This window comes from Salvelinus sp. IW2-2015, linkage group LG4q.1:29 (assembly GCF_002910315.2).
Source record: "Salvelinus sp. IW2-2015 linkage group LG4q.1:29, ASM291031v2, whole genome shotgun sequence".
NCBI lineage: Eukaryota > Metazoa > Chordata > Actinopteri > Salmoniformes > Salmonidae > Salvelinus > Salvelinus sp. IW2-2015.
The window spans coordinates 13,306,484-13,378,572 of record NC_036842.1 but is presented as its reverse complement, the minus strand read 5'-3'; the positions used below and the strand labels follow the sequence as shown (position 1 = coordinate 13,378,572).

General features: G+C 42.7%; 2 protein-coding genes and 2 pseudogenes across 3 annotated transcripts; 1 reads left to right on the top strand and 3 right to left on the bottom strand.

The window, feature by feature from the left end:
• Window positions 1-12,116: 12,116 nt before the first annotated feature.
• LOC111961086 (proliferating cell nuclear antigen-like) lies at window positions 12,117-16,574 on the bottom strand (annotated as a pseudogene).
• A 5,366-nt stretch (window positions 16,575-21,940) lies between these two features.
• Window positions 21,941-34,673, top strand: LOC111961493 (zinc-binding protein A33). Of its 2 annotated transcripts, none has more exons than XM_023983811.2 (6): window positions 21,941-22,708; window positions 23,197-23,292; window positions 23,374-23,607; window positions 24,072-24,094; window positions 24,204-24,319; window positions 29,252-31,244. In XM_023983811.2, the coding sequence occupies exons 1-6, from the start codon at window positions 22,232-22,234 to the stop codon at window positions 29,302-29,304; spliced, it is 999 nt and encodes a 332-aa protein (XP_023839579.1). In that variant the 5' UTR covers window positions 21,941-22,231; the 3' UTR covers window positions 29,305-31,244. The 2 variants fall into 2 exon arrangements, with proteins under 2 accessions (XP_023839579.1, XP_023839578.1); XM_023983810.2 differs by lacking the exon at window positions 29,252-31,244 and adding an exon at window positions 33,632-34,673 and having other exon boundaries at window positions 21,945-22,708.
• Window positions 34,674-36,845: 2,172 nt separating this feature from the next.
• Window positions 36,846-54,156, bottom strand: LOC111960825 (bone morphogenetic protein 1-like; annotated as a pseudogene).
• A 13,171-nt stretch (window positions 54,157-67,327) lies between these two features.
• LOC111960824 (neuropeptide FF receptor 1-like) lies at window positions 67,328-69,699 on the bottom strand. The gene is made up of 3 exons (XM_023983010.2): window positions 69,378-69,699; window positions 68,636-68,735; window positions 67,328-68,213 (listed from the first exon to the last, which is right to left on the bottom strand). The coding sequence occupies exons 1-3, from the start codon at window positions 69,697-69,699 to the stop codon at window positions 67,388-67,390; spliced, it is 1,248 nt and encodes a 415-aa protein (XP_023838778.1). The 3' UTR covers window positions 67,328-67,387.
• Window positions 69,700-72,089: the final 2,390 nt, after the last annotated feature.

Here is a 72,089-nt window from a genome sequence, read left to right as displayed (position 1 = left end):
GTCACCATACAGGTACCATATAGGAGTAGTAGGGTACGTAACAGAGATCAACGCACCCATTACAGGGTACCATATAGAGTACTGTACGTAACAGAGAGTCAACGTCACCATACAGGGGTACCTAACAGTAGGTACGTAAAGGAAGTCAACCGTCAACCATACAGGTACCATATACAGTATGATACGTAACAGAGTCAACGTCACCCATACAGGTACCATATACAGTAGGTACGTAACAGAGGTCAACGTCCACCATACAGTACCATGATACAGTAGGTACGTAACAGAGTCAACCGTCACCCATACAGGTACGCATATACAGTAGGTACGTAACAGAGTCAACGTTCACCTACAGGTACCATAACAGTCAGGTACGTAACAGAGTCAACGTCACCAGACAGGTAACCATATACAGAGGTACGTACAGAGTCAACGGCACCATACAGGTACCATATACAGTAGGTACGTAACAGAGCAACTCACCACTACAGGTAACCATTTACAGTAGGCTACGCTAACAGAGCTGCCAACTCACCAATCAGGTACCATTATACAAAGCTAGGTACGTAACAGAGTCAACGTCACCATACAGGCTACCATATGACAGTAGTACGTAACCCCAGAGTCAAGCGGCACCATACAGGTACCATATACAGGTAGGTACGAACAGAGTCAAACTTCACCAGACAGGTTACCATATACATAGGTAACGTAACAGAGTCAACGTCACCATACAGGTACCATATACAGAGGTACTAACGAGTCAACGTCACCAACAGGTACCATTAAGTAGGTACGTAACAGAGTCCCAACGTCACCATACAGCTAGCCATATACAGTAAAGGTACGTGAAACAGATCAACGTCACCATACAGGTACCAATATACACAGTAGGTACGTACAGAGTCACCGTCACATAACAGGACCATTATACAGTAGGTACGTAACAGCAGTCCAACGTCACCATTACAGTACCACTATAAAGTAGGAACGAACAGAGTCAAACGCACCATACACGGTACCATATACAGTAGGTACGCTAACAGATCAACGTCACCATTACAGGTACCATATACAGTAGTTACGTAACAGAGTCAAACGGTCACCATACAGCGTACCATATACAGTAGGTACGCTAAAAACAGAGCAACTGCACCATACAGTACCATATACAGTAGGTACGTAAACAGAGTCAACGGTCACCATACAGCGTACGCATATACATAGGTACGTAACAGATGTCAAGGCGGGGTCAACCATAACATGGTACCATACTACAGTAGTACGTAACAGAGTTCAACGTCACCATACAGGCTACCATATACAGTAGTAACGTAACAGGACGTCAAACGTCACCATAAACATCCATAGACAGTAGAGTAGCTAACAGATCAACGTCACCATACAGAGTACCATATACAGTAGTACGTAACAGAGTTCAACGTCACCATTACAAGGTACCATATACAGTAGGTACGGACAGGGAGTCAACGTCACCATACGAGGTACCATATACAGTAGGGACGTAAACAGATCAACTCACCATAACAGGTACCATAACAGTAGGGGACGTAAACAGACGTCAACTGTCCACCATACAGGTACATTATACCAGTAGGTACGCTAACAGAGTCAACGTCCACCATACAGTACCATATACAGTAGAGTATCGGAACAGAGGTCAACGTCACCATACAGGTACCATATACAGTAGTAGTAACAGAGTCCAACGTACCATACAGGTACCATATACAGTAGGGTACGAACAGAGTCAACGTCACCATACCAGCGTAACCATATACAGTAAGTACGTAAAACAGAGTCACCGTCACCATTACAGGTGACCAATAACAGTAGGTTACCGTAACAGAGTCAACGTCACCATACAGGTACCATATTACAGTAAAGGTAGCGTAAACAGAGTCACCGTCACCATACAGGTACCAGTATAACATAGGTACTGAACAGAGTCAACGTCACCATACAGGGTTGACCATATACAGTAGCGTACCGTAACAGACGTCAACGTCACCATACAGGCCCAATATACAGTAGGTACGTAACAGAGTCAACGTCACCATACAAGGTACCATATACACGTAGCGTACGTAACAGATCACAACGTCACCATACAGGTACCATATACAGTAGGTACCTAACAGAGGTCACCGTCACATACAGGTACCATATACAAGTAGCGTAACCTACAGAGTCATACGTCACCATACAGGGACTAGATACAGTAGGTACGTACAGAGTCAACGTCCACCATACAGCGACCATATACAGTCAGGGTACGTAACAGAGTCAACGCACCATACAGGACCAGATTACAGTAGGTACGTAACAGAGTCAACGTCACCATACAGTACCATATACAGTAGGTACGTACAGAGTCAAGTCACCATACAGGTACCATATAAAGCAGTAGGTACGTAAGCAGAGTCAAACGTCACCATACAAGTTGACCATATGACAGTAGGGTACGTAACCAGAGTCAACGTCACCATACATGTACATATACATAGGTACGTAACAGATACAACGTCACCATACAGTACCAATACAGTAGGTACGTAACAGAGCAACGTCACCATACAGGACCAGTATACAGTAGTAACGTAACAGAGTCAACGGTCACCATACGAGGTACCATTACAGTAGGTACGTACAGGAGTCAACGTCACCATACAGGTACCATATACCAGTAGGTACGTAACCAGAGTCAACGTCACCCATACAGGTACCAAATACAGTAGGTACGTAACAGAGCTCAACGGTCACCATACAGGTACCATATACAGTAGGTACGTAACAGAGTCCAACTCCACCATTACAGGTACCATATACAAGTAGGTACGAACAGAGTACAAACGTCCCCATACAGCGGTAACCATATACAGGTAGGGTACGTAACAGAGTCCACCGTCACCATACAGGTACATATACAGTAGGTAGTAACAGAGTCCCGTCACCATACAGGTACCATATACAGTAGTACGTAAACAGAGTCAACGTCACCATTACAGGTACCATATACAGTAGAGCTACGTAACAGAGTCAACGTCACCATGACAGGTTTACCATATACAGTAGGTACGGAACAGGAGTCAACGTCACCATACAGTACCATTTATACAGTAGGTAAACGTAACAGAGTCACCGTCACCATTACAGGTAACCATATACAGTAGTACGTAACAGAGTCAACGTCACCATTACAGACGATATACAGTATGGTACGTAACAGATCCGAACGTCACCATTACCAGGTACCATATACAGTAGGTACGTAACAGAGCAAGCGTCACCAACAGGACCATTATACAGTAAGGTACTAACAGAGTCAACGTCCACCATACACGACCATATTACAGGAGGTACGTAACAGATCAACTCACCATACAGGTACTATATACAGTAGCGTACGTAACCAGAGTCAACGTCACCAGTACAGGTACCATATACAGTAGGTACGTAACAGATCAACGTCACCATACAGTAACATTACAGTAGTATGTAACAGAGTCAACTACACATACAGGTACCATATACAGTAGGTACGTAACAGCAGTCAACGTCACCAGACAGGTACCATACGACAGTAGGTACGTACAGAGTCAACGTTCAACCCAACAGGTACCATATACAGTAGGTACGTAACAGAGTAACTCAAACCATACAGGTACCCATATACAGTAGGTACGTAACAGAGTCAACGTCACCATACAGGTACCATATACAGTAGGTACGTAACAGAGTCAACGTCACCATACAAGTACCATATACAGCTTAGGTACGTACAGGAGTCACCGTCACCATACAGTACCATATACAGTAGGCACGTAACAGATCAACGCACCATACATGACCATATACAGTAGGTACGTTAACAGAGGTCACGTCAACCAGACAGGTACATATACAGTAGGGTACCGTAACAGAGGTCAACGTCACCATACAGTACCATTAAGTAGTTACGTAACAGAGACAACGTCACCATACAGGTCCATTATCAACCAGTAGGTACGAACCAGAGTCAACGTCACCATACAGGTTTACCAATATACAGTAGTACGAACAGATGTCAACGTCCACGCATACAGAGTACCCATATACATAGGTACGTAACAGTAGTCAACGTCACCATACAGGCTACCATATACAGTTAGGTACGTAACAGATCAACGTCACCATACAGGTACCATAGAACAGTTAGGTACGTAACCAGAGTCACGTCACCCATACACGGTACCATATACAGTTAGGACGTAACAGAGTCAACGTCCACCATACAGTTTACCATATACAGTAGTACGTAACAGATACAACGATCACCTACAGGTACATAACAGTAGGTACGTAACAGAGTTCAACGTCACACATACAGGTACCTGACACGTGTACGTACAAGACCGGCAACGTCCCACCATGACAGGTCCATATACAGTAGCGTACGTAACAGAGGTCAACGTCACCATACAGTACCATATACATAGGTTACAACAGAGTCAACGGCAGCCATACAGGTACCAGTATACAGTAGGGTACGTAACAGAGTCAACGTCACCATACAGGTACCATATTTACAGTAGGGTACGAACAGATCAAACGTCACCACTACAGGTACCATATACAGTAGGACGTAACAGAGTCAACGTCACCATACAGGTGTACCATATACAGTAAGTACGTAACAGAGTCACGTTCACCATACAGGTACCATATACAGTAGGTACGTAACAGAGTAACGTCACCATTACAGTACCATATACAGTAGGTACGTAACAGCAGTTTCACCGTCACCATACAGTGTACCATATACAGTAGTACGTGAACAGATCAACGTCACCATTACAGGTACCGATATACAGTTAGGTTACGTAACAGAGTCCAACGTCAAACCATTACAGGTACATATACAGTAGTACGTAACAGAAGTCAAACAGTCACCATACAGGTACCGATATACAGTAGCGTACGTAACCAGAGTCAACGTCACCAATCAGTACCCATATACAGTAGTACGTAACAGAGTCACCGTCACCATACAGTACCATAACAGTTAGGGACTAACAGATCAACGTCAACCATAACAAGGTACTATATACAGTAGCGTACGTAACAGAGTCAACGTCCACCATACAGGTACCATATAAACAGTAGTACGTAAACAGAGTCAACGTCACCATACAGGTACCAGTATACAGTAGGTACGAACAGATCAACGTCACCATACAGGTACCATATACAGGAGTTACTAACAGAGTCAACTCACCATACAGGTACCATATGACAGTAGGTACGTAAACAGAGTCAACGTCACCATACAGGTACCCATATACATAGTACGGTATCAGAGTCCACGGTGCACCATACAGGTACCATATACAGTAGGTTACGTTAACAGAGTCAACGTCACCATACAGGTACATATACAATAGGTACGTAACGAGTCAACGTCACCATACAGTACCATATACAGTAGGTACGCTAACAGAGTCAACGTCCCATACAGGTAACCATATACAGTAAGTACGTAACAGAGTCACGTCACCATACCAGTACCCAAGACAGTAGGTACGGAACAGAGTCAACTGTCACCAACAGGTACCATATACAGTAGTACGTAACAGAGCAACGTCACCATACAGGTACCATAACAGTAGGTAACGTTAACAGTAGTCAACGTCACCATACACGTACCATATACAGTAGGGTACGGACAAGTCAACGTCACCATACAGGTACACATATACATAGTTACGTAACAGAGTCACCGTCACCATACAGGTAACCATTATCAGGTAGGACGTAACAGCAGAGTCACCGGGTCACCATACAGGTACCAGATACAGTAGGTACGTAACAGAGTCAAGCGTCACCCATACAGTACCATATACAGTAGGACGTAACAGATCAACGTTCAAACCATAAGGTACCATATACAGTAGGTACGTAACAGAGTCAACGTTTCACCTACAGGGTACCATATACAGGTAGGTACGTAAACAGAGTCACCGTCTCACCATACAAGGGACCATTATACAGTAGGTACGTTAAAGAGTCAACGTCACCATACAGGTGACTATATACAGTAGGTACTAACAGAGTCAACGTTCACCATAACAGTACCATATACAGTAAGGTACGTAACAGAGTCACGTCACCATACAGTACCATATACAGTAGGTACGTAAACAATGCAACGTCACCATACAGGTACCATATGACAGTAGGTTACGTAAACAGAGTCAACGTCACCATTAAGTAATATATACAGAGAGGTACGTAACAGAGGCAACGGCACCAGTACAGGTACCATATACAGTAGGTACGTAAGCAGATCAACGGCACCATACAGGACCATATACAGTAGGTATGTAACAGAGCTCAACGTCACCATTACAGGGTAACCATATTACAGTAGTACGTAACAGAGTTCAAACGTCACCATACAGGTACCATATACAGTAGGTACGTAACAGAAGTTCCAACTGTCACCATCAGGTACCATATACATAGGTACGTAACAGAGGTCAACGTCACCCATACAGTACCATATACAGTTAGGTACGTAACAGAGTCAACGTCACCATGACAGGACCATATACAGTAGTGAGCGTGAGAGCAGAGTCAAACGTTCACCATACAGTACCCATATACAGTAGGTCGTAACAGAGTCAACGTCACCATACAGGTACGCATATACAGTACGGTACGTAACAGAGTCAACGTCACCATACAGGTACCATATACAGTAGGGACGTAAACAGAGTCAACGTCACCATACAGGTACCATATAAACAGTAGCGTACGTAACAAGTCACCGTCACCATACAAGTAGCCATATACAGTAGGTACGTAACAGAGTCAACGTCACCATACAGGTACCCATATACATAGGTACGAACAGGAGTTCACCGTCACCATACAGTACCATATACAGTAGGTACGTAACAGAGTCACCGTCACCATCCAGGTCCAGTATACAGTAGTACGTAACCAGAGTCAACGTCACCATACAGGTACCATAACAGTAGGTACGTAACAGAGTAAACGTCACCATAACAGGTACCATATACAAGTAGGTACGTAACGAGGTCACCGTCACCATTACAGGTACCATATACAGTAGGTACGTAACAGAGTCAACGTCACCATACAGGTACCATATACAGTAGGTACGTAACAGAGTCAACGTCACCATACAGGTACCATATACAGTAGGTACGTAACAGAGGCACATGTTGTGTACCCATGTACAAATCATATCAGAAGTTCACATCATGCATTATTTGGGACATACTATGTTAGACAAAAAAAGGACCTGACAATCTCAAGGGAACATACAAAAAGCTGAAATGTCTTGAGTCAATAAGTATTCAACCCATTTGTTATGGCAAGTCTAAATACATTCAGGAGTAAAAAGTTGCTTAACAAGTCACATAAGTTGCATGGACTCACTCTGTGAGCAATAATAGTGTTTAACATTATTTTTGAATGACTACCTCATGTCTATACCTCACAGTTCCCTCAGTCGAGCAGTGAATTTATAGACACAAAGATCAGGGAGGTGTCCTGTCTCACAAAGAAGGGCACCTATTGGTTGATGGGTAAAAAAAAAAGCAGACATTGAATATCCCTTTGAGCATGGTGAAGTTATTAATTACACTTTGGATGGTGTATCAATACAACCAGTCACTACACAAATACAGGCGTCCTTCCTAACTCAATTGGCGGAAAGGAAGGAAACCGCTCAGGGATTTCCCCATGAGGCCAATGTTGACTTTAAAACAGTTACAGAGTTGAATGGCTGTGATAGAAAACTGATGATGGATCAACAACATTGTAGTTAGTATGCCTTCAGAAAGTATTCCTAACCTTTGACTTATTACACATTTTGTTGTGGTACAGCCTGAATTCAAAATTAAATATATTTTTCTAACCCATCTACACACAATACCCCATAATGACAAAGTGAAAATATGTTATTGAAAATGAAATACAGAAATATCTGATTTACATAAGTATTCACAGCAATGAGCCAATACTTTGTAGAAGTAACTTTGGCAACGATTACAGCTGTGAGTATTTCTTGGTAAGTGTCTAAAAGCTTTCTACACCTGGATTGTGCAGCATTTGCCCATTATTCTTTTGAAAATTCTTCAAACTCTGTCAAATTGGGTATTGATCATTGCTAGACAACCATTTTCAGGTCTTGCCATAGGTTTTCAAGTAGATTTAAATCAAAACTGTACCTTGACCACTCAGGAACATTCACTGTCTTCTTGATAAGCAACTCCAGTGTAGATTTGGCAGAAATGACAGTGAAAAGAATGAAGTCTGCACAGTCTATAAATATTCCAAAGGCAGTAAAGTAAAACTGCAAAAAAATGTGGCAAAGAAATTAACTTTATGTCCTGAATACAAAATGCTATGTTTGGGGCAAATCCAACACATCACTGAATAACACTCATATTTTCAAGCATGGTGGTGGCTGCATCGTGTTATGGGTATGCTTGTCATCGGCAAGAACTAGGGATTTTTTGGGAGGATATAACAGGCAAAATCCTAGAGGAAATGTCACGACTTCCTCCGAAGTCGGTCCCTCTCCTTGTTCGGGCGATGTTTGGTGGTCGACGTCACCGGTCTTCTAGCCATCGCCGATCCACTTTTAATTTTCCATTTGTTTTGTCTTGTCTTCCCACACACCTGGTTTCAATTACATCAATTACATGTTGTGTATTTAACCCTCTGTTCCCCCTATGTCCTTGTCCGGTATTGTTTATTGTAAGTGCTTGTGCATGTTATGTCTGGTGTGCGTCAGGGTTATGTACCCATTTATTGATTGTTCTGTTTTCCAGTGGGTTTTTATTATTAAACTGCGCCGTTGGAAACACAGTTTTTGCTCTCCTGCGTCTGACTTCTCTGCCGCCAGTACGCACCCCTTACAGGAAAAGCTTGTTCAGTCTGTTTTAAAACAGACACTGGGAGACACATTCACCTTTCATCAGGACAATAACCTAAAACACAAGGCCAAATACAGTGGGGAGAACAAGTATTTGATACACTGCCGATTTTGCAGGTTTTCCTACTTACAAAGCACGTAGAGGTCTGTCATTTTTATCATAGGTACACTTCTACTGTGAGAGTCGGAATCTAAAACAAAAATCCAGAAAATCACATTGTATGATTTTTAAGTAATTAATTTGCATTTTATTGCATGACATAAGTATTTGATACATCAGAAAAGCAGAACTTAATATTTGGTACCAAGATAACCTTTGTTTGCAATTACCAAGATACATATGTGTTCTTGTAGTCTCTGACCAGTTTGCACAACACTCACTGCAGCAGGGAATTATTGGCCCACTCCTCGCATACATAGACTTCTCCAAGATTTCAGCCGTTTCGCGAGGCGGGCTTCGCGGCAATATCGACTTTCATCCAGCTCCATCCAAAGATTTTCATTGGGTCAGGTCTAGTGATGACTGGCACTTAGGCCACCTTCCAGGAACCATGAGATGCTTCTTACGGAGCCACCCCTTAGGTGCCCTGGCTGTCTGGTTCGAGTCGTTGTCATGCTGAAGACCCAGCACGACCCATCTTCAAGTCTCTTACTGAGGGAAGGAGGTGTTGGCCAAGATCTGCGATACATGCCCCATCCATCCCTCCCTCAATACGGTAGAGCGTCCTCTGTCCCCTTTGCAGAAGAATGATCCCCAAAGAATGACACTCCACCTCCATCGTGTGCACTGTTTGGTGTTCTTGGTGTTGTACTCATCCTTCTTCTTCCTCCAAAAAAACGGCGAGTGGAGTTAGACCAAAAAGCTCCTATTTTGTCTCAATCGAACACACTGACTTCTCCATTTCCTCCTCTGGATCATCCAGTGGTCGATTATGGCAAACTTCAGACCGGCCTGACATGCGCTGGCTTGAACAGGGACCTTGCGTCGCTGCGTCTGCAGATTTTATCCATGACGCCTACGTAGGTGTGTGTTACTAATGGTTTCTTTGAGACTGTGGTCCCAGCTCTCTTCCGGTCATTGACCAGTCCTGCCGTGTAGTTCTGGGCTGATCCTCTCACCTTCCTCATAAATCATTGATGCCCCACCAGTGAGATCTTGCATGGAGCCCAGACGAGAGGTGATTGACCGTCATTCTGAACTTCTTCCAGTCAATTCAATTGCACCAACAGTTGTTGCCTTCTCACCAAGCTGCTTGCCTTATTGTCCTGTAGCCCCATCCCAGCCTTGTGTAGGTCTACAATTTTATCCCTGATGTCCTTACACAGCTCTCTGTCTTGGCCATTGTGGAGAGGTTGGAGTCTGTTTGATTGAGTGTGGTGGACAGGTGTCTTTTATACAGGTAACGAGTTCAAACAGTTTGCATATAATACACGGTCCACATAGTGAGAAACAGAGAGGAACTTCTTCACAAGTAAATAAAACTAAAACACGTCATTGAGAGCCTGACAGATTGCTACTGTTCTCGCTTATTATCAAAACTTGTATTTCACTGCAATCTTATAACATGCCAGATTCCATTATCTCATTCCACCTTATAAGAGTAATCATACAATGTGATTTTCTGGATTTTTGTTTTAGATTCCGTCTCTCACAGTTAAAGTGTACCTATGATAAAAATTACAGACCTCTACATGCTTTGTAAGTAGGAAAACCTGCAAAATCGGCAGTGTATCAAATACTTGTTCTCCCCACTGTATATACTGGAGTTGCTTTTGCTTACCAAGACGACACTGAATGTTTGTGAGTGACCTAGTTACAGTTTTGACTTACATCGGTTTGAATATCTATGGCAAGACTTGAAAATAGCTGTTTAGCAATGATTAACTACCAACTTGACAAAGCTTGAAGAATAAAAAATAAAAAAACAATGTGCAAATACTGTACAATCTAGGTGTGCAAAACTCTTGGACTTGGCCAGAAAGACTCACAGCTGTAATCAATGCCTAAGGAGATTCTAACATGTATTGACTCAGGGGGTTGAATACTTACGTAATCAAGATATATATTTTTTTCTTCCACTTTGACATTACAGAGCATTTTGTGTAGATCGTTGACAAACAAATTACAATTAAATCCATTTTAATCCCAATTTGATAACACAACAAAATGTTGAAAAAGTTAAGCTGTGTGAATACTTTCTGAAGGGATTGTATGAGTATGTCAAAACAATATAGTCTATTTGTATGTACTTGCAAAATTTATACAGCCATAAATGAGCAACTAATATTGAGCAACTGATTTCAGGTTTTCATCAGAAAGTAAAGGACCAGGTAGGAATAAATTGTGCTGGAGTTCCTCTTTAAAACACTTGACCCATAGAGTATACAGTAGTAATACTGAAAAGCCATTTCACTCTTTAATTAACTCCATCCTAAGCTGTTAAATACTTGAGGGCTGAGCACTGAGCAGTTAAGCAGCAGGCTATGTTGTGGTTTTTATCAGACATTAACGAAGCTTACAGCTTAATTACTCTTTATACCAAGAGTGTGACGGTACATGCTGTCTTCTCACTTCAACTTACCAGATAACTTCAGAGGATAGAAAGCAGAGAAAAGTTGGACTGGAGTCAATTTGACATGTATTAGACTATTTTTGCTTTGTCTTGACTGCCATCAAGTGGCCATACGTGGCAATAGCACAGTGTCTCTGGTTCAATACTCTGATGAACAACATGAGGGATATAACATTGTTCCATAATGAATTAAACTTCTATAGAACTGTATTTGTGTGTAACAAAACAGCATATTTACAAAGGATGAGGGTAAAATAGTAATAAACAGTTACCTAGAGTACATTATTGAGAGGAGCAGTATGATGAGGATAAACAATCCGTGGCAAACATACTGTATCCACCAAACAACTTCAATGTTTCTTACATACCAACACATAAAACCTCTCTCTAGTTATATTGCATTAACCATGATATAGTACACACCATTCCTACAGGTTTAACTGACATCTGTAACATATTGGGAAGTGCAGAACAGCCAAACCTCTTTAAAGTTAACCTTCCACTAGCACCAGACAGTCTTCTTAAGGGTTCAGTCCAGGTGTTGTCAGACGTGCTTTAGGTCAGGTTGATGATTAGGATGCATCCTTGTCAATTTTAGGTGCCAGGTAGTACTTGATGTGGCCGATGTCTGCAATCCTGTACTCCGCCACTGGAGGTAAAGAGCAAACAGGTTGAGATGGTCTTACACACCTTACCCTTGAACAGAATCTCCACAGACCTGAGTCTTCAGGGCCAACAGTGATCATGGAAGTTATGAACAGCTAATTTGTTACCATACTATTACCAGATTATTACCACTTCAATCCGTTCTGTACCGCTACTTACTAATAGGCAGCATGAGTAAAAGACGGCCTTGGTTGGCTTTGAGAGTTGCAATTAAAAATGAATAAGTAAGTGGTGTGACTCTCTGTGAGGTCTTCCCTCTGCAGTCTCTGGGCATGTAGCGTACCTAGAGGGATGCCAGCTGACATGCAGAGGGTGACCGTGTTGGAGAGAGAGGAGTAGCTCTGGAGAAGAAGTTCAGGTAGTTGAGGGTAAAGATCAGCCGTACTGGTTCTTTGATCTCAATTCACCTGTAGGAGACAGAATCAAAAATGGGTCACTTTGGAATTATGGCTCTCGCTTTCTTCAGCTTGACCCATTTAAGCGTAATCAGCCTCAAATAACCCAGAGGGTGGAGCAAAATTAGGAATGAGGCATTTTGCTGCAAAACGGTTTTATTATGCAAAGTTCTCTGTTAATAGTACTTGTGCTGAGCCTTTTGACAGATTGATTTAAAAGGTTATGTAAGTCGGGGCAGCAGGTAGCCTCGCAATTAAGAGTCTTAGGCCAGTAACCGAAAAGTCGCTGGTTCGAATCCCCGAGCCAACTAGGTGAAAAATATGTTGATGTGACCTTGAGCAAGGCACTTAACCTTAATTGCTTGAGAGTCACTGTCAGTAATGGATGATCCCTGGCCCTGATCCCGCTTTCAAGGGGAGTGGGATATGCAAAAAACACATTTCCAGTTCACACACGTGTATAATACACACTTGTAACTAATTATTAAGTGTGCAGTGCACTTGGCTCAAGTCAACAATCCAAACAACTACAGTAATTGCTATTGAAGTGGTCGGCCTAGTGGTTAGTTGCCTGACTACAAATGATGTCCTGTGGCTGTTGATTTGACTGTCAGGGCAAGTGAGTGTGAGTCTGTGTGTGGAGGCAGTCAGGCCTCTCTCACCGACTCATCCTCATTGTCCACAATGTTGTTCTGGGACAGCTTGATGTTGCCAGTGCCCAACTCCCCACTGGCTGAGAACTGGACCCCGCCTTTTGCACAAGTGATCATGACAGCATCCCGATTTGGGACAGGTCTCTACAAATCCGTGAGAATTCGCCAGACGGCATTTTCACCACACAATTGTACTCTTGTTCCTAAAGAGAGAACAGGATATCGTGCGAGCTAAACATTTTGCCAGCTCCTCCACTTCCACTGTACATTAATGGACATTGAAAAGATCACATCTAAGGAATAAAGATTGCTTACTGGTATACGGAGCTGTTCCACATCCAAGTCCATCAACTTAGTCTCATAGTCAGAGACTTTCTCCTGATCTAACAACACAGAGACAAGGTTATACATTAGGACATGCCTCAGAAAATATATGACCTTCATACATGGAACAGGTCACTCAGCAGGTATTTACAAAGAGTGTGTGTATGTGGCCAGCCTGGTCTCATAGACTAGACATAACATAGTAAATGTAAACTGGGACAAATTAGTTTGTTAAGTTTGGTATAGTCACATAAGACAGTTACTTAATATCCTTTTACTGCAGTGGGCTAAATCAGGGTCAAACAAAAGTATACACCTCACACACATGGTTATGGGCTTATGTAGCATGTCAGATATAGAGTTGAAATGTATTCAATCTTGAGTTTGCATCCCAATATTACACTTTATATTCATCACAGAAGACTGAAGTATATCAAAACTGTTTGACATACTGTAAAAAACGGATTTTTGTTGTAAAACAAAAAAAGTATTATGAAAAATATTAATAACATTCCACCCAAGAGGCCAAAGACGGTACTTTTTGTCATTGACTGCAGCAAAGGGCTAAAATGAATGTAGAGTGGTTGGTCGGGGTGGGTAGGCATTTAACACGAACATCTAGCAACCCGAATCTCATCACGGACAACTTTAGTATTTTAACTAATTAGCAACTTTTCAACTTACTACTTTTTAGCTACTTTGCAACTACTTATAATGTTAGCTAACCCTAACCTTAACCCAGGGTTTCCCAAACGCGGTCCTGGGCACCCTCTCACACCCGGGTGCACGTTTTGGCTTTTGCCCTAGCAATACACAGCTGATTCAAATAACCAAGTCATCCTCAAACTTTGATTATTTGAATCCGCTGTGTAGTGCTAGGGCAAAAAACTAAATCTGCACCCGGGGGACCCTGGACCAAGTTTGATAACCTACCCTAACCCTAACCCTTTTAGCTAACTCTTCCCCTAACCCTAACCCTTCCCCTAACCCTAACCCTTTTAGCTAACCCTTCCCCTAACCCTAACCCTTCCCCTAACCCTAACCTTTTAGCAACCCTTCCCTAACCCATAACCCCTTTTTAGCTAACCCTTCCCTACCCTAACCATTTAACCTTACTCCTAAACTTAACCCTAACCCCTAGCCTAGCTAATGTTAGCCAGCTAGCTAACATTAGCCACCTAGCTAGAATTCGTAACATATCATAAGTTTAGCAGATTTGTAACATTGTATGTTTTGCTAATTCATAACATACTGTACGTTTATCAAATTCGTAACATGTAATACGAATTGTAATTTGTAACATATATACGAAATGGGTGATGGACGTCCACAATATATACCATACGAAACATGACATATCATACTACACTGAACAAAAATACAAACACAAGATGTAAAGTGCTGGTCCCATGTTTCATGAGCTGAAATAACAATTCCCAGAAATTGTCCATATGTACACTAAATAATATTTCTCTCAAATGTTGTGCACAAATTTGTTTACATCCCTGTTAGTGAGCCTTTCTCCTTTGCCAAGATAATCCATCCACCTGACAGGTGTGGCATACTAAGAAGCTGATTAAACAGCATGATCATAACACAGGTGCACCTTGTGCTGGGGCAAATAAAAGGCCACTCTAAAAATGTGCAGTTTTGTCACACAACACAATGCCACAAATGTCATGCAATTGGCATGCTGACTGCAGGAATGTTGACCAGAGCTGTTGCCAGACAATTTAATGTTAATTTCTCTACCATAAGCCGCCTCCAAAGTCGTGTTAGAGAATTTGACAGCATGTCCAACCGGCCTCACAACCACGTGTATGGTGTCGTGTGGGTGAGCGGTTTGCTGATGACAATGTGGCGGTGGGGTTACACTATGGGCAGGCTTAAGCTACGGACAACTAACACAATTGTATTTTATCGATGACAATTTGAATTCATAGAGATACAGTGACGAGATCCTGAGGCCCATTGTCGTGCCATTCATCACCTCATGTTTCAGCACGATAATGCACGGCCCCATGTTGTAAGGATCTGTACACAATTCCTGGAAGCTGAAAATGTCCCAGTTCTACCATGGCCTGCATACTCACTTGACATGTCCCATTGAGCATGTTTGGGATGCTCTGGATCGACGTGTATGACAGGATGTTCCAGTTCCCGCCAATATCCAGCAACTTCCCACAGCCATTGAAGTGGAGTGGGACAACATTCCACAGGCCACAATAAACAGCCTGATCAACTCTATGCGAAGGAGATGTGTTGCGCTGCATGAGGCAAATGGTGGTCACACCATATACAGACTGTTTTTTTTATCCATGCCCCTAGCTTTTTTAAACGGTATTTGTGACCAACAGATGCATATCTGTATTCCCAGTCATGTGAAATCCATAGATTAGGGCCTAATTAATTAATTTATATTGACTGATTTCCTTATATGAACTGTAACTCAGTAAAAAAAAATGAAATTGTTGCCTGTTGCGTTTATAGATTTTTTTGTCCAGTATAAATGGAGTGTCTTGGATTTACATACAGAATAATATGAAATGCTCTGAGACCTACTTACTGGCCTACTTACTTTCAGTCTCAAACATCAGGAGAAGAGTCTCTGCAGTGTCATTTGCACGTAGGGTGATGATGTCCTCATTCCCTGCACACCTCAACATCTTGGACATGCTGCAAGTAAGCCAGCAAGTGTTCATTTTAGGTCAACTCAACAGTTATCAATGCATGCCAACTCATGAAAAGGAATGCACACTTTGTTCACGCACCTGGTTAGGTTGACTCCCATAGCGAGCGTGCGATCACAGCGATACCAGTCGAATCCATCGCTTCGCAAATTGAGGTGCACGAGGGAAACATGTGACGAGTCCATACTCTGGAGGGAGATGCCCGAGGACCTCACATCCCAGCAAGCTTCAGCGACAAGGTCTTTCAGAGCGTCCAAAACTTTCTTTAGTATTAGACCTTGGGTCAATCGTGCCTCAAACATTTCGCTTTTGTTTGTGTTTTCATTGCTGATTTGGAAAGCAGTATTTAGGATCAGCTGCTGCTACAGGTCGAAATATGCGCAAGGAGCCCTCCTAATGTTATTCCCACAATTAAATGTAGGCCGCGTTCCAGACCGTCTACAAAGCAGTCCTGTTGCACAAATAAAACCACACGAATATTCTGGCATGATGTGAGGTACTTGGTGTAAGAATACTTTTTTATTTTGTTTATTTATCCTTTATTTAATCACAGAAGTCACAATGAGATTTCAATATATTTTTCAAGTGAGCCCTAGCCAAGAAAGCGGCATACATTAAGTTACACATGAGACAACACAACATAAAACATAACAATGAATGCAAGTTAAAACAGTGCATAAGATCATTTAAAAGGTTTAAAAACATGTGCAATCTGTGGTCAACAGCCATCCAATCTGGGATTTAAAATCATCAATCAGCATAAAATGATCTAGTTTCACTTTTTGCAAAGTGTTCCAAGATGATGAGGCAGCAAAGCTAAATGCTTTTACCAAACTAAGTTCTTGTGTTGGGAACATTATATAAAATACAGTTCTGTGATCTTAGATGGTAATGTCAATTACTCTGTAGGGTGAGTAAAGTGCTTAAATATATTGGCAGCTGCCATTAGATGGCTTTATGGACAACCATGTACCAGTGAGTCTGTGGACTTACAGTTAAGGATGGCCATCCTGCCAACTGATAGAAGGTACAGTGATGTGTAAGAGGTCTTGTGTTGATTACAATTCATAATTGAATGGTACTTGATAATTTTGTTTTCGGCAATAAATCAGGTATTTTGTTTAAAACTAACATTTTGTTTGACTTGAGTTGATCCGAAATTATGAATTGAATCAAACATAAACAAGTTCTGGATTTAATTTAATTATGGATTTATTTATTTTTGTATTCTCTCCACCCCAGTTCAGTATTTCCATGTGTAGTAAAAGTCCATCTCCTTCCATTCCTGGGTCCTGTGTGTGCACTACAAGATAACAGGCACTTTGACCACAAGATGTCAGCATTCTGCTTCTGATTCAGTGGTAGGCTACGCGGTGGTAGGTGGTAGGCTATTTCAGTGGTAGGATACGCGGAACAAAAGGGATGGAGGGTGTGTTGTAAATTCACTCTGGAAAGCCAGAGTGTGCTCAGAGTGCACTCTGGGTGTTAATAAAGTCAGAGTCTTGTCAGAATGTCTGTTCCTAAATTCAGAGAGTTTCGCTCACGGAGCGTTCAGAGCGCAAACTGAACGTTCTGACCAAGGAGTAGGGTTGATCCGAGCCTTCGGACCTCACAACGTCGGTCAAGCACCCAAGCTAACTGGCTAAAGTTGGCTAGCTTGCTAGCTTCTTTCAGACACAAATGAGAGAACACCTCACTCTGACCATTTTACTCACCCTAGCAGAGCTGGTTCGGCTGTTTTCATGGTATCTCGAGCGTTCTTGACTAACTGTGCTGCTGGCAACAATTTCATTTATTTTCTAAATTGGCGAAGATTACTGACACCGGTCATACTCAACGGGTGTTGCGTGTTCGTAAATTCATCAGTTATTCTGTGCTCTGGCACACAGACAAGACTGCTCTGAAATCGGAGTAGATAGCCAGAGGGAATTTACGAACGCACCCTAAGTTATCCTTTGTGACAAGGCTGAGACAAGGCTGACACACTTCAGTTGACACAGTATCTACTCTGCAATAGTCTATGTGCCGGGGGGCTAGGGTCAGTCTGTTTTATCTGGTGTAGGTCTCCTGTCTTATCTGGTGTCCTGTGTGAATTTAAGTATGCTCCCTCTAATTCTCTCTCTCTCCCTCTCTCCCTCCCCTCCCGGAGGACCTGAGCCCTAGGATCATGCTTCAGGACTACCTGGCCTGATGACTCCTGACTGTCCCCAGTCCACCTGGTCATGCTGCTGCTCTAGTTTCAACTGTTCTGCCTGAGGCTAAATTCACCGGACGTGCTACCTTGTACCGGACCGGCTGGTTTTGACTCTCTCTCTCTACCGCACCTGCTGTCTCGACCTCTGAATGCTCGGCTATGAAAAGCCAACTGGCATTTACTCCTGAGGTACTGACCTGTTGCACCCTCTACAACCACTGATTATTATTTGACCCTGCTGGTCATCTATGACTTGAATATCTTGAAGAACAATCTGACCTTAAATGGCCATGTACTCTTAAAAATCTCCACAGGCACAGCCAGAAGAGGACTGGCCACCCCTCCGAGCCTGGTTCCTCTCTAGGTTTCTTCCTAGGTTCCTGCCTTTCTAGGGAGTTTTTCCTAGCCACTGTGCTTCTACATCTGGATTGCTTGCTGTTTTGTGTTTTAGGCTGGGTTCCTGTATAGCACTTTCCCAATATGAACCCATAATTGGTAGATAATCAATTATCTCCATACTTTATCACCATTCGGCAGTCCCTACTTTCATCTCAGGCTAAAATAACAATTTATTTTCAAGGACACATCCCACAACCCCCTCTCCAGAATGGCATTGCCCAGCTTGCAAACTGTCACATTTCCCCACCGCCCAAAATATACAACAGATTTAAAATGTACAACGTTTTACAATACTTCTCATTTCTTCAGAAGAATGGTGTGGACAGGGTGGACAGGGTGATGTTTGAGGGCCAGCGTGCAGACTGTGGGTTGATGAACGTCTGTACCCGCAAGGTGATGGCGGCCACCCCAGGGGATCACTGGAACATCTGACCCAGTGTGAGATTAGGAGGCTGCTGGCCAGGGAGAGAGAGAGGCCATCCAGACCCTGGGGGTGAGCCTGGGGGGCTGCGCTGTGCTCTGGTGAGGGACAACATGGTCACCCCAGGGGAGAGGTCCACGGAGCTACGCACCAAACAGAGGCCCAGCCGGGGTGTGGCCGTGCGCCGGACACGCTAGCTCCTTCTGGTTCTCCTCAGCAACAGAGGCATCAGCAGTGGAGTCCTCAACCAGAAAGCCTATCAGATGGCTGCATGCCTCTGCAATGTAGGACAATAACTTGCATGAATGCACTGCTTACCTGAACTCTTGCGTTTCTTCAGTGTCATCGACAGTAAAGGATCTATAAAAGAGTAAAACTGAGTTGAAACTGTCCAAAACTGGCTACACTGTCTCCTAAGGTTACTGACATATTTGTTCTTCTTTAACTGCAGTGACCTGGTATGCAAGACCAGTACACACTATAGTCTGTATCATTTTCATCACGTCAGCCACAGAGAGTGAACTAGTATGCAGTGAGTGACCTAGTATGTAATTACACAGTAGTCTGTATGGTCAGGTCCCACATTGTTATTACATTATTATGTCAGCCACAGAGAGACCAGTATAAACACGCAATGTAACACTAACTGACAGTTTAAGGGTTAAGAGTCAGACACTCAGTTTAATTAAAACCTCTACAGGATGTAGAGTGTCCCCCCCGCGGGACGTCCCTCCCCAGTTGAGCTAACGTAGGCTAATGTGATTAGCATGAGGTTGTAAGTAACAAGAACATTTCCCAGGACATAAACATATCTGATATGGGCAGAAAGCTTACATTCTTGTTAATCTAACTGCACTGTCCAATTTACAGTAGCTTTTACAGTGAAATAATACCATGCTATTGTTTGAGGAAAGTGCACCGTTATGAACTTGAAAATGAATTAATAAACCATTTAGGCACATTTGGGCAGTCTTGATACATTTTAAACAGAAATACAATGGTTCATTGGATCAGTCTAAAACTTTGCACATACACTGCTGGCCAAAGTCTAAATTGCACCTAGATTCCTAAGTCATGTATTGGCCTTTTTCTTGCATTTTAAAGATGAAAAAAATTACAAAAACGTATGTTTTGTTCCAATGTGTTATATTCTCCTATATTAATTTCACATTTCCACAAACTTCAAAGTGTTTCCTTTCAAGTGGTATCAACAATATGCATATCCTTGCTTCAGGTCCTGAGCTACAGGCAGTTAGAGTTGGGCGTCATTTTAGACGAAAATTTAAAATAGGGTTCGATCCTTAATTAACAAGTAGTAGGCTAATTATTATTGATGTTTGGAACACTAAACACCAATAACAGTGTAAATACGTACCCTGTCAAGCGTCTTGGAGAAATGGTTGCATGTTGTGTTCATAACCTGCATAATAGCATAACCTGAGTCTAAGGTAGATACACCTTCAGAACAGAGTGTATTAGAGCCATGAACAATTAAGGTAGTATGACTCATGCATGCTGTGCTTAAGGTAGTAGAAATAAAAAAGAGCATATGCTCAAAGTATGAAATCAACCCATAGTGTTTGACAAGGTGTTTGTCTACAGTGGAGTGAACTTAAAGGCCCATTGCAGTCAAAAGTATGTTTTTCCTGTGTTTTATATCATATTGTACAACAGCTGATGAAACTAACACTGAAAAAGTGTGAAAAAATGTAATCAGTGTTATTCCTGATTGTTGCTTGTTGAAAATACAATCTACACAGGACCTTCTAATCTGCAGGTTTGCATGGGCAGGAGTTCCGGCTTTCGATCGTGACATCACCATGCGGTAAATTGATTAAGAGTTTCAGACCTCTGTCAATAATAGCTAGTTTTCTGTTTCCCCTCCCCACTCAGACCACTCCCAACAAACATTCCTAGCTAAATTCTTGCTTGAGAAATAGTTTTAGTTGAAAAGCATTTTTTCCCTTTTTCTATTACAGTAAGTTACTTACAGTATAAATGGCTGCATTGGGCCTTTAATAGAATGTAGCTAGCGCAGGCTGACACTGTACTGGTACTATAAATTAACATAATTGCTTGAACTAGACTAATAACGTCATACACTTCTATTGGAAACTTAAATGATGGAAAACCTGTTTGCTAGAGGGCAATCCAGACTTAAAACTTCATATTTGTCCAGGAACAGTGATGGCTGGTTTCTCTACAATCTCATTGTGCAGGAGTTGGCTGTAGCTGCATTCTCCAGGAAGTTACCCAGCCCTGTTATCTTGCCATTGTCCTAGCCCTGTCAATAACCATTTGCAGTAATTGGTGTTTTGATCGTTTTTTTTCAACCATTTTGTTTTTCCAGCCAGCTAAAGAGAAAATAGGGCACATCTGTTTTGACTCACAATTTGCACAATGTAGGCCTAAACACACACACACACACACACACACACACACACACACACACACACACACACACACACACACACACACACACACACACACACACACACACACACACACACACACACACAACCCCAGATACACACCCACACACACACCGCCCTAACTTCTGACGTCAGAGGGGGAGTTTAGAAGGGGGCACAAAAATCACCCCTGCCTTTTTGGGATGGAACAAGAGACAGAGGCCGCCTCCTCACCAGCCCCTTCCTTTCCCACAGTAAACAGGAAGACTGAGCCAAGTCAGACCGGAGACCAGAAAGAGGAGCCAAACACTCAGGAGAAGGAGGACGTCTAAACAGCTGCAAATCCAGCATAAACAAAAGAGAAGTTTGATAAAAGGAATGAACATATGGAGTAAGAATCACTGAGAGGTGGAGAAACTCCAGTTAACGTCTCAATACAACGTTGAGGTGGAGAAATCCGCTAAGAAAAGTTTTAAATACAGAGAGGGGGAGCTTTCAAAGCAAACTACAAAGGAAAAGCCTAGGCAGTCTACTATGGCTGGGAAAGTATCCAAGAGCTCAGCACAGCGACTCAGCCGAGACCTGACCTGTTCTATCTGCCTGGACCTCTTCAAGCAGCCTGTCTTCCTGCCCTGCGACCATACCTTCTGCCAGGCATGCATCGCTGGCTACTGGGCGGGCCCCAGAGGCCAGGTCCAGGGGGGATCTGGATCCTGTCCACAGTGCAGGAAGGTGTTCCCTGGCCAGAGCTACCGGCCCAACCGCATCGTGGCCAACATAGTGGAGAGCTACTGCCAGGGCCTGGAGGAGAGCGGGGGGCTGCTGGGGGACGTGGGGGTACCAGAGAGGAACTCTGCCCCTGCTCCTGCCCCACGCTGTGGCCGGCACCGAGAGGAGCTGAAGCTCTACTGTGAGGAGGACCAGGAGCTGGTGTGTCTGGTGTGTGGACTCTCTCAGGAGCACAGGAACCACACCATGGTGTGTGTCCAGGAGGCACAGCAGAGATACAGGGTAAATCCAAATTCTAATTGATTTCTGTTGCCTTTTTACACTGCTAAATTTCACAAAGAATGCTTGTAAAAGGCTTAGCATAGGGCAAAATATGTACAATAAGCCAAAGGAATTGAGGACAGGAAAAATCCATTTTTGGGCCATGGATGGAGTATTATGCATGGGAGGAATTGAAGCAAAACCTTTTTTGGGATCAAATATAGCACAGAAAAAACTTGAAGTGACTTGGCATCAACAACTAAAATGTCAATGATTTGTCATACCACTTCAGGTGTCACTTTATTTTTGTACGACAAACTGCTCATTATCCTCCGCTGTTCGTCTGCTTTCAAGTTGCATCCGGCTCTTTTCCCGTAACATTGTTTTTTGCCAGCCTCACTCCCAGGGCAGATTACTGTATTTACCGTGGATGAGCTCTGGTGAACTGTAGAGAATAGAAGGCTGATGACGACTTACAGTAATGCTGCTGCTTTGTTCTGGCTATGCAGGCTTCTCTCAACAGCTCCATGGACTCTCTGAAAGGGGAGCTGAACACGGCCCTGCAGTGTGAGAGAGAGACTGAGGAAGAGGTCAAGAAGCTCAAGGTAAGAAAAACTATAGTATCTCATACCTAGACCTGATAACAATCTATATATTGCGCTTAAACCTTGATCTTCTCAAACTAGGAGCACACGGCGGACCTGAAGCAGCGCATCGAGGCCCAGTTCAGCGACCTGCACCAGTTCCTTTACCAGGAGGAGAAGCTGCTGCAGGTGAAGCTGAAGACAGTGGAGCGCATGGAGCTGATCAGACTGGACGAACACAAGGCCCTGCTCTGTGTGGAGGTCTGCCGTCTGCAGAAGGCCCTGAACGAGATCGAGGACAATCTGAGGGTGCAGGATCCCTTTACACTGCTGCGGGTGAGACAGGACAGGGCTACTGTTTACCTACTGGAGTTATTCTTGAACGAATGACTACACTGAACGATTTCTAGGTTAGATTTTGTTTATTTGCATGTGCAGTTTGAACAAAAATATGGATGTGAGGACAAACCTAGCTTGCACACTTCTAGGCATTTATATCTGCTATAATAATGTAGTAAGTATCTATTCTAGACATTCTACAGAAGGACCCCAGAGTGAGGGAGGAACACTTTAGGCAGAATGTGGGCCCATGACCTCACTCCTGGTCAATGGTGAGGATAAGGAGATTATAGGAACAGGCTCAGACCCAGGGACTTTCCCCCAACTACGGGGAGAACCCAGAGGGTGGGATAGCATTAGCTCAGACACTGATGTCATATGGAACACTGCTTTTCCTCTTGTTAACCACTGCCAAAGCTAATTATCCCTCTCTCCCCTCTGGGTTTCCTGTCTCGTCCCAGAATATCAAGACCCTGCTCCAGAGGTGAGAGCATGGCGGGACGTGGGCCGTTTTAGCTTTCACCATGTTATTCCATAATGGGGTTTTCCTGTTTCTGATATGTATTGTCTAAAGCTTGTGTTGTCTTTGGCAGGCCGTCTCCGAAGTTTGAGAAGCCTACCCTCACGGCTCCTAGTCTGTGTGAGGGGCGGTTCGCAGGGCCCCTGCAGTACCGAGTGTGGAAATCACTGAAAGGAAGCATCTACCCAGGTACTGTAATTTAAATAACTCATCTTGAATAGAGTGAATGTCAATTACAGCAGGAGTTCAGGAGCTTTCAGCTACTATTCTTGCTCTGCAACGTCGGTGATTTGCAGTGTTGTAGTACGGTCTCCAGATGTGGTCTCGGTCTTGTCTCAGTGTTGTAGTACGGTCTCCAGATGTGGTCTCGGTCTTGTCTCTGTTGCTTGCTTGTCTCTTGTGTCGGATACATTTGTACTAGGTCTTGACTCTGTTTCGGACGCGAGGACTAACAAATTTTTCTTGAGACCAGTGGAGTAAAAAAATCTCAATTATCAGCTTCCATTCAACAGGTTAGTACAGTGGTGAACCTATAGGCCTTCAGTGTGTGACAGGTTAGTACAGTGGTGAACCATAGGCCTTCAGTGTGTGACAGGTTAGTACAGGGGTGAACCTATAGGCCTTCAGTGTGTGACAGGTTAGTACAGTGGTGAACCTATAGGTCTTCAGTGTGTGACAGTTAGTACAGTGGTGAACCTATAGGCCTTCAGTGTGTGACAGGTTAGTACAGTTGGTGAACCTATAGGCCTTCAGTGTGTGACAGGTTAGTACAGTGGTGAACCTATAGGCCTTCAGTGTGTGACAGGTTAGTACAGTGGTGAACCTATAGGCCTTCAGTGTGTGACAGGTTAGTACAGTGGTGAACCTATAGGCCTTCAGTGTGTGACAGGTTAGTACAGTGTGTGAACCTATAGGCCTTCAGTTGTGACAGGTTAGTACAGTGGTGAACCTATAGGCCTTCAGTGTGTGACAGGTTAGTACAGTGGTGAACCTATAGGCCTTCAGTGTGTGACAGGTTAGTACAGTGGTGAACCTATAGGCCTTCAGGTTGTGACAGGTTAGTACAGTGGTGAACCTATAGGCCTTCAGTGTGTGACAGGTTAGTACAGTGGTGAACCTATAGGCTCAGGTGTGCAAGTCAGGTGACCTATAGGCCTCAGTGTGTGACAGGTTAGTACAGTGGTGAACCTATAGGTCTTCAGTGTGTGACAGGTTAGTACAGTGGTGAACCTATAGGCCTTCAGTGTGTGACAGGTTAGTACAGTGGTGAACCTATAGGTCTTCAGTGTGTGACAGGTTAGTACAGTGGTGAACCTATAGGCCTTCAGTGTGTGACAGGTAAGTACAGTGGTGAACCTATAGGCCTTCAGTGTGTGACAGGTTCATGATTCTAAAAGGACAGCAACCATAATACCAGCGTACTCATGTAGGAGAGAGCACTTTTTGGTAAAACAACAAATGGCCAGTGGGTGTAGTGGAGGGTTTATGCCATTTTTTCCCTAGTGGGCATTGCTATACTCACTTTTTAATCCCTACTGATGCATATCAAAGTAGTGTAGTTATCAATTATGTAGTATAATAGAGAAATCATGCACAAAGTAGCCTACACAATCGCAAATGTCATGACGTTGGCCTGGGGTAGGTTTATGACAGTCATAAATACCCCCCCCCCCCCCCTTTCCTCTCCCTACTCTACTGATGTGACATTAGAAAGCCCCTTTGGTTAACATAGAGATTCTGGGAACATCAGAAGTTGGGGGGAAATGAACTATATCTGGTAATCCGATCAAGTGAACATATGCGGGTGTACTTAAGGTATATTATGTCAGTTCGGTTGTCATCTGGCACATTCTCATCAATGATAGAATGACATAAACTCTACTGTGGGAAGTCTGCACATCAGCGGTATCGGATTCACATGGAATTGTTGTTTAATTCAAATGTTTGAATATGCAATTATTTGTGAAGAGATTAAATGTAATTTTAGCTTCCAAATGAGAGATTTGGGTTTTCTAAGTTTAGGGCTCTGCTCAACCAGTGGCCCGTCCCTGTGAAGAGACATGGGTTATAAACTTTTCAGACACACCCTTCTCCCTCCACTATATAAGCCATTGACGAAAATGTAACTTCCTGTTTCGAGGATGTGAGGAACGACGGTCCAATGTCAGAATGGTTCAGATAACATGTCAACTACAGAACTAAGCCAACCTCAGCATGAGCTTTGGTTGCGAATGGTATGAACTTTGAACTCTTATTCACTTTAGAAGTGATACCTCCTAGACGTTGAGTTGGCAACAGCAGCTGCAAACGTAAATTAGGACAGACAGTGTATCCCGTCTACCACCCAACGACGTTACTACAACGTATTCAATTTACCAGCAGCAGCAGAGACATTCTTCAAAGGACAAAGGACCCTGTTTGGCAACATGGCCTTCCATCTACCACCAACCTACTGAAGCGCAGCTCAGAGTAAATATTTATTGCATTTTACTTTTCCAAATGGGCGGTAATTTAGAATGCATAAGATATTGTATTTACGATAGCACAGCTTCGCCCTTTGTTCCTCAGTCTTCCCGCTCTTTCACTCAAACCCAGCCCTTTTTCTTTTGTGTAACAAGCTGTCATATCTGTTCCGCCCGCTAGGGACGTTTTCCTTTATGACGTAATTTGTAATCAAGGTATGATTTATTCTGTGTATATGTAATTCTGTGTGATTTAGTTAGGTATTTTAGTAAATAATAATTAAACCCAATTTTGTATTGCTGATTCAACTTGTTTAGCCATTATTCGTGAAGATAACCAAGAATTTACAACTTTCAGATGAGACTGAAATAAGGTGACGATTAATATTGACTGCTATTGATGTAAAATATTACTAGGTCTTTAAGAGTTTATCGGAGATAACAGCTCTATAAAATTTTGTTGGTGCCCTCCTCTCTAGTTAATTACATTTACATGATTAGCTCAATCAGGTATATATAATTACGAGAAAGTATTTTATAGAAATAGCATGTCATCACACTTAATCCGGCATAGCCAAAGACACGACACAAAGCACATGAAATATATTCACATGCTCGCCGCACACATAGCCCAGTTTCAGAGGAATATCATCTGCAGGCAGCAAGAGTGTTGCAGCTGTCATCTGGTTTTGGAATGGAGCAGCTCACAGAAGAATGACATCGGTACCCTGTAGGGTAGGAAAGACATTTCAACTCATGATATCTACCAGTAAATGCTTAACTAAAGCAACAATGGGTATGCAAACCAGGTATTGAAAATGTTTAGTCCGAAGTGTTGGTTAGTAGGCTATTTGTGATACGCAATTGTCATCATGCACTATTGTCATCAGGGGTGTAGACATGGATAAGTCTGAGTGGACAGAGCCCACCCACTGGGGAGGCCTGCCCTGACAGATTGATGTGTGTCAGAGCCGGGCGGGCCTGCAAATTACGCAAGGGCACCGCCTCCCCCTCGTGTCAAAGCAGGTGTCATATGTTTACAACTTGGTAAGAGATGAAGCGAAACTATCCTTCTGGTTATGAAAAGAGAAAGAAAAAAAACATAATGAGAGTGAATTGTGGGAACAGCAATGAGGTAAACTTGTGTTTCTCCTCTCCAAGTTTGATCTCAGCAAAATAACAGTAACGTTAAGTTGAATCTGCTAGCTCGCAGTGTGATCTTGCTCTCTAGTCTGTCTGTCTTGCTAACCTAGCTGGGCAGTGCATCTCTCTCTAGTCTGTCTGTCTTGCTAACCTAGCTGGGCAGTGCATCTTTCTCTAGTCTGTCTGTCTTGCTAACCTAGCTGGGCAGTGCATCTCTCTCTAGTCTGTCTGTCTTGCTATCCTAGCTGGGCAGTGCATTTCTTTGTCTGTTTGTGTCTTGCTTGCTTGCCAGCCACTTCCAGGGCTGTGTTCTGTGACTTTGTGCCTGACAAAAGTGAGACTGAAATAAAACTATTTATTACGTTTGATAAACGCCAACGGTGTTAATAAACTGTTGCTCGGAAAAGACAACTAACACAGACCCAGTACTGGCAGCTTCAGCAAGTACTAACACAGACCCAGTACTGGCAGCTTCAGCAAGTACTAACACAGACCCAGTACAGCCGTCTTCAGCAAGTACTAACACAGACCCAGGTGAAGTACAGGCAGCCTCAGCCAGTACTAGTACAACCAGAGGTGTACAGACAGCATCAGATACATTGCCAAACAAGGTGAACAAGCTCCTCCAATCCGCCTCAATGCAGTTGGATATCGCAGTGAATTTAATCTCAAATGCAAAGGCCTCCATCACTACATACCGGGAAACTGGATTCTCTGAGGCGCAGAAAACATCCAAAAGCATTTGTGAAGAAATTAATGTGGAGGCTGTTCTGAAAGAGAAGAAACTGAGAAACAGCAAAGGGCATTTCAGCTATGAGGCTCGTGATGAACCAGTGACTGATGCAATGAAAAACCTTGAAGTCAACTACTTCAACATTGTGGTCGACTCTGCTGTGACATCCATGGATGAGAGATTTGAAACACTCAACCAGGTGAAAACCAAATATGGAATGCTGCTGAACTTCAGCACTGCCTCTCAGATGCTCACTGCATGGAAGTTGAAAACACTCTAACTTTCAGAGATGACTGTGACATCAGTGGAATGAATCTGGCACACGAGAATCAGAATTTACCTCATCTGCCATCAGATAAGATGACTGCCTTTGAGCTGCTTTCCTTTCTCTGTGAGAAAAAAAACCCTGGAGAAACTCTATATCCTCACCTTTGGATGGCCCTACGAATTGCAGTCACTCTACCAGTAACAGTAGCATCGGCAGAGAGGAGCTTTTCAAAATGAAAGCTCATCAAAAGCTACCTGAGGTCTTCCATGTCACAGGAACGTTTGAGAATCTGGCCCTCATGAGCATAAATCATGACGTGGGGAAACACATGTCCTATGATGACATCATTGATGATTTTGCCTCAAGAAAGTGCAGAAGAGGAATATTTTGACGGTAAGACTTTAATTCAAACATTCAAATGTTACACACTTAGGAACATTTAAGATTGTATGGCAGAAGTGCATTTGTGTAAATGACTGCTTAACTATGTGACATACTTTCTCAATTTCTTCCAGACAGTCCAGATAGACTGGTGCCCATGCGGATGCTGAAAATGCCCAGGCTGTAGAGGGAGCCAAAGTTAATCACACAGCTGTATAGGTTTTATTTGACTATTTTGAGACATATAGCTGCAGCCATAGCCTATAGGCTTATGTTTACATTGTATAGACAAAGCTAATTGTATAATATTGTGAGGACTGGACTAATTACCAGGCAGAAGAGCCAAAGCTCAGTGTTATATTTTATTATTTTCTACATTTTATTACAATTTCTTATTTATGTTAATGTTAATATTCACTTATCTTAAGATTCTATAGAAAATATTATATTCAATAAATATAGTTTGTTTATACCTCATTCTGTCCTGTATCAGTCTACTTATTCTTAGACTGACTGATGGAGCAAACTTTTTTAAAGGAGGGAGGATTGTAGTGGGAACGCTGGTGGGTTAGGTGAGACTGTGGCAATGGCAAATGGTTTACATGGCTCACGGGTCAGGTAGGAGGGCCCCTTGGCAGAATTTTGCTTAGGGCCCCAGGGAAGTCAGGACCAGCTCTGGATGTGGTTTAAGCATTTTTGTGGACTTAGACCATCACATTTTTTTATTTTTTCTGTGATTTTGAGTGTAAAAATCTGACAGATCTATTGGAAAACTCATTAAAAAAACGAAGGAAAACATGATTTTTCAAACAGGGTGCCTTTCCTTCTCTGGGCGGGTCATTTAGGAACTTTTTGGCAAAATTAGAGTAAACCCACTTCTCAGGCACAACTACACCACTGCATAGGGCCGATGGAAAGACAGCAGTCACACACAGAATGATATTAAAGGATAAGCAGTCCATAAACTCGGACACAGTAAGCCAGTAAGTCCCAATTATAAAAATACAAAAACACAACCATTAAGCATTTCCCAATCGATACTATTACTTCCCATTGCATGTTTAACACACCAAGTAACCGGTAACTTAAAGTTTGAATTGGAACTGACAGTGTTTTAACTACTTTGCAGATATGAAACAAAGAGACAATCACAATCATTGCCAAAAGGCACCTAAAGACTCTCAGACCATGAGAAACAAGATTCTTTGGTCTGATGAAACCAAGATTGAACTCTTTGGCCTGAAGGCCAAGCATCACGTCTGGAGGAAACCTGGCACCATCCCCACGGTGAAGCATGGTGGTGGCAGCATCATGCTGTGGGGATGTTTTTCAGTGGCAGGGACTGGAAGACTAGTCAGGATCACAGGAAAGATGAATGGAGCAAAGTACAGAGAGATCCTTGATGAAAACCTGCTCCAGAGTGCTCAGGACCTTACACTGGGGCAAAAGTTCACCTTCCAACAGGACAATGACCCTAAACACACAGCTAAGACAACGCAGGAGTGGCTTCTGGACAAGTCTCTGAATGTCCTTGAGAGGCCCAGCCAGAGCCCGGACTTGAACCCAATCAAACATCTCTGGAGAGACCTGAAAATAGCTATGCAGCGACACTCCCCATCCAACCTGATATAGAGCATGAGAGGATCTGCAGATCCTGGGAGAAACTCCCCAAATACAGGTGTGCTGAGCTTGTAGTGTCATACCCAAGAAGACTTGAGGCTGTAATCGCTTTCAAAGGTGCTTCAACAAAGTACTGAGTAAAGCGTCTGAATGTAAAATGGGATATTTCATTTTTTTTATACAAAACCTGTTTTGTGTGTAGATTGATGAAGGAAAAAATATATTTAATAAATTTTAGAATAAGGCTGTAACTTAACAAAATGTGGAAAAAGTCAAGGGGTCTGAATACTTTCCGTATGCACTGTACACAGCTAGAGATGCTGGTGTCATTTTGTTAGCTAGCAAGAACTTGAGCAACTGTTATAAAATGAACATATCCCTTGCATTCACAAATTCATTCTGACTATCTACTCTGAATCCAGAGCACTCTCGTCTGTGTAACAGAGTGCAAAACAACTGATGAATTTACAAACGCGCAACACCTGCTGAATAAACATAGGCAAAACAAGTAATATAGTACATTTTACATTTTAGTCATTTAGCAGACGCTCTTATCCAGAGCGACTTACAGTAGAGTGCATACATTTTATTACATTTTACATACTGAGACAAGGATATCCCTACCGGCCAAACCCTCCCTAACCCGGACGACGCTATGCCAATTGTGCGTCGCCCCACGGACCTCCCGGTTGCGGCCGGCTGCGACAGAGCCTGGTGGCGGCCCAGAGACTCTGGTGGCACAGCTAGCACTGCGATGCAGTGCCCTAGACCACTGCGCCACCCGGGAGTATAGTAGTTAAGAATGCTTAGTTAAGAATGCTCTAGATAACATGTAAACAGCCTAACCAGCTCTGCTACGGTGAGTAAAATGGTCAGAGTGAGATACATTTATGTCTGGAAGTAGTTAGCTAGAAAGCTAGCCAACAAGCATGAATTGGCAGGCAAGCTGCAGAAGGAAGAGGAGGCTACAAATTCTCCATTGTTTATGAGTGCAACTTTGACAGCCAACTTGCTGAAAAAGTATGAGAGGGTTTACAGTATCTAGTGTACTTTCCTTACATTTTAGCTAATTTTGCTCTGGCTAGCAATAGTTGTTGATGTTGTTGTTGTTGATGCGCATAACTGAGGGAGAGAGAGCCTACCTTGTCATGGTTGTTTGATCAACAGTTCCCAAATCCAGAAATCCATTCGGGTGTATTTTGTGGCTTTTGGCGAATGTGCTCTAATGATCTAAAGTCGGGCTGTTGCAACTGCCTGTAAATACACAGTCCAGTTCAACGTGAATGATGGCGGCCGGTGTGGCAAATGGCTTGTTTGTATGAAGGTCTACCTTAGCTCTGATTGGCTATGTCACATTGGTCTGTGTAGACTCCGGTCCTGGACAAAACAGATGTTTTTATATACTGCAGTGTCTATGATTTTATTTTATTTTAGTACCTTGATTTAACTAGGTAAGCCAGTTAAGAAGAAATTCTTATTTACAATGACGACCTACTCCAGCCAAACCCGGACGACGCTGGGCCAAATTGTGTGCTGTCCCTATGGGACTCCCAATCACAGCCAGATGTGATGCAGCCTGGATTGTCTTAGACCACTGCGCCACTCAGGAGCCCAAATTACCCAAACGCACGGATACTTTCCCGCTCTGTATTTCCCAAACATTCTAAGAATTTATGAAAACATGAACATGACCATATCTAAGTGGTCGCTTGTCAGAATGTTTATTTGTAATTCTTTTTTTTAATAAGATTTCATGTTTCTAAAATGCTGTCAGTTCCACTTTAAGTACAACAATGTTTCACACACATAAATTATTTTCAAAGAGGTGGCTAACAACAGTTCCACTCACCAGATGATGATCATTTAAAACTTAACTTCTTGTTAAAAGTTATTTTTGAAAAGGGAGAAGCTAACGAATGATCAACAACATCTTCTTTGATAACACCTGCTGCAACCGCTGCAAACTAGCCGACAACAAAACCTAGTTAGCTAGACTGTGGGGAAACTACTGCTCGCTATTACGCAGTGACCTGTTGGACTTTAATGAGTGGGACCGTTGTAAAAACGGTCCCACTCATTAAGTCAAAATGTGATTGGTTTATTCCACTGTCACTCCAACATTTGTCCCTAATACAGTTAAATGGCAGATGCCTTTATCTAGCTTCTGATGGCCTAGCCAATGGCTGAATTAGCTAGCTAGATTTATCTCCCCAGAGACCAGCAAAAACATCTGGAATTCTCTTCAGTGTTAACTCTTTCCTTTACAAAAACTGAAGAGATTAAATCAGAAATATCTTTGAAAAACATAATATAATAATAATAATTATTATAATAATTATTTTATAAATCCTTAAACCTTCTCTGAAGGCGTAGAAGGCCCATTGTTCCCACTGTGTTTGGGTTAGTAATCATTGGTTGAGTGGCTCTATTTCCCCTCAGCATGCATTATTTACTATTCTGAATGTCTTAAGAATCCATATGTTGTCCTGTAATATGAAGACAGAAATACTGAACATTTTGAACTGTTATTATTGTGGTGATATGAAAAAATCATGGTCTTTAATTGGACTCGCATTTTGCTAGTCTCGGTCTTGACTCCGTCTCGGACCCCTTCTCCCCCTCCCGGTCTCGGTCTCACCCTCCCCCCTCTGGTCTTGGTCTTGACTCGGACTCGATTTGCTCCGATCTTGTTCTTGAATCGGTCTCGCTTTAGCTGGTCTCCAACACAACACTGGTGATTTTCACAGAATGCACTACTTTACTACACAGAATTGACAATTTAATTGTTGTTTTCTTATTTTAGATAGAAGGTTAAACTGTTTCATTCAGAAGGACACTGCTGTACCACTTTTGTCTGTATTATGGAATGTTATACTTGGTTTCCTTGCTCTCAGTTCCAGCTGCCATCACCTTAAACTCGAGCACGGCCAACCCGTGGCTCAGCCTGACCTCATCCCTCACCTGTGTCCGCTACCAGACCTTCAACCACTCTGTCCAGGACAACCCTCACCGCTTCAACGCTGCCCTGTCCCTACTGGGCAGTCAGGGCTTCACCCACGGCCGTCACTACTGGGAGATAGAGGTGTACAGCAGCACTGTGTGGACCGTGGGGGTAGCCAGAGAGTCTGTATCCAGGAAGGGGGTCATCAAAGCCCTGCCATCCAACGGCTTCTGGACCCTGTCCTTGTCCTATGGAATACAGTATATGGCCTGTACATCGCCCCCTACTGTCCTGTCACTTGAGGAGCCTATGGCTAGGATAGGGGTGTATCTGGATTATAAGAGGGGTCTGGTGTCTTTCTACAATGCAGAGAGCATGACTCATCTCTATACCTTCCGTGAAACCTTCACAGAGACGTTGTACCCCTACTTCAATCTGGGATTCCTGGATAAAGTGCATGAGAATGAGCCCCTCAAAGTTTTCCTTCCCAAAATCTGACAGCCGCGGCACGCATCTACACATCGCAAAGCCTGAGGCGAGCCTTATACTGGTGCTAAACCTCCCTCAGAGTATAACTGTCAGATAATATGCAACATTTTAATAAATGACACAAAATACTACCATATTGTTTTGAGATGTTAACGAGTAAGTAGGCCAACTGTACAAATTCAGAAATGTCTCAATATCTTACTGAAGTCATCTTGATGGGGGTCAGCATCAAGGTTTGTTTAATGTTTTTATCATCATTATTATTAATGCACAATAACCTTTTGCAATATTACAGCGTAAATTGTATGGGCCTGGTGTTAACTGAATGATGAATACAAAATTGCCTTATTGTCTACAATGTACGGCAGTTCAGTATTTTGAGACAAAGGTGCGCCAATTATTTGGATAAGACATTTTCAATGCATGATTATACTTTTCATATAAATGTTGGATATCATCAGTACACTGCAAGATATCGTTCAAAATAAACACTCATTTGTTTTGTGTCTCTGTGTTAAAATATAACCCTTTTTTGATATGAACAGTCTTAGCAAAAAACAGCAACAAGCATGAACACACTTCTGTTTGTGAATATCAGAGCACAGGAAAGAAAAAACTAATTAAGAGGTCATTTGAATAGCGTTTTCTGTGTGATTGTGTCCTTTTCTTACTGAGCTGAGTAATGGTCCAAATTATTGTAGTACAATTTAAGATGCGGACCATTTCCTAAAAATCCCTGATAGTGCAAGTCAGAGAAGTGCTTATCCACAATGGAGCTGTCACTGTCTCATCAACAATTGTTTTTGTCCGTGTGAGTCATTTTGAAAATGAACATAGTACATAGAGCTACTATAGATAAAGTGAAAAGCAATGATAAAGTCTCTACCAGCATTCAGGAGCAGAAATGGAGATGGATTGGCCACACGGTCTGCAGAACATCATACAACATTCATTGAATGAAAGTCTGCAAAGCAGAAGTGGTTAAAACACAACAACTGAATAACAGTTTTGTTTCTTTAGGATAGCACCATACTAGCATAGCACCACTAGCACCATACTAGCATAGCACCACTAGCACCATACCAGATACCTCAGAAGTACATGTGGATACAGTACAGTACAGTACCATAACATTAAGTGCTACCCACGTTTTGCCCAGGATTAGCAGATCAGACTTAGAAGTTACATGTCTGTACAATCTCCACAAGAGTACATTTCATACGCTTTTTCTTCCCTCCCATTCCCCTTGCCTTTATCTCATTTAAAAAAACTGTATTATTCAAAAGTTATTTTTGGAAGGAAACTGCACTCAACGTAATGGCATAGGCCTAAGCTATTATCAGTGGAGCGAGAGAGAGCGAGCGAGAGAGCGAGACAGAGAGAGAGAGACAGAGAGAGAGAGAGAGAGAGACAGAGAGACAGAGAGACAGAGAGACAGAGAGACAGAGAGACAGAGAGAGACAGAGAGAGAGAGAGAGAGATAGAGAGAGAGAGAGACAGAGAGAGACAGAGAGAGAGAGAGCAGTTCAAAGAAGCACATTGAAATGTTGTATACAATTTAGGGGGGGATGTTGTATACCATTAATAGCACTTTAAGGAAAGGTTTGTCATTCCACCATGCAGGCTGATGCAAAAACATAAATCAGTAATTGTTTCATGGATTTAATGGATTAATAAAGATCGAGAGAGAGAGAGAGAGAGAAAGAGAAAGAGAGAAAGAGAGAGAGAGAGAGACAGAGACAGAGACAGAGAGAGAGAGAGAGAGAGAGAGAGAGAGAGAGAGAGAGAGAGAGAGAGAGAGAGAGAGAGAGAACACTGGGTTAAAAACTGAACAGTGAAACAAACATTAGGAACACTTATTGAGGACAGCATGGGACTTCTGAATATGTTGGTCCTTCTGTGAAGTATATATTTGGGCCAAATCATCGAAACAAATGGAAAAGAACAGACCACCACCACCTTACACTATATTTATTAACTTAGCCCTTGAAAGGAATGACAACAGATGTTTGTTTTTCTTGTCCGGCTAACATTAGGGGGGGGGGGGGATCATCCCTGTTCTGCATTGGAGGACCATACAAATTACAACTGTGTGCTCAAAACACATTTGCCTGGTTCTCTCTGTCTTTCCTTATCATTCATGTGCACCCGTAATGATATACAGTAGTTTCAGTGGCAAGAATTAAAGTCAAGAGTAAATTGTCATATTTAGGAATCAAGCTTTTATCAAAGCCACGTTGGAAGGCTAGCTTCCCAAGAAGATCAGGCTCAGCTGAGCTTCAAGTTAGGAGGTGGCCGGGGAACTAGGGATTAGTCCCTATAACATGTTACATTTAAGTCATTTAGCAGACACCCTTATCCAGAGCGACTTACAGTATTGAGTGGATCCATTTTTTGACCCATACTGGTCCCCTGTGGGAGTGGAACCCACAACCTTGGTGTTTAACATTGCCATGCTCTACCAACTGAGACAGATATGTACCCTGACCATTGTGTATCCTGTATAGTAATACCACCACACCACTGTTCCTTACAGGCCTGTGGGATCTTTTTAGTTGAGAAAATGAAAATCTTTGGGGGGAATTAAATGAAAGTCTCCCCCACATATCCACCCTCTCATTCACCCTCCCTAATCTAAATGATACAAACTTGAAAACACTGTCTATTGCTGCATGGCTTCACTCCTTACAGTTGTGATTGGAGGGTAAGGGGGGTGGCTTTGGGCGGTGGGTGGAGTGTGGGGGGACAGCTATCCAAGCCCCTTCTGCTCTTAGGGAACTGGGAATATCAAAGCATTGGGGTGCACATTCTCCTCTTAAGTCTGGGGAAGAGGGGTTCATGAGCAAAGGGTCTTTGAACCTTGCGCTGGTGTCCCGTACCTGGAAGCCCTTCTTATTGCTGGTGACATCAGAACTACATAACAATGGCATCCCCAGCAGAGTAGGATGTCCTCAGGGGGATGAAAGAAAGTGAGCGAGAAAGAGAGAGTCAGAGAGAGAGAGGAGAGAGAGAGGAGAGAGAGAGTCAGAGAGAGAGGAGAAAGAGAGAGTCAGAGAGAGAGAGAGAAGAGAGAGTCAGAGAGAGAAGAGAGAGAGGAGAGAGAGAGGAGAAAGAGAGAGTCAGAGAGAGAGGAGAGAGTCAGAGAGAGAGAGAGGAGAGAGAGGAGAGAGGGAGAGGAGAAAGAGAGAGTCCAGAGAGAGAGAGAGGAGAAAGAGAGAGTCCGAGAGAGAAAGGAGAGAGAGAGAGGAGAGAGAGAGTCAGAGAGAGAGAGGAGAGAGAGTCAGAGAGAGAGAGGAGAGAGAGAAATAATCTTACACTTCTAAATTTTAAAAGTATGCAAACACCCCTGGCATTTTGTGAAACGCTACATACAGTAATAATGTGTACAGTAGCTGTTACAGTCTAGTAGGTGTACTGAAACCTTTGGTCGTCCTTACCCCAGATCCACAGTAACAGCTAAGCCTTGGGGCCTTGATATCAGCACCATCAAATAGCTCCACGTAGTCGTAGCTGCAGTCTGCCTTTTCCTCAATCTCAAAGGTTTGGAAGATGAGCTCTACTCTGTAGCCCTTCTCAGCAGAGACCACCCATTGGCAGTAAGACACCCCTGGGTAGTTGTTATCCCCAAACTGGGCGTGGGAGTTTGGTCTTGACCTCAGCTTTAATGCTTCCTCCACACTCTGAGAACGCACAGCCACAAAATGAGAGACCGAGGCTCAGAGAAGGAACTCATTCAGATATGGAATGTGCAATTTAGCAACACATAATTCTCTGAGAGCCAGTTATTTCCCCCAAAAAAAATTCCACTACATTCCCTGTGGTATTGTGTAACTTTATACGCGTGAGTTGAAAGAGACCACTAATCACAGACCCAGATGGCAACATGGCCATTGTAACCCTCAATTTATGCAGGATTAATTCCTTGAGATGAATCCTCTCATTATTCAGGGGTCCTGACAAAACCACATATGTTGTTCACGCATTACTAACATAATGTACTGTACTTTAGTGATAATATAATTACAAACAAAACTAAAACCAGAAATATTGCCATCAGCATACAAGAAGAAATTTGCATCAGTGGACACAAAGCTGTCATTAACGATGAAGGAGGTTAACAATGGTCCCCGGATCAAATCCTTGTGGCCCATCCTTTTCAACCTCCTGTAATTGGAGTTGTCTTTGGGATAACGCAAGCCTTTTTGATTGATTTGAGAGACAAAATGAGCCCAACTGGATCAAAGGCCTTGCTAAGATCAATGAATACCTCTTAACTGGTCGGCTGAGATTGATGGATTATTTATTCTAATTATCAATATTTTAAATAGGCTATGGCAGTGGATTGACCAGACCTAACTGAAAAAGGTTGAATAATTGATTAAAAAACCATGATAGAAGTTCGCACATCTCCCTGTGCACAAATAAGAATGATCCATTTCAGTCCTTTCCTTTCTGGTGTCACAAAATCCAAATGCCAGTGTACGTGTCACCTGCACTGTCTCAAAGCCTCTCTTCTGGACTAAGTTGTCAGAGAAGAAGCTCAGGAACATCTTGTTGCCGCTGGAGATGACTGGCGAGGGTTTCTTGGTGCCACGGAAGCATCCTAGACTGGGGGCCCAGCCCATTGTAGATCTCCAGGTGGTCGTAGGCACACTCCGAATGAGCCTCCATGTCGATCTCTTTGAAAACCTGAAAATTGTATGAAGATTCAGCGAGGTAGGTGGTAAGAATCTACATGAACCTTATTCTGATAATGTCTACGTACTGTTACAATGTAAATTACAAGCATGACATAACAGGTGCTATTAAAACAATGCCAATCTTGTCATGACACTAGCAGTAAACATAGAAGTTTGATGATGTGGCCTGGGGTGGTAGAGAGGGCCCAGGTACAGGCCTTCTTGCTGGGGTACTTTTCAGGCCAGTTGGGGCTGGTGGAGATGCCTGACACACTGCTTACCACATGATCACAGCCGGCTGGAAAAGAAACATCGCCGAACAGCTCAGTAATCCAAGAGATCCAAGACAGATCATATCCCCAGCTCTTTGATTTCATGAGCCATGTAAAATAGGATGTCAAGGGCTTTATGTAATTCCTGGATGGATGGATACAGCCTTTCTGGGTGATACGGCCTTTCAATATCAAGCCTGATATTGGGCGCTGTGAGCAGCGCTGTGTGAATACCCTGGGCAGCTACCAATGTGCCTCTGACCCTAGTTCTCCTAAAACACCATCAATGTAGTATGAATCACACAACTTCACCATCCCACTCACAGGACAGTCTCAAGGTTTTTAATTGAATAATGAGCTTCTCAGGAAATAAGTATCCCAATATTGAGACCATTGTATTTAAAAAGCTGTCATCAATCATTGTCTTCTAACTAAATGTTGATATTCTTTACTACTCTGAGAGAGCTCACTAGGTTGCAAACTGCTACAGTAAGTGAGGCTAATGAGAACGTCAGGTCCCACCTACAGTACCAGTCAAAAATTTGGACACACTTATTCATTCAAGTTTTTTTTTTCTTTCTACGTTGTAGAATAATAGTGAAGACATCAAAACTATGAAATAACACATGGAATCAGGTAGTAAGCAAAATAGTGTTAAACACATTTTTGATTTTTGATTCTTCAAAGTAGCCACCCTTTGCCTTGATAACATCTTTGCACACTCTAGACGTTCTCTCAACCAACTTCACCTGGAATGCTTTTCCAACAGTCTTGAAGGAGTTCTCACATATGCTGAGCACTTGTTGGCTGCTTTTCCTTCACTCTGCGGTCCAACTCATCCCAAACCATCTCAATTGGGTTGAGGTCGGGTGATTGTGGAGGCCAGGTCATCTGATGCAGCACTCCATCACTCTCCTTGTTGGTCAAATAGCCCTTACACAACCTAGTGGTGTGTTGGGTCATTGTCCCGTTGAAAATCAAATGATAGTTCCACTAAGCGCAAACCAGATAGGATGGCGTATCTCTGAAGAATGCTGTGGTAGCCATGCTGGTTAAGTGTGCATTGAATCCTAAATAAATCACAGACAGTGTCACCAGCAAAGCACCCCCACACCATCACACCTCCTCCTCCTCCATACTTCACAGTGGGAACCAGACATGTGGAGATCATCCGTTCACCTACTCTGCGTCTCACAAAGACAAGGTGGTTGGAACCAAAAATCTCAAATTTGGACACGTCAAACCAAAGGACAGATCTCCACCGGTTTAATGTCCATAGCTCGTGTTTCTTGGCCCAAGCAAGTCTTCTTATTATTGGTGTCCTTTAGTAGTGACTGACCTTCATGTCTTAAAAGTAATGATGGACTGTCATTTCTCTTTACTTATTTGAGCTGTTCTTGGCCATAATATGGACTTGGTCTTTTACCAAATAGGGCAATCTTCTGTATACCACCTCTACCTTGACACAACACAACTGATTGGCTCAACCACATTAAGAAGGAAAGAAATTCCACAAATGAACTTTTAACAAGGCACACCTGTTAATGGAAATGCATTCCAGGTGACTACATCATGAAGCCGGTTGAGAGAATGCCAAGAGTGTGCAAAGCTGTCATCAAGGCAAATGGTGGCTACTTTGAAGAATCTCAAATATAAAATGTATTTTGATTTGTTTAACACTTTTTTGGTTAAATGATTACAATTGTGTTATTTCATAGTTTTGATGTCTTCACTATTATTCTACAATGTAGAACATTTTAAAAATAAAGAAAAACCCTTGAATGAGTAGGTGTTCTAAAACTTTTGACTGGAACTGTATGTTGTTCAGTTATTCAATATGCACTAGGGTGTAGACTACAGCTCTACAAAATGAAATAAGCATCCATTATCATTAAGTAGAGTAATTTTGAATACCATATTTCGAGTGGCATTAGGAAAGAAAAATAACTTTAGCGCTAGCAGGGGAAAATGTATACTACACAAAGTGCAATCATGTCCTTTTGATGCAAAATTAAGTTAAAAAAATAAAAAACGAATGTATCCTCAGATGCCAATCAAAGCTTGATGGAATACTTTTCATAATTTACTTTGAATAAGGTCTTGTTGCTCTGGAATATGTGAAAAGGCTCTTTGCATGTATCCTAGCTTTTTCAAAATCCATTTAGTGCCTCGTTGATAATACAACTGTGATGAAGTGGTATGACTCATAAAAACACACTCTTTCCTCGAATAAAGGATGATTGTTGAGGTGGCAGACACTGAGTTTATAAATAAGTATGTGTCCAATTGATGTCCAAGTGATAAAGAATATCAACATTTAGTTAGAAGACAGGGACTGATTAGTGTTTTTTTTAACTACAATGATGTCACTATTGGGATACTTATCTCCTGAGAAGCTCATTATTTCATTATGACAATTGCTCAGATGGTTATTTGGTGATGTTAGACTGTGGCTTGAGTTGTTTAACACCTTGAGACCGTCCAGTGATGGTGAAGTTGTGGGATTCATACTACATTGGCGGTGTTTTTAGGAGATGGATAAGTAAGCACCCCTTGCACTCACCCTCACAGCTGTGCCTGTCTGAGGCGAGCTCAAAGACAGGGCCAGAGACACATCGGTAGCTGCCCAGGGTATTCACACAGCGCTGCTCAGCTCTACCACCCACGGAAGCTGTGATGATATGCCATTAAGAAGAAAGGAACCAGAGGAAGCCATCACTTCTGCTGCACATTGTATTAATACTTTCACTTCCTTCACATAGTATTTACAGTCGACAGAAATAAAGAGTTCATAATATACTCCATCTCTTTCACCCAGAAAGGCCGTAGTGAAATCCCATGAAGGAAAAAGAGAAAATGGAGTAAAACATTTCTAAGAAACCCTCAGACTTCCCTCCCATTGAAGCAGCGTACACTAACCACAACATCATAATGCAAATGGCCAAAGTAAAACTATTCAAACTTTTATTGTGTACACACAGGTGGACATCCTGCCTTCCATCTAAAGCCCACAAATACTAAGTATATCAAATGAACTGATATGCGGAGGAAGACGTAACGTAACTCTTTTATTCCATAAGTCAGCCATGTTAGAAGATGGTTCCACAGATGTTAATGTGAATTAATATATTATGACAAATTAATAGTAAATGTTATAGTAAATGTTGTAAAGGATTTTTGTGCAAAATTACCCAATCCTGTGGCATCTCATCATCATCACTAACACTAGTCACAGATGGACATTATTCTTGATCTCCGATCTTTGAAGTAGTTTGCAGCAAATCCAGCCTTGTTCACTGACCCATCAGACACAAACTTCATCCAGAGCTGGTCGTGATGTCATCTGGTTTGTCTTAGCCACAGATTCGGCGCAGCAGTGGAATGCTCTCTGACTTCCCGTTTCTCACCTCCAGGTAGTCATAGGCACAGCGGTCATGCCTCTCAATCTGTGGTAGAGACAGGCAAGGCACATTGGAGCATGTTGACACAGGATGCTCAACTGTCCTACAAATTCGCATCTACTCTGCTATGTCGGTTATAAATATGATTATTTCAAACTGACATAGAAGTCTCCATCACAAATCAAATTGTATTGTATTTGTCACATGCGCCGAATACAAGAGGTGTACACCTTATCGTGAAATGCTTACTTACAAGCCCTTAACCAACAATGCAGTTCAATAAATAGAGTTAAGAAAAGATTTACTAATATAAACTAAAGTTTAAAAAATCCTAAATTATAATAATAAAAAAGCAACACAAGAAAATTACATAATAACGAGACTATATACAGGGGGTACCGGTACCAATGCGGAGTCAATGTGCGTGGGTACAGTTTAGTCGACGTAATTTGTAAAGTTAATATGCATAGATAATAAACCGTGAGTAGCAGTGAGTAGCACCAGGGAAAAGTACACTGTGCATTCAGCAACATGGACAGAACTCTTGTTAACGGGTATGCACAAAAACACAAGAGAGAGAGATCAACATTACATTTAAACTATTCAATCAGTGTGAGGAGTGAAGTCTCTGATGGGCATTGACTAGAGCAGTGAAGTCAGGTATAGTTTCTGACGTCGCTATTCGCAGGATTGCTGAGAGGCGAGTAAGAGATCATCTGTGCCTTGACTTGGTATATTTCATCACTGAACATGTCTGTTCACATACACAGGTTGACCCAAACATGTACAAACATCTTTTGAGCATGACTCCTAATCTTTGGAAATTTTGTTCATCGAGAGATGCATAGAACCTCGTCAGTGACATTGTTTTGAATAGTTCTCCAATCACTGCATCAGACTGTACATCAATAAGCACAAGTTGCAGGTCAGTGGGAGCGTTATATACATTGAAGGTGAAAGGAGAGGAAACCAACAGCATGTCATTTTCCAACACTTTGAAATCCTCAAAACGACGAGGAAACTCACCATTCAAAGCACGCAGCAGCGATGTATACTTCTCCCGCTGGTCATCTGATAGGGAACAGACTAGTAGTGTGGGAAGGTGGGTGAGATTGTTGGCTTCTACTTGGCAAGTCAGGAGGAGTAATTTTCCCTTGAACGCTTTGACAAGGCTGTACATCTGATGTGCAAAAAGGCCCTTTCCTTGTAGTTTGGAAGAGGAATACCCATGTGAGAATGCTGTTCATCGATTACAGCTCAGCATTTAACACCATAGTACCCTCCAAACTCGTCATCAAGCTCGAGACCCTGGGTCTCGACCCCGCCCTGTGCAAACTTGGTCCTGGACTTCCTGACGGGCCGCCCCCAGGTGGTGAGGGTAGGTAACAACATCTCCACCCGCTGATCCTCAACATGGGGCCCACAAGGGTGCGTTTCTGAGCCCTCTCCTGTACTCCCTGTTCACCCACGACTGCGTGGCCATGCACGCCTCCAACTCAATCATCAAGTTTGCGGATGACACTACAGTGGTAGGCTTGATCACCAACAACGACGAGACGGCCTACAGGGAGAGGTGAGGGCCCTCGGAGTGTGGTGTCAGAAAATAACCTCATACTCAACGTCAACAAAACAAAGGAGATGATTGTGACTTCAGGAAACAGCAGAGGAGCACCCCCCTATCCCATCGACGGGCAGTAGTGGAGAAGGTGGAAAGTTTTAAGTTCCTCGGTTGTAGCACATCACCGGACAAACTGAATTGGTCCACCCACACAGACAGCGTTGTTGAAGAAGGCGCAGCAGCGCCTCTTCAACCTCAGGAGGCTGAAGAAAATTCGGCTTGTCACCAAAAGCACTCACAAACTTCTACAGATGCACATCGAGAGCATCCTGTCAGGCTGTATCACCGCCTGGTACGGCAACTGCTCCGCCCACAACCGTAAGGCTCTCAGAGGTAGTGAGGTCTGCAGAACGCCATCACCAGGGGCAAACTACCTGCCCTCCAGGACCACCTACACCACCCGATGTCACAGGAAGGCCATAAAGATCATCAAGGACAACAACCACCCAAAGCCACTGCCTGTTCACCCCGCTATCATCCAGAGGCGAGGTCAGTACAGGTGCATCAAAGCAGGGACCGAGAGACTGAAAAACAGCTTTCTATCTCAAGGCCATTCAGACTGTTAACAGCCACCACTAACATTTAGGCGGCCGCTGCCAACATACTGACTCAACTCCAGCCACTTTAAAATGGGAATTGATTGAAATTATGTTAAAAATGTACCACTAGCCACTTTAAGCAATGCCACTTATACAATGTTTACATACCCTACATTACCCATCTCTTATGTATATATACTGTACTCTATATCATCCTTACTGCATCTTGCCATCTTTATGCAATACATGTACCACTAGCCACTTTAAACTATGCCACTTTATGTTTACATACCCTACAGTACTCATCTCATACGTATATACCAGTACTCTATACCATCTACTGCAATCTGCCATGCCGTTCTGTACCACCACTCATTCATATATCTTTATGTACATATTCTTTATCCCTTTACACTTGTGTGTGTGTGTAAGGTAGTAGTGTGGAATTGTTAGGTTAGATTACTGTTGGTTATTACTGCATTGTCGGAACTAGAAGCACAAGCATTTCGCTACACTCGCATTAACATCTGCTAACCATGTGTATGTGACTAATAAAATTTGATTTGATTTGATTTGATTTGATTTGGAATTCAGTTCATTCATGAGGGCCATGATGTCCATGGTGAAGGCAAAATCAGCCAACCATTCTTTGTCTTGCAGTTGAGGGAAATCCATATATTTTCCTTTCATTTGCAAAAACTCAGCACTCTCTGACTTCATGTCCCACACCCTTTCAAGCACCTTTCCCAAACACAGCCATCTCACGTTTGTGTGGTAGGGGAGATCTGCATGACCTGACTGTCTCCAACAGTGAGACAAACTGCCTGTGGTTTAAAGATTTTGCTCTTATGAAGTTGACCACTTGAGACTGTATCCACAACATGACTCATTTTCAGAACACATTTACAGAGCACCTCCTGATGAATAATGCAATGCAGGAAAAAAACCTATTCTGATCTGGATTCAGCTCAGCTACATGATCTTGTATCCTTTTCAAAAGGCCAATGTTTTTTCCTGTCAAGTTTGGGCACTCTTCATTGACTGCACTGAAGCAAGCTCCTCTGTAATTTCAAAGTCTGGGGTCATGCCTCGTAAGAATATCAACAACTGCACCGTGTCATGTGCATCACTGCTCTCATCCAGGGCCAAGGAGAAAAAGGTGAAATCCTTTACCTTGTATTTCAACTGTTGTTCTATATTCTCTGCAATGTCCTCAACACGCCGTGTCACTGTTTGTCTTGACATGGAAACATTTTCAAACAGCTCTTTCTTGTCGGGGCAAAGTATTGCTGCAGAGTCAATTAAACATTCTTAAATGAATTCGCCCTCAGCGAATGGCTTGCTATGTTTAGCAATTTTGTGGGACAGTACATAGCTAGCTCTCGCAATTTCGTCGTTTGCTGAATGCAGTTTTGTGAAAAGTTCTTGCTGCTTTTGCAACTGAGAAAGCAATTATTTCGATGCACTTGCCCTCTGCTCAGAAGACATATTCCTATATTTCTCTGCATGCTTCATCTGGAAGTGTCGGGACAAGTTGTAGTCTTTCAAGACAGCGATGCTCTCTTTGCACACTAAGCACACAGCTTTCCCTGATACCTCAATAAAGAAATATTTTGATGTCCACTATTGAACACCAAATATTCATTGTCTACTTTCCTTTTCTTTTAAATCTTTGAAAAACTAATTTTGGCACAATTTCTAGCTAGCTACTATTTGTAACTGTGACGTGTGTGTCAGCCTGTCAGTCTGTCCTCGCGCAGTTATTTATACGTTCCTTGAAAAAAAATGTCCCACAAGCTGTGGGAGTTAAATCATTACACATAGACGAGTATTCATTGGGCTTTTAATTTGAATAACAAATATGTTTTTCAAAACTTTACTATCACAAATTCTTTACGTGATCTGAGCATGATTCCGCGGGCCGCATACGGCATTTGCCCAGGCCTGGTCTAGTATATACACTACCATTCAAAAGTTTGAGGTCACCTCGAAATGTCCTTGTTTTGAAAGAAAAGCAAAAAAAATTGTCCATTAAAATAACATCAAATTGACCAGAAATGCAGTGTAGACATTGTTAATGTTGTAAATGACTATTGTAGCTGGAAACGGCTGCTTTTTTATGGAAAATCTACATAGGCGTACAGAGGCCAATTATCAGCAACCATCACTCCTGTGTTCCAATGGCACGTTGTGTTAGCTAATCTAAGTTTATCATTTTAAAGGGCTAATTTATCATTAGAAAACCCTTTTGCAATGATGTTAGCACAGCTGAAAACTGTTGTTCTGATTAAAGAAGCAATAAAACTAGCCTTCTTTAGACTAGTTGAGTATCTGGAGCATCAGCATCGGTGGGTTCGATTACAGGCTAAAATTGGCCAGAAACAAAGAACTCATCAGTCTATTCTTGTTCTGAGAAATGAAGGCTATTCCATGCGAGAAATTGCCAAGAAACTGAAGATCTGGTGCAATGCTGTGTACTACTCCCTTCACAGAACAGAGCAAACTGGCTCTAACCAGAATAGAAAGAGAAGTGGGAGGTCCCGGTGCACAACTGAGCAAGAGGACAAGTACATTAGAGTGTCTAGTTTGAGAAACAGATGCCTCACAAGTCCTCAACCGGCAGTTTCATTAAATAGTACCCGCAAAACACCAGTCTAAACGTCAACAGCGAAGAGGCGACTCTGGGAGGCTGGCCTTCTAGGCAGAGTTCCTCTGTCCAGTGTCTGTGTTCTTTTGTCCATCTTAATCTTTTATTTTTATTGGCCAGTCTGAGATATGGCTTTTTCTTTGCAACTCTGGCTAGAAGGCCAGCATCCCGGAGTCGCATCTTCACTGTTGATATTATGTAGAAGTTAGATAAAGATCCCAACGTGTGTCCCCTACATGAAGTTGAAACAGCGGACCTTGGAGGTGAGGCAGTTGTTTTGTAGCATCAGCAGCATAACTAGTGTCGTGGTAATTTCCTGTATTACTCAATGATGAGAGAGCCAACCACACACAAGTCAGAGTTATATTATAAAGTCCATCTTTAATAATATATGAGCTTCACCATAGCCCTTTTTGACTCTCAGATCAATTCAGTGTCTATAAATGAATTCTCTGAGAGTCTCTACAAAACAATTCTTAGTATCATTTATAGCCAAAATACACCCCTCTCAACTTACAAAGAACCTTTTACTTGAAAGAGGAGTATCCCATAGCTAGATATCCTTAGCTATAAATTATCGTTCAGTTTGGTCTCCTAAAACGAGGTTTCAATCTCATGCTTGGTACCAAAACATTACCTCATCCAATGGCATATATCAATTGTCAATTCTAGATACTCCCATCTAAAATACACCCCCTCCTGGATAAGCTCAGAAAAGACAGTGCGCCTCTTAGGTCATATACTAGGTCAAGATAAGGGCAACCTCAGAGGGGACATAAAATGGTTCCAGACACTGCCATACTCCTTCCCCCAATGAGAAAAGTAGGGAGTGACTGGCGTACAAACATTGTATGAGATAACTAACTGGTTCCCCATTCCCCATCTCAGGTAAACATTAAATTAGGCACAGATGTTTTCTGAATGACTTATTGGCAGATGTAGACAGCAGGCCTCTCTGAAGAGTTCCCTGTGGATGGGTTCCACTCTAAATCTTCGTCCATGTAAAGACCTTTCAGAGGGGTTTTTCTCCAGAACCCATCTCCGTCCTCCACATGGTCGTACAAGTGAGTCCTGTAGAGGTCCATGGAGGTAAGGTTCAAAATGATCTGTGAGAGACAGGCAGACAGACAGGCACACAGACAGGCGCACAGACAGACAGGCCAACAGGCAGACAGACAGACCGGCACACAGACAGACAGACAGACAGACAGACAGACAGACAGACAGACAGACAGACAGACAGACAGACAGACAGACAGACAGACAGACAGACAGACAGCAGACAGTGAGAGAGAGAGAGAGGAAAGAAAGGAAGGAGTCAAGTTTGTTAAGGGCAGCACACTACATTTGGAGTCATTTTAGCAGACACTCAAATCAAATCAAAGTTTATTTGTCATGTGCGTCGAATATAACAGGTGTAGACCTTACAGTGAATGCTTACTTACAGGCTCTAACCAATAGTGCAAAAAGGTATTAAGTGAACAATAGTAAGTAAAGAAATAAAACAACAGTAAAAAGACAGGCTATATACAGTAGCGAGGCTGATAAAAGTAGCAAGGCTACATACAGACACCGGTTAGTCAGGCTGATTGAGGTATGAACATGTAGATATGGTTAAAGTGACTATGCATATTGATGAATCAGAGAGTAGCAGTAGGTAAAAGAGGGATTGGCGGGTGGTGGGTGGCGGGACGCAATGCAGATAGCCCATTAGCCAATGTGCGGGAGCACTGGTTGGTCGGCCCAATTGAGGTAGTATGTACATGAATGTATAGTTAAAGTGACAATGCATATATAATAAACAGAGAGTAGCAGCAGTGTAAAAAGAGGGGTTGGGGGAGGGCACACAATGCAAATAGTCCGGGTAGCCATTTGATTACCTGTTCAGGAGTCTTATGGCTTGGGGGTAAAAACTGTTGAGAAGCCTTTTTGTCCTAGACTTGGCACTCCGATACCGCTTGCCATGCGGTAGTAGAGAGAACAGTCTATAACTGGGGTGGCTGGGGTCTGTGACAATTTTTAGGGCCTTCCTCAGACACCGCCTGGTGTAGAGGTCCTGGATGGCAGGCAGCTTAGACCCAGTGATGTACTGGGCCGTACGCACTACCCTCTATAGTGCCTTGCGTTCAGAGGCCGAGCAATTGCCGTACCAGGTAGTGATGCAACCAGTCAGGATGCTCTTATCCAGAGCGACTTACAGGAGCAATTAGGGTTAAGTGCCTTGCTAAAGGGCACATTGACAGATTTCTCACCAATTCGGCTAGTCGGGAATCAAACAAGCGACCTTTCGGTTACTGGCCCAATGCTCTTAACCGCTAGGATACCTGCTGCTCCCAAGAAATACACACAAAACTGGTGATTTAAACCTACAACCCATTGGCTGCAAGGCAGGGATTCAACTCCAGAGCCACAGACTCCTGAGGCTATTAAGAGGCTATTTCTGAACAATTCTAAACAGGGAAGACTGAAGCCAATGCACTTCAATTAAATTCAACTAGAACTATCATCTCCTTTGGTTATAGGATACGGTATGTTTGTTGTCATGTGAACTGACTGAACTCACTGAGAAACTCACTGCATAGATGTGAACTGAGTTTGACGGCTAGCCCTTGGCTGTTTTCAACCTACTTTCTCTTCAGGTGTGACAGAGATCCTCCAGTTACAGTGGACGTAGGCTGCATATCCATTGGGATAACCAGGAGAGGAGAAGTTTCCACTACTGTCCTGTAGGCGGTCCCCACACCCTGCCCACAAAACACAACACAGCACACAGTGAAAAAGAAACACACTCTAAACATACCACAGAAATGGATACAGTAAGCTACCATAGAGAGACGTTGCTGGGATACAAAATACAAGTTTTCATTTCAGCTGTCTCAACTAAGATTTCCCTTAGCCTTATAAAGGAGGCACAATACCAAGCACTTGATCGTTGCTGATTGATTGGTTGTTGAATTGTAACAACTGTGGCCCGTTCCTGGGGCTTGAGTTCTCCAGATTACAACAATAAACTGAATTCCAATTTTTGGAAACTAAAGAATCAATCAATCTCCTTTGAATGGGCGGGGGTGGTAGTAGTCAGATCTTGTGCAGGGTTTATTCTCATGTTCTCTCTGACATTTCAAGTGGTGAAAAGCCTACATGAGTCAGGGGGTCTGTGAAGTTGGATATGTCTTGTACACTTGTAGAGTTTGCGAGCTTGTGCGATGTCCCCTTTGCTCAGCCTTGTCCTCTGCCCAATGGGTGGCCTGACTCCATTGACATCATAACAGGCAGAATGGTGTCTAAGAAGATGCCTCTGAAGTTGAAATCCACATAAAGGGAAACAGCGCCACTCTTCGACCCCAGTGCATTTATCCTGGTGTTTGTTTTGTTGCTGAAAGGTAGAGTAGCATCCAGCATCGTGGTAAAAAAAAGCAAATGATAGTAGTCTGCTGTTCTATCACACATGCAAAAATGAGGGGGAAAAAGTGTATGTGAAGTGTATGTTGTGTATGAAGTGTATGTTGTTCGAAGTAACTTCTTTGTTGTTGTAACATGGCAAATGGACGTGGCAGTTTCACCAGTACGGATCCAGCTTTAAGAGAGACCTCTCCCTATTCTCTCTTTGCAAAACAAAATGTTTCATTTGTATTCAGCTGACTTTTAAGCCTTTTTTGTACTGTCAAAACTCAACCATTCATCCTAGAGATCACCATCATCAACAACAGTTCCAGCACTGGAAAAGCAGTCATGACTTGGCACTGCTGAGGAGCAGGACATAATAAGAAATGTTCACATGGGGTTCCGGTTTGACACTTTTCTCCTTTATCGACCTCCCTTTCTGTCCCCCCAGCAGCCAGTTGTCACCCAGTTCCCATGGTGATGCACCCTTGAATGGCAGCCATGTGAAAATGGAGCAGTCTGAACGAGGGCTTTATGCTGTGCCAACGGGCTCAGTGGAGCCCAGACCTGAAAGCATAGATTGTCCCAAACAAAGACCCAACTGACAGCCCTATATTTACCCTGGCCTGCCACCATGACCCTGGCCTGCAAAGTGTTGGTGGAGGTAAACAATCTTAACACCAACAGGGTAACAACATGCACGAGACAGAAATGAAAAGGCATCGGTCTTCTGTGAAGTCATTCTAATCACAATCAGGACCCAATCCTCATGGCATCCCAGGGTTCTTTGAAGTCAGATCTAGGTGCAAAGTGTTTGTTTTGTTGGATGATAACCAGTTCCTGACAATGACATTGTTATTCTAATATGTATACTATGTAGAAGATTTAATGTTATCATGCACACGCAACCTGACTAGAACATGTCAGGTGAAAAACAAAGTACTTGAGTGAATAATACTCAACTGAAGGTTAGACTAAATCAAATGTACACTGAATAAAAATATAAGCGCAACATGCAACAATTTCAACGATTTTACTGAGTTACAGTTCATATAAGGATATCAGTCCATTGAAATAAATTCAATAGGTCCTAATCTATGGATTTCACATGACAGGGCAGGGGCGCAGGCAGCCATGGGTGGCCTGGGAGGGCACCCACTAGGAAGCCAGGCCCACCCACTAGGGAGCCAGGCCCAGCCAATCAGACTTGAGTTTTTTCCCACAAAAGGGCTTTATTACAGACAGAAATGCAAATCAGTTTTATCAGCTGTCCAGGTGGCTGGTCTCAGACGATCCGTAGGTGAAGAAGCCGGATGTGGAGGTCCTGGGGTGTCGTGGTTACACGTGGTCTGCAGTTGTGAGGCTGGTTGGACGTACTTACAAATTCTCTAAAATGACGTTGGAGGCAGCTTATGGTAGAGCAATGAACATTCAAGTCAATTACACGCTCCTTCAAAACTTGAGACATCTGTGGCATTGTGTTGTGTGACAAAACTGCACATTTTAGAGTGGCCTTTTATTGTCCACAGCAGAAGGTGCACCTGTGTAATGATCATGCTGTTTAATCAGCTTCTTGATATACCACACCTGTCAGGTCGATGGATTATCTTGGCAAAGGAGGAATGCACACCAACAGGGATGTAAACAAATTTGTGCACAGAATTTAAGAGAAATATGTCAGAATGTGTGCGTACTGGTAGCGAAGTCAGGTGCAGGAGAGCAGAGATTTGTGAACAGGCGCACACTTTATTTAGGCAAAAGTGAAAAATGCGCAAAACAGTCACAAGAAGTATGTTTAACAATAACAGACTTACCTGGATGGATGTTGTCTCTGATAATACTGACATAATACTAATGTTCATCACGGTCGGGACACGTATGCTGGTGCCAGAAGCCGATCACATGGCCCAGCTCATGCAAAACGATCCCAAACTTGTCACAGTTCTTTCTTATTGAGATGGCCTGGGGACCCCCTCCCCTCCAGCCCACATAGGAGCAACACCTGTAGAGGGAGACACGATCTTTCAGGGGGATATGCACTTAGGAGACAGTGGGGTTTTTCCCACTTGTAGGATTGTGGTTGATTCACATTTATTTCAGTCAATTCAGCACACAGAATAACTTATTACATTATTGATATCAAATGAATTGAAAAACTACCCATTGTCACTAAATTCTACTCATTTTTTGTTGTTGTTGTTTATAAGTTTACTTTAATTTGTCCCCTGAATTGACAGAATGATAATGGAATTGACCGTTTACTGCACACACTTCAATAACCCAGCATGGTCAAACTCTGTAACTGGAGAAATACAACACAGCTCTAGCTCTGTGGTCAGTCACACATGAAAGCCCAGATTTAGAAAATGAAGAAAGACTTTGCTCTGAGGCAATGTTCCCGGTTTCATTTTTTGCCATGAATTCTGACAATAACACAGACACATCCAGGCAAACACACACTTACAGTACACTGTTCACAATCAAATCCCTTTATACAATAACTACCTCACAGCTTTGTTCCCAGTCTTTTCTTACTATATTTTTTAAAGAAGAATTAAAGAATTTCAAACTCCTTTCATATTTGTATTTATTTGTGAAATGACAGAAGAGAAACAGAGACAGAAGGATAAGAAATGCATAGGGTGGATGCAGGGATCGATCCGGCTTCCGTATGTGGTTCCGAGGACAAGAGCGTTACTGCTCGACCAGACAGACTCCGAGCCCATTTGTTCCCAGTCTTTATCAAAATCTTATACAAAGAATATGAGAGAATAAAGATCACTTGGTCCTGCAATGTGCAGCATGAACCCTGTCTGAATAGCAGATATTGTGAAAAATTTTAAGAGCAATGGAGAGGCATGTAGAGCTGCTGCTCATGGAGAGAATCATTAGGTTTGAAACCACAGGAGCCAAAGACAAAATGCTAAAATGACAGTGAAGCGTTCCTGCCTGAAGTGCAGTACCATCTTTTTTTGTGTCAAGGACAACTTAAGAGGGTCACAGCTCTGAAGCAACTGGCAATGTTCTGCTGTAATGAAAATCAGTAGGGAGCCCTGGGCCTGACTGTCTGGAGAAGTGTCATTCTTACTGCTCTCACAAACCATTCACTGGAAAAGACACATGCAAACAGATATGTGGCCCATGCAGGTTTGAGGTCATTCAATACATTTTAATGTAACCTTGCATCTCAAATTCACGCATGAATTTGCAAAGGAGATGGCAGTCATGTGAAAACACCCTAAATGGACCCCAGTCTTGGATCCTCCAGGTCCAGCGCAGCTCCCACACTGGACCTGCATCTGTATTGTTGAAGGTCTGGATGGTCCTATGACATCCAGAATGCGGTCCACCTTAAACATACGCAGGTCCTCCTCATCCAAGGTAATGTTTCCCAGGAAGGTAGCTGGAACAGTAACACACAGGCAGAAGTGATGCTGCAGCTGAAACATGGTTTGTTTTTAATGTGATTCTTTTAATTGTTGCTTTAAAAACACTATATCCACAGTTTGCTAAACAGTTTGCAAAACTAAAGAGATACTTACACAAGCAATCACGAAGACAGATAGAGAAAATGAAAGGGAGAGACCTACTGTCTTCACTAAAGCCTGACTTTATTTATTTGTACTGAAATATAGCTACTGTATTTAGTAGTTGGGAGAAACTGAAGCAATATGGGGATCTGGTATATTGAAACCATAAATGTATCTACAGCCACTCAGTATGGCATGCACCACTCAGTATGGCATGCACCACTCAGTATGGCATGCACCACTCAGTATGGCATGCACCACTCAGTATGGCATGCACCACTCAGTATGGCATGCACCACTCAGTATGGCATGCACCACTCAGTATGGCATGCACCACTCAGTATGGCAGCACTTGAGGTCAGCTGACAGCACGTAAATATGCTGCAGTGCTTTTGTAGTATGTTTTGCTCAGGTCCCTCATTTTTTACACGTGCTGTGTTTTGCTGGAGAGTCACATGTGTGAAGCGACCCTGCCTGCTGGCTATGATACGTGAGCTGATGTGTGATTGGTGCTTCCCTCTCCCCAACGGGAGACCCTCACATGGCTCTGGCAGTCTGACCTACTGTTTGAGCAGCCAACACACCTCATGCATACTGTACGCACTGCAAAAGAACACTAACATACACACTAGATCTCATGTGTGTGCGCACATATATATGAGGTCTCCAATCCAACACAATTACATAAAATGGTTGAAAAAGATGTGCTTTCTATTCTGGGCTCATTTTCCCCGATGAAATAATCATATCAATACTTTTACCCCAAATAAAGTTATACATTATTTTTGTGTGCTTTCAAATGAAGGAGGATCATGTATACAACCGACCCCACACAAACTCTACGGCCATGTTCCAATACCCACACCACAACATAAATGGGCATGATTATGTTCAGCAGATGTAGAGTTGAGCTGAAGACATACTCTTTAATATCCAGACAGGCTACTACTTGTCAGTTAGCATCACTTGTCAAAGCATAACAATCAGAAGGGTTAATTAGTACAGTGGGTTAGGAGAAATTGCTCCGGTAACAGGTTAATTCCAACCTGCCATGTCACGCTGAGCTTGAGTAGCAACAAAGTGTCATATAGACTGGCAAATATCAGACGTGATACTCAAAATTCATTAAAAGATAGTCAAAGCAATATGGTAAAGTAGATGCCTTCTGGGAATTTGCTGACACCTGTCCATAGGGAATGAGGCTAGTGGGATTGTTTGAAACATTCAATATTTAATGAGCCTTTTGTAAATGGTCTCTTGGTGTGGGAGTAAAATATATGGTGAGATTGCCAGGCAATATAGAACTGAGAGGACAGGGTTGCAGAACAGTATACAGAAAGCAGTGGTACAATCTCCAGTCTACAGGGGCCAGTGGCTGTGAGTGTTTGCTCCATTTGTGTTTTACAGTGCCTAGTGAAAGTCTGCACACCCCTTGCACAGTCTTCACATTTGAGGCCTTAAAATCAAATCTTAATTAGGGATTAGGTTGGATTTACTTTCGTACAGATCTGGGTGATTTTTCAACTACGGGCACATTTGGCATTTCTTTTTTTTTAAATATAGTTTCTTGAAAAAAAACTTTTATCAATAGAAATACTTTTCTCATTTTGTCAGGAACCATAAACTGGTATTGATTACGACCATTTTATTCGACAGTACATGGATTTTACTCCAGAATGTCCTCCCATGTCCATTCCTCCTTTTTTCCACGCTGCTTGGTCCGTTGGTGGTGGGTAGTTCTGTAACGGCTGTTGTCGTTTTAATAAATACGAATACTAGAACAAAAAAACAACAAACGAACAGTTCTGCAAGGTGCAATACACAAAACAGAAAACAACTACCCACAAACACAGGTGGGAACAGGCTACCTAAGTATGGTTCTCAATCAGAGACAACGATTGACAGCTGCCTCTGATTGGGAACCATACCAGGCTAAACACATAGAAATACAACACACAGAACCAAACATAGAATGCCCACCCCAACTCACGCCCTGACCAACCAAAATAGAGACATAAAAAGGATCTCTAAGGTCAGGGCGTGACACATGGTTTATTAACTGATAAGCAAAACAACATCAGATTCAAAACTTAGAAATTTTCAATTTAAATTACTATACAAAATTCTTTCAACAAATATAATGTTATATATACAGTATGGGGGATACAACCATCCCAGCTCTGCAGATTTTGCTGTGATGAAATCCAATCATTAGATAATATATTTTGGTACTGTCCAGCTTTGCCAAGAGTGTGCAAAGCTGTCATCAAGGCAAAGGATGGCTACTTTGAAGAATCTAAAATCTATTTTGATATGTTTAACACTTTTTGGTTACTACGTCATTCCATATGTGTTATTTCATAGTTTTGATGTTTTCACTATTATTCTACAATGTAGAAAATAGTAAAAATAAAGAAAAACCCTTGAATGAGAAGGTGTGTCCAAACTTTTGACTGGTACTGTATATATTAGCCAAAGTTCAAGTAATCTTCAGCTGTCCCTCAGGGAATCAATTGACATTGTAATTACACGCTTAGGAGCCATTCATAAACATTTACTGCCACAGAAAAATAAAACATTTTGGGGAAAATTATATAAAATCCTATTGAAAAATATCATGCAATTTACAGATGAACGGGGCAAAGTACAGAGAGATCCTTGATGAAAACCTGCTCCAGAGCACTCATATTGTTTCATTTGTTTTAATTTTATTACGATCCCCATTAGCCATGACGCCATGATGACAGCTAGTCTTCCTTGGGGCTGACACATAATGAACAATACATTACAAACAAAAACACTTTACAATTTACATTTACAATTAAAAACAATGAACAAGTAGACATTACAGACAGTTAAAATACCTGAAAGGTAACTTTTAACATTCAATTAGCATATTCAGGGATCGGTATCTGTCAAGTGATATGTCACGATTGTCCATGGGAGAGAGAGAGGACCAAGGCGCAGCGTGTAAAAAATACCTCTTCTCTTTATTTAGAAGATAACCAACGAAGCAAAAACAACAAATAGATAACCGTGAAGCTCTAACCGACAAAATGCAAACATGCAACCTTGACACAGACCTAGACATAGAACAGAACTAGACAATGACCCGACAAAAACATGATGCCTATGGCCGCCTAAAATATGGCTCCCAATCAGAGACAAATGAAAGACATCTGTCTCTAATTGGGAACCACTCAGGCAACCATAGACATACCTAGAACATTCACTCAACCATAGACATACCTAGAAACATTCACTCAACARAAACCCATAAACTAAACCCAACACCCCCCTTTTCCATATAACCACCAAAAACGAAACAAAACACAAACATTCCCCATGTCACACCCTGACCTAACTAAAATAATAAAGAAAACAAAGAATACTAAGGCCAGGGCGTGACATAACCCCCCTTAAGGTGCGAACTCCGGGCGCACCAGCACACAGTCTAGGGAGGGTCTGGGTGAGCTTCCTTCCACGGTGGCGGCTCCGGCACTGGTCGGGGTCCCCACCCCACCATAGTCACTACCCGCCGTAGCCTCCTCCAATGGCCCCTCCCATCCTTTAACCCCATGATTAAGGGACAGCACGGACTAAGGGGCAGCACCGGACTAAGGGGCAGCAGTAAGCGAGGACTAAAGGGGCAGCACCGGACAAAGCAGCACCGGACTAAGGCAGCACCGGACTAAAGGGCAGCACCGGACTAAAGGGCAGCACGGATAAAGGCAGCACCGGACTAAGGGGCAGCACCATGATAAGGGGACTCATGACTGTAGGGCAGCTCATGACTGTAGGGCAGCTCATGACTGTAGGGCAGCTCATGACTGTAGGGCAGCTCATGACTGTAGGGCAGCTCATGACTGTAAGGCAGCTCATGACTGTAGGGCAGCTCATGACTGTAGGGCGGCTCTAATGGCTCGGGACAGACAGATGGCTCAGAAGACGCTGGGCAGACAGATAGCTCAGAAGGCGCCGGGTAGACGGATGGCTCAGATGGCGCCGGGTAGACGGATGGCTCAGATGGCACCGGGTAGACGGATGACTCACATGGCACGGGTAGACGGATGACTCACATGGCACCGGGTAGACGGATGACTCACATGGCACTGGGTAGACGGATGACTCACATGCACTGGTAGACGGATGACTCACATGGCACTGGGTAGACGGATGATCAGATGGCACTGGGCAGACGGGCAGCTCTGACGGCTCGGGGCAGACTGGCAGCTCTGACGGCTCGGGGCAGACTGGCAGCTCTGACGGCTCGGGGCAGACTGGCAGCTCTGACGGCTCGGGCGACTGCAGCTTGAGGCCGGGCAGCTGGCAGCTCTGGCCCGCTGAGACGCACTATAGGCCTGGTGCGGGTGCGGAACCGAGGTACCGGGCTGGGGACACGCATCTCAAGGCTAGTGCGGGGAGAAGGAACAGGGCATACTGGACCTGGATAAGTACCTTAGGCCTAGTGCGTGGTGCTGGAACTGGTGGTACCGGGCTGGAGCGGAAAGGTACTACAGGAGGGCAGACTAGGGAGCACACAGGAGACCTGGTTCGTGGGACTGTCATTCCCAGACGGTTAGCACGCAACTCAGGACGAGCATGGAGAACTGACTCAGGTAACATCACTCCGCCACACCTCTCTGTCGGAAGGATGTCGTGCCTCACGCACCAACACAGCAGCTTCTCCTTTTCACTCTCCTCCAAACTCTCAATAAGTCCTTAACATCTCTGTATTATTTCCATTGCTCACCTCCAGTATTAGCACACTTGGCTCTGGTTCCCTCCTTTCACGCTGCTTGGTCCTTCTTGGTCGGGTCATTCTGTCACGATTGTCCATGGAGAGAGAGAGGACCAAGGCACAGCGTGTAAAAAATACCTCTTCTCTTTATTTAGAAGATAACCAACGAAGCAAAACAACAAATAGATAACCGTGAAGCTCTAACCGACAAAATGCAAACATGCAACCTTGACACAGACCTAGACATAGAACAGAACTAGACAATGACCCGACAAAAACATGATGCCTATGGCCGCCTAAAATATGGCTCCCAATCAGAGACAAATGAAAGAAATCTGTCTCTAATTGGGAACCACTCAGGCAACCATAGACATACCTAGAACATTCACTCAACCATAGACATACCTAGAAACATTCACTCAACACAAACCCATAAACTAAACCAACACCCCCTTTTCCATATAACCACAAAAACGAAACAAAACACAAACATTCCCCATGTCACACCCTGACCTAACTAAAATAATAAAGAAAACAAAGAATACTAAGGCCAGGCGTGACATGATATGGTCGATCAGATTTTTTCTTGAATGTGATTTTACTTTTTGCTTGGGAAATCTGAGTTGGTAAGGAGTCCCATTCAGTGATGACTTGAGAGATTTGTCCTTGGTATGGTTTGGTGATTATATCTATTACTGGTATACACTAATTGGACTGAGAAATTTGGGGTTTCTTGAACTGGATTACATTTCTGAGAAAAATCTAAAGACCGGAGAGTAATTTACTTTTAACACAAAGCCATGGCCATGGCAATGAATAGTTAGTCTGGCAGCTCTGTTTTGAGCTAGCTGGAGATTTTGTAAGATTTTGTCTTGCTGCAGGTGACTACAAGTTTTTGATACACTGTCGATTTTGCAGGTTTTCCTACTTACAAAGCATGTAGAGGTCTGTAATTTTGATCATAGGTACACTTCAACTGTGAGAGACGGAATCTAAAACAAAAATCCAGAAATCACATTGTATGATTTTTAAGTAATTAATTTGCATTTTATTCCATGACATAAGTATTTGATACATCAGAAAAGCAGAACTTAATATTTGGTACAGAAACCTTTGTTTGCAATTACAGAGATCATCGTTTCCTGTAGTTCTTGACCAGGTTTGCACACCTGCGCAGGGATTTTGGCCCACTCCTCCATACAGACTTCTCCAGATCCTTCAGGTTTCGGGGCTGTCGCTGGGCAATACGGACTTTCAGCTCCCTCCAAAGATTTTCTATTGGGTTCAGATCTGGAGACTGGCTAGGCCACTCCAGGACCTTGAAATGCTTCTTACGGAGCCACTCCTTAGTTGCCCTGGCTGTGTGTTTCGGGTCGTTGTCATGCTGGAAGACCCAGCTACGACCCATCTTCAATGCTCTACTGAGGGAAGGAGGTTGTTGGCCAAGATCTCGCGATACATGGCCCATCCATCCTCCCCTCAATACGGTGCAGTCGTCCTGTTTCCACTTCCATGCTTCATGGTTGGGATGGTGTTCTTGAGGTTGTACTCATCCTTCTTCTTCTCCAAACACGGCGAGTGGAGTTTAGAACCAAAAAGCTCTATTTTTGTCTCATCAGACCACATGACTTCTCCATTCCTCCTCGGATCATCCAGATGGTCATTGGCAAACTTCAGACGGGCCTGGACATGCGTGCTTGAGCAGGGGGACCTTGTGTACGCTGCAGGATTTTAATCCATGACGGCGTAGTGTGTTACTAATGGTTTTTCTTTGAGACTGTGGTCCCAGCTCTCTTCAGGTCATTGACCAGGTCCTGCCGGGTAGTTCTGGGCTGATCCCTCACCTTCCTCATGATCATTGATGCCCCACGAGGTGAGATCTTGCATGGAGCCCCAGACCGAGGGTGATTGACCGTCATCTTCAACTTCTTCCATTTTCTAATAATTGCGCCAACAGTTGTTGCCTTCTCCCAAGCTGCTTGCCTATTGTCCTGTAGCCCATCCCAGCCTTGTGCAGGTCTACAATTTTATCCCTTGATCCTTACACAGCTCTCTGGTCTTGGCCATTGTGGAGAGGTTGGAGTCTGTTTGATTGAGTGTGTGGACAGGTGTCTTTTATACAGGTAACGAGTTCAAACAGGTGCAGTTAATACAGGTAATGAGTGGAGAACAGGAGGGCTTCTTAAAGAAAAACTAACAGGTCTGTGAGAGACGGAATTCTAACTGGTTGGTAGGTGATCAATACTTATGTCATGCAATAAAATGCAAATTAATTACTTAAAAATCATACAATGTGATTTTCTGGATTTTTGTTTTAGAMTCCGTCTCTCACAGTTGAAGTGTACCTATGATAAAAATTACAGACCTCTACATGCTTTGTAAGTAGGAAAACCTGCAAAATCGGCAGTGTWTCAAATACTTGTTCTCCCCACTGTATATGAATGGACAGTACTCTAGGTGTGACAGGACCAAAGATTTAATCACCTTACAAATGTTAGATATTTGTATATTTTTCGGGGGTTCACATCTATACATTTTCCCATCTTAATAACAATGTGGTCAATATGATCAGATCAGGATAGCAATGCTTCCAATGTGTCACCCCATCTATTGACAAGTTTAATTGCGAGTCACCAGCAAGCATATTTATAGGGCCAAACACAATTTTTTATTTTACTTAACTAGGCAAGTCCATTAAGAACAAATTCTTATTTACAATGATGGCCTATCCTGGCCAAACCCTAACCGCACGACACTGTGCCAATTTTGCGGCACCCTATGGGACTCCCAATCACAGCCGGTTGTGATACAGCCCAGGATAGAACCAGGGCCTGTAGTGATGCCTCTAGTGCTGAGATGCAGTGCCTTAGACCGCTGCGCCACTCAGGAGCCCCAAATGTGGTGTTCTTAATTCATTGCTCAGTTCTTAATTCATTGCTCAGTATGTGAGGTAGCTCATTATATGCCGATGCAGCACTATACATTGCAGAGTAATCAGTATACATAATCACACTTGCTTTTTCAATTATTGAAGGTAAATCATTTGTCAAAATTTAGTAGAGGAGTGGGCCTAGGAAGCTGCCTTGGGGAACACCACATATACTGTCTGAGAAACTTCCATTAAATAAAACTTTTTGCCTTCTCCTGGATAGGCACAGTAGCTTTCCATCCAGGATAGAGCAGTGGATGTGAATCCATAACACTTGAGTTTACCTACAAATAGTTCATGATCAATTACAACAGAAGCAGCACTAAAGTCTAAACACTGGCCCCACTAAGATTCTGTCATCCATGCTCTTTAGCCAATTGTCTGTAATTTGTACTAACCGTAAGTCACTCTTGATAAGAGTGTCTGCTAAATGACTAAACTGTAAATGTAAAATGTAATTTGCTCTAAGGCCATTCATGTAGAATTACCTTCTCTGTATGCATGCTGAAAACCCTTATCAGAACTTTACATGAGAAATAATCCTTTGCACAAATACAATTTTCTCCATTATTTTACTCAATACAGGCAGTAATCTTATATAGGACTGCTATTAGGAACAGTGAAGGTCAATTTCTGGTCTTCAGGTAGAGGAATGACATTTGACTCTTTCCAAATTCTGGCCACACCTCACACGTCAAGCACTTGACAAATTGGGGTGGATATGTGGTTGGCTGTGACTCTAAGCGATTTGCCGACAAGATTATCTGTACTTGGTGACGTGTCATCAGAAAGAGACAACATCATCTTTTCAACATCAAATTGTTCTGCTTGGTGAAATTCAAACATGCATTGCCTCTCCATCATGATACAATATTGTATAAGGGTATATGACAGTGAGCCATCAGTTGAACTCAACTTTTTCCAAATTGAGGCCGGTACAACATCTGTGGACATTGAAATCACGACTTCTGTGGACATTGAAATCACGACCTCTGTGGGCGTTGAAATCAAGGCCAGGTCAGTGGGACCAAATTTCAACGTCTTTTCAACATACATGAATGTCTGCGCCGGACGATGCTCGCTGGGTAAAAGCAGTTGTACCTAAGTCTTGGTTGACAGATGGAATTCCAACGTGGGAGTTTCTGCAAAAGGACTACTACAAAATGAAACATTTTGACCTACATGATGTCAGAGAGGGCCAGTCTACCTTCCGATAGAGTGATTAGTGCAAAGTCTGCCACAAATAAAACTTGGTGATTAACAGCATTCATACATGGAAAAACATAGTAAAAAAAATGCATGAAAGGGTATTTTGTTTTAAAGTGTCTATCCTATATCTGAGAGATGGAAAAAATATCAGGAAATTATTATACTGTATATATATTTTTCCCCCACATTTAACCCCTTTGGTTGGCACTAAACTATTTCCATATATACTTCCATAAAATGTTTTAACTGGTACCTGGCTACCTTCAGACAAGTCTTGTGAGACTGTTGGGCATCCTAGAGTAAAATATGTACAGTTGAAGTCGGAGGTTTACATACACTTAGGTTGGAGTCAATAAAACTTGTTTTTCATCCAAATTTCTTGTTAACAAACTATAGTTTTGGCAAGTCGGTTAGGACATCTACTTCGTGCATGACATAAGTACTTTGTCCAACAATTGTTTACAGACAGATTATTTCACTTATAACTCACTGTATCACAATTCCAGTGGGTCAGACACTAAGTTGACTGTGCCTTTAAACAGCTTGGAAAATTCCAGAAATGGCTTTAGAAGCTTCTGATAGGCTAATTAACATCATTTGAGTCAATTGGACCTGTGGATGTATTTCAAGGCCTACCTTCAAAACTCAGTACCTCTTTGCTTGACATCATGGGAAAATCCAAAGAAATCAGCCAAGACCTCAGAAAATAAATTGTAGACCTCCACAAGTCTGGTTCATCCTTGGGAGTAATTTCCAAACACCTGAAGGTACCACGTTCATCTGTACAAACAATAGTACGCAAGTATAAACACCATGGGACTACGCAGCCGTCATACCGCTCAGGAAGGAGACGCATTCTGTCAACTTGAGATGAACGTATTTTGGTGAAAAAAGTGCAAATCAATCCCAGAATAACAGCAAAGGACCTTGTGAAGATGCTGGAGGAAACAGGTACAAAAGTATCTACATCCACAGTAAAACGAGTCCTATATCGACATAACCTGAAAGACTGCTCAGCAAGGAAGAAGCCACTGCTCCAAAACCGCCATAAAAAAGCCAGACTTCGGTTTGCAACTGCACATGGGGACAAAGATCGTACTTTGTGGAGAAATGTCCTCTGGTCTGATGAAACAATAATAGAACTGTTTGGCCATAATGACCATCGTTAAGTTTGGAGGAATAAGGGGGAGGCTTGCAAGCCGAAGAACACCATCCCAACCGTGAAGCATGGGGGTTGCGGAGGTGCTTTGCTGCAGGAGGGACTGGTGCACTTCACAAAATAGATGGCATCATGAGGAGGGAAAAGTATGTGGATATATTGAAGCAACATCTCAAGACATCAGTAAGGTTGCAAATGGGTCTTCCAAATGGACCAAATGGACAATGAAGTTGCAGCAAAATGGCTTAAGGACAACAAAGTCAAGGTATTGGAGTGGCCATCGCAAAGCCCTGACCTCAATCCTATGGAACATTTGTGGGCAGAACTGAAAAAGCGCATGCGAGCAACGAGGGCTACAAACCTGACTCAGTTACACCAGCTCTGTCAGGAGGAATGGGTCAAAATTCACCCAACTTATTGTGGGAAGCTTGTGGAAGGCTACCCGAAACGTTTGACCCAAGTTAAACAATTTAAAGGTAATGCTACCAAATACTAATTGGGTGTATGTAAACTTCTGACCCACTGGGAATGTGATGAAAGAAATAAAAGCTGAAATAAATTATTCTCTCTACTGTTATTCTGACATTTCACATTCTTAAAATAAAGTAGTGATCTTAACTGACCTAAGACAGGGAATTTTTACTAGGATTAAATGTCAGGAATTGTGAAAAACTGAGTTTAACTGTATTTGGCTAAGGTGTATGTAAACTTCCCGACTTCAACTGTATGTGTTCATGAGATACATGTACGTGCTCGTGAGAGTCTCCCCATTCTAAAGACGGGTCATGTTAGTGTGTAGCCCAAACTGTTCAGACTCATGGTCTGACAAACATCACTGTAGCTTGGCCACCTTCCATTGGATTGAGACGCAGCCCATGCAAAAAATGTATCTCTACTTTAAGCAGATGGATTTTGATAGGGATTGTTTTTATTATGGTAATAATATTTCCGCAAATTTGAATTCTGCGGGTGCGGGGACATCAACTCAAGGGGGTTTAATGGATAGTGTGAAATTTTGGCAACTAAGCCCTTTTTTCTACTTACTCAGAGTTAGATGCCAGCTGCAAGACTTCAAGTCATTGCGCATGTTGGCAATGACTCCACGAACCTCCTTAAATTTCTTTCAAACTGCAAGGAGCGACATCAAAAATGTATCCATTAGTTCATCTGGCTCTGGGTAAGTAGAAAAAGGGGCTTAATTGCCACAATGTCGAAACAGCCCTATTAAAAGGAAGTTTGATTTAGATTTTTTTAATCAATTATAGTACAGTTGCCTGAAATATTGCCAATCACCTTGTTTGCCTTGCTTTGGACCAGGCCTGATTTCTAAGCTGAATAAATTCAGATTGCTTTGGTGTGTATCAAGGATTTTATCTTGACTATGAGTCCTTTAAAAATAGCAAGTTTATCTGCCAGGGGTATAAAAATAAATAAGAAATGTTCCAGAGCTAACTCAGGGTCAGGCGTACAGGAAACACTGGATAAATAAACAACATTTTTAAATATCAGACGAGGATACGATTTTTGTAGATGAGTATCTCTAATACACACTATGGAGAGATGATTGTTAAGATCATAGGTAAAGACTCCACGTGACATGTTTTTATGTTGGTTCTTTGTAAGAATTACATCAATTAGAGAAGAGTTTTCACATTAAGACGATTAGGTTTGGAAACTGTCTTGAGTTAAATGCAGCTTTGATTTAACTTTATTAAACGAGTACCATTCGCCAGCATAGCCTGTTGTCTGGGCAGCCGAATGAGTAGAGCAGAGACTGTCTGTAAAGTAGAGAGTTCTGCACATTCTGACCTTTAGCTGTCGGGAAGAAGGGTTCAGAAAAGTCGGGTCTGCAGCCACTCCTGAGTTAAAATCAACACAGATACTCTTTAAATGATCAAAGGCTGGGGATAGCCAGTCAAGATTTTAATTCCCCAAACTGTCTATGAGGACAGAAAAGGGGTTATCAACTCAGATAAAGCACTAACTGCACCCAAATGGGAACCATTCAATGACTGACGTCTCATCATGTGTCTTCCTGTGAACCAGAAATACTCTCATCTGTTGTAATGTCATTTCACAGGCCCAGAGGACCAACTCACACAACCATATTTACATATAATGGCTTTGGGGGCTGTTTGATGTGTGTGTGTGTGTGTGAGAGAGAATGAGTGTTTGCGTGTGTTTGTGTGATCCTATTGATATTGATGGTATAAGGTTTTGATTGTATCTTATCGTCCTAAAGTCAATCAACAGGAGGTGTTACTCCAAAAGGGAAACCTCTAGCCAAGGGAGAGATCATGATATAAATGCAAACTGAGTGTGATGGAATCTGATGGTGTGCACTTGTCCATGTTGCATCTCCAGGGTAATCAGGACATGCTGGGAATGAATCTGATATCCAGCATGGACATCTCATCAGCATCCAAATTCCTCTGTGTAACCAGTGCAAAATGAATAGATTTGGCGCCCTCTAGCAGCATTTTCTGTACACCGTCAAATTAAAACTTCCTCCTTTCCCATATTTTCACTAGATGGCCATGGCATGCTGCACAGTCTTATGAATAAGGAATTAGCTATTTGGTCTTGAATGAGAGTTAGCGTTCGGCCTATGGTTAGGGGTGAGGTTAAAGTTATGGTAAAGATGTTGTGATGAATACATCCCAAAAGTGTTTTTTTACATGAAGTGGGTAATGTTGTTAATCATTTTAATGCAGAATGGCACATGACAAAAGATTTTATAATTATTTTTGTTCCTGATGCTTTTGTTTCTCTCAGATGTATTTCAGACATCAAATCAGACTTCCTTCCTTTTGATTTATTTTTGGAACATGTTTTGCCATGTATGAATGTGGTATTCAATGTGTTTCTACAGGCTACTAGCAGTAAAGCCAAATTCAATTTCATAAAAAAAAATGTCATATATTTTTTATACATACAGGGGTCCTACAATTCAAAATCAAATAGCTAAATTATCCATGGTATGACATCTTAAAACAATTCTATGCGTTAGCTTCGTAGAACCCCGCCCATAACTGTTATGACAAAAAAAACATGACAATTTGCATGACAATCGTTGCCCAAAATTCCATAATCGTCATAGCCCTAATTACAGTCACTCCACCCAGGCACCAATCACCCTGTTGGGTGCAACATTCCTGTCATCCAGGACGATTCCATGGGCTCCATGTGGGATAATCTTGGGAGTGCCCTTGGAGCAGTGGCCTTTCTTCCCACCAGATGACTCAGGGTTTTCATTGAATACTCTGTTAGGAGGCGGGAAGTTAAAGCGTGTATTAACCACAACTGTTGTTATTGTTTGTGAACAGGACCTGCAGGCAACTGCAGCCTGGAACCCCCTGCGGAAGTTCTCATTGAAGAAGCCATAGATGATGGGGTTAATCCCACTGTTAAAGAAGGCCAGCCAGTGGGCCACTGGGAATAGGTAGCTGCTGAGGAAGTCAATCTGCTTCGTGTCCAGATCCCTGTAGTCAGTCAGCAGCATTAACGTCCACAGAGGCAGCCATGACACCATGAAGAGCACAGCCACCATGGTCAGCATCTTGATCACTTTAACCCGGCGTTGGGAGCGGGCCCTTCGCACTTTTGCCAGCCTCACCTGCCTCAGGTTGATAGAGAGCTTGGCAGCGATGCAGCCATACATGATACTGATGATACCCAGGGGGGCCAGGTACACGTGCACGAAGATGACCATGGTGTAGACCCGACGCATCTCAGGTCGGGGCCAGTTCTCGAAGCAGACAAAGACAGGGTAGGTCTGGTTGTTCTGGAGCATGTAGGTGTCCTCCAGCTGGATGACAGTCAGGTTGGCGGCCGAGGGGCAGATGACAGCAAACGCCAGCACCCATATGAAAAGGATGGTGAGGAGAGCAGTCACAGGCCTTATCCGATGTCTAAAGGGGTACACAATACCTGTGAACCTGAGAAAGGGGGGAGAGGTAGAGAAAGAAAGAGAGACATCACCCTTCCGATGGCACCAACGGCATTGTGAATATTACTCATTGATTATTTGTGCAAAATTATTATCACAAAATGCAATATAGTCCCTGTATTAGTAAAGCAATTAAACATTTCTCTGTCAGCCATTACTTGATTCCCTCTTCTTTTCCAGTCCTTTGCCATTCTTTACCATCATTGAGATGGTAATAGACCATTATTTTGGTCATCCATTCTTTACCATCACTAAGGCTACCCAATAACAAAACGCTGAATATGATGAAAGAGGAACCTTTACAAATGTGTGGCTTGACATTTAAAGCAATGACATTCACAAGAGCACAACCAGATGTGGGACAAGGCTAGTGTGGTGGTCTATCAGACTAGCCCACTGGGGGTGTATTACCTGTCAACAGCTATGGCCACCAGAGTGAAGACTGATGCTGACACTGACATCCCCTGGACCAGGTTGCTCATGGTGCATGTAATCTGGCCAAATGGCCATCCTGAAAAGACAAACTCCATTACACACAAGCAGTAGCCTGGTTGCCAGTCTGTTTCTGCTCTCCCTCGCCAACTCATTAAAGAAGTGTCATGCCAAACATGTTTGGCTTAAGACAGCAACGGAGTCAGCACGAGCAGATCTGGGACCAGGCTACATATACATAGCTGGCAGGGATTAAGAAGGACACTATTGACCTTTCACTGTGTATTTTTAGGTTTTCTTAATGTTTTGTATACTCAGTGTAAATATATGTGAAGGGAGCAAAGGGGTGAAAAGGTGGGAAAACGCATACATGTAATAGATATTCACTTTTTAAATCATATCAACACCAAGTTGATTGAAATTCAGCGTTTTCACTCCACTCCACAGGGAAACCTTTGATAAATACAAAGAAAGTCCCACTTGAATCAAATTACAAGCACTATTACAATATTATGCTAAGTTCCCAAGAGGTTAAGAAAATGTTAAATCAAAGCAGACTGGGAATTTAGCTGGCTGGATTTAATGATGCAGACAAAAGGACTGCAGAACAGTTCTGAACACTCATTCCCAAAGCAACAAATGTATGCACCAGTAGTATTATAATTTGTCATGACAAGCGTCCCAATAATGAGTCCAGGCTATAACAAGCAAAACTCCCCACCTGATATCAGGCTGTCAATCAAAGTCGTTGGAACACAGAACACTCCAATGAGCAGGTCACTGATGGCCAAGTTGAGGATGAAGAGGTTGGTGACAGAGCGCATGTTGCGATTCCGGAGGACCACCAGGGAGACCAGCACGTTCCCCCCGACACAGAGCAGGAGAACCACCACATAGCATAGGATGTAGCTGATGGCCATGCCGGTGGAATGCAGGTAATAAGGCATATAGGTGCGGTTGGCGCTGTCCATAGCGGCGCTGTGCATAGTGCCGCCGTGCATGTTGCTGTTCACAGCAGTTTCATTCAGTGACGCAATCTCCATTTTCACAAGTCCCCTTCCAAGTGGAATCACATTAGAAAAATTAGGTATAGTGTACATTTTGCCATTAAAAACTTTGCAGATACGGACAGATTTTTTTTAAAGAAAAGGAAAAAATAGAAAAGGAAAACGATCAGACCTGTGTTCAAATACTATTGAAGGTATTGGAAAGACATTTGGGAGTAAGTATTTAGATATTTTTTATTTGTAAAGACATAGTTGAATATTGGAATGTATTTGGAAATACTCAAATACACTGAGTCAAATACACTCCCATGCATTTAACCCAGGTATTTGAAAATAGTATTTAAAATAAGTATTTGGTAGTAGGCTATTTCTAGGAAATTATTTGAAAATCCTCAAAATCCTAACAAATAATCAAACACAGATGTATTTGAACACAGTTCGAAGAACGGATTCAAACACATAGCACAACAACCCCCCCCCCCCCCCCTCCCCCCCCCCCCCCCCCCCCCCCCCCCCCCCCCCCCCCCCCCCAAATGTACATCATAGCCATACTCATTCAGGAAAGGTTGACATTTGGACAAATCCCCTCCATCATGATTTATTGTTATTATATTTTACTATAACTTTATCAAATGGCACTTATGTTCTTGCTGAAACAATTGCTTTACTGTAAGAATTTACAGTATAAGCTCAGCGAGAATGGTGAGTGAAACTCACATGACTGAGAAGACCAAAGTTCCCATTTCATAGAAATCTGCAGGATGACTATTGTCAGAGAGGGACTTACCTTTGGAAGAGCTCCACAACAGTTATTTTGTCCGGTCTTGTCTGTGCAGCAGGTACGCTCTACTGTGCCTCGTAATGACTCTAGTCTGTCTCTAGACCCGCATCAGCATCCCTCATACTTTACAATGATTAGGCTACTGTACCACATGATAGTGCAACCAATAAATGCAGCCTATACTACAGGATGAAAAAAATGATATTTATGTAAATTCGTGCTTTCCATTTGGATTTATAGTAAGCCTACAGAACAATTTAAATGAAATTCGAGGATCAGACTATAGTTCCTTGAAATAGCCTAATCTATTTTCCCCACCACTATAAGACTGTTGCCTATTCATTATCCTGAATAATGACACAACAACAAGTGAATTAGACAATTCCAGATCTGTCTAGAAACATGTAAATGTAAGCTACTGTATGTATGATCATCTACAAGGAGAGTTATAAGGAAAGTCCCAAGACACTTGAAATCAACAAGTAACATAGTAGTTAGCAGATGTGACTGTACAGTATAGATACCAGCAGTGGTGTAAAGTACTTAAGTAAAAAAACAACTTTTAAGTATTACTTAAGTCGTTTTTTGGGGTATCTGTACTTTACTATTTCTATTTTTGACAACTTTTACTTTTACTGTCTACCAGTGGACATCTAAGAGGGTGGCAAAGTCCTGTTCTATTTCAATTACTTGTTAGGTCACTTATGGGTAGTGTCTCCTTTTATGGGCAGAGTCAAGGAAGGTCCAATCACAAAACGTCTGTCATAGACAGTCAGGAGCAATGGACAATAGTGGACCACTCCACTTCCTATATAGGCCCGTAGTTCACTCATATCTTCACTTCTTTTATCTCTCTTACGGATTTCATCAACTTGGACATCTGCTTTCCTGTTAAACTGTTCACAGGTGGACCGTCAAGGACACCGAACATAAGAAAGCAACTTCTCTTTGAGCTCACAATGAAAAAAACTTTTCAGTCTGTAGTTCATGGCTAGCTCTTGCCCACTTACCTACCTATTTTGTGGTGCTTATTCCCACCTAGGTGGAAAAACAACATTTTTACGAAGAACGCACATTCTCTTCCGCTAACAACATGCTTGCTATAGCTAGGCTACCAAAGTGAACACTAGCTAGCTAACAACATGTTTGCTATAGCTAGGCTACCAAAGTGAACACTAGCTAGCTAACATGTTTGCTATAGCTAGGCTACCAAAGTGAACACTAGCTAGCTAACAACATGTTTGCTATAGCTAGGCTACCAAAGTGAACACTAGCTAGCTAACGACATGTTTGTTATAGCTAGGCTACCAAAGTTAAAACTAGCTAGCTAACAACATGTTTGCTATAGCTAAGCTACCAAAGTGAACACTAGCTAGCTAACAACATGTAWGCTASAGCTKGGATACCAAAGTTAAAACTAGCTAGCTAACAACATGTTTGCTATAGCTATGCTACCAAAGTGAACACTAGCTAGCTAACAACATGTATGCTAGAGCTAGGATACCAAAGTTAAAACTAGCTAGCTAACAACATGTTTGCTATAGCTAGGCTACCAAAGTGAACACTAGCTGGCTAACAACATGTTTGCTATAGCTAGGCTACCAAAGTGAACACTAGCTAGCTAACAACAGTCTACTAGCTACAC

Coding starts and splice junctions, on each gene's coding strand:
- LOC111961493 (XM_023983810.2), top strand. CDS start 22,232: ATGGCTGGGAAAGTATCCAAGAGCTCAGCACAGCGACTCAGCCGAGAC. Junction 24,095..24,203: donor ATCAAGACCCTGCTCCAGAG/GTGAGAGCATGG, acceptor TGTCTTTGGCAG/GCCGTCTCCGAAGTTTGAGA. Junction 24,320..33,631: donor GAAAGGAAGCATCTACCCAG/GTACTGTAATTT, acceptor CCTTGCTCTCAG/TTCCAGCTGCCATCACCTTA.
- LOC111960824 (XM_023983010.2), bottom strand. CDS start 69,699: ATGGAGATTGCGTCACTGAATGAAACTGCTGTGAACAGCAACATGCAC. Junction 68,736..69,377: donor GATTGACAGCCTGATATCAG/GTGGGGAGTTTT, acceptor TTGTCTTTTCAG/GATGGCCATTTGGCCAGATT. Junction 68,214..68,635: donor GTGGCCATAGCTGTTGACAG/GTAATACACCCC, acceptor CCCCTTTCTCAG/GTTCACAGGTATTGTGTACC.